We start from the raw sequence: 72,089 nt of genomic DNA on the forward strand, positions 1-72,089 counted from the left end.
ACAAAAATTTTCAAAATTTCTACTGGTCCCCACGGATTAAAGTAGACGCAAAGCGTCTACTTGTTATATAGTCGCAGACTATATTATGCACGCGAGGTCGGGCCCGAAAAATCGTGTTTTTTTGGAAATAAAAATTCATATCTTTGGCTGTATGGCTAGCGAAACGATGAAATTTGGCATAGGGTCTCTCAATACATTGGGAATGATGGATCCGTAAACAATTTTTTTTTCCGGTACCACCAAACGGAGCGGTACTGTCTCAAAGTCAAAAATTCGTTAAAAAACGGGTCAAATTCCTTTCAGACGCGAGAACTCAAATAAAAAGCTTTTAAACGACTTTAAATTTTTAGGACATAAGGATCGGTGGGGGCTTAAGAGCTGTATACTTTTTGGGCCAGATCGGTATACAGGGCGAGTTATTATAAGCGAATAAAAGTGACTAAAAAAAAAATTCAAACTTCTCCAGAGGCTAAAAAAAAATTTTTATAAAAAAAGTGTTTCGGCGAAAAGACTTCGTTTTATAAGAGATTTGACATACTTGGAGCTTTTTTTTGTAAAAAATTTATTTTACGAGTTCTGGCATTTTCAGTTTTTTAGGATTTTCCGCCAAACGATACTTATTTTGGGAAAATTTTTTTTTTCAAAAAATAACTTCATCCTTTACCTTTTATATGCCATATAACCGAAATTTTTGGGAACCATACAGGGTGAGCAATAATGAACTTTACCCATGAAGGTCCGACCCGAAAATCACATTTTATTTAATAACTTTTTAGTGGTTGCACCTGGACAATTTATATTCTCAGGCATTAAATACTTTAATAACCCCATTATTTGTGTAAAATTACAATCTTCCAACTTTAATAGGTTCTGAGCAATTCGAATTTTCGCGTTTAATTCATTTGCCGCGTCCCTGTACATGGTGAAAAGATCAGACATCGTCTAAAAGATCCGAAATTTTGTTTTACAACACATACTAAAATTTCAGGGTTCCAGCGATAGTACAAGTACCCGAAAAATGCGATTTTATGAAAAAAGTCCATTTTTTTGCGTTTTTGCAGGTAATTGGAGGTGTCAACCTAAACTCTGATGAAATGGCTAGTGGAAACAATACTTTGACGCATTGTGGTTACAAATTTTTTGCTCGTAACAGGTGGCCGGGACTTGGTTGGGTTTTTTGTAAAATTATGAATGAAAATGAACCGGAAACGATCAGGGAAAGGAAGCACCGAATCAGAAAATGAATGGGCTTTCCGAATCTGTGCATATCAATTGGGGAAATTGTGTATTGCGGCCAGGAAAATTCGGCAAACATTTTGACGTCTTCGAAAAATGCCGTTTTTTTGAAAAGTCAGTGGTTTTATACCGGGGTGAGACGAAATGAAATTTGCCCGATTATTTTATTAAAATTATTCGAATATATACACGGGTCAGTCGTAATGATCTATTTAATTGAAAATAAAAATTTAGATATTAGGTGAGTTTTTACTATTTAGTTTATTATTAATAAATGTTAACAATTCTTAAACATTGCTTTTGGGATATAAATAAAATTTTTTTGAAATTATTGATTTTTAAGGTTAGTCGAGTATCATAACTTTTTTGGTATTGGTGCGATTTGGTTGAAATTTGGTACCTAGTACCTATTTCGGATAAGATTAATAAATTTTTACAGATATTTGACATGACTATGTTTTAAGGTCACGTGACTACCTTAACTTTCTTCCTATTTGTCCGATTTGATTGAAATTTGGTATTTGGGGATTATTTAGGATGCAATTATGAATTTTTCACAGATATTTGACATTTGACTTCCAGGTCACGTGACTATTGTAACTTTTTTGCTATTGGTCTGATTGGGTTCAAATTTGGTATTTGGGCTTTATTTAGGATGCAATTATTAATTTTTGACAGATATTTGACATTTGACTTCCGGGTCACGTGACTATTGTAACTTTTTTGCTATGAGTCCGATTGGGTTCAAATTTGGTATTTATGCTTTATTTAGGACACAATTAATAAATTTTAACAGATAATTGACAAATTATATTTTAAAGTCACGTGACTTTCATAATTCTTTTGCTATTGATCCGATTGGGTTGAAATTTAGTATTTGGGCTTTATTTAGGATGCCAGTAATACATTTTGACAGAAATTTGACATATTAAATTTTAAAGTCACGTGACTTCCATAACTTTTTTGCTATTGATCCGATTGGGTTCAAATTTGGAATTTGGGGTTTATTTAAGATGCAATTGTTGATTTTTTACAAAATTTTAAAATATTGAGTTCTAGGGTCACGTGACTATCAAAATTTCCTATTTGATTGAAATTGGCTATTAGATGATATGTATATATTTGTAGATAATATTTTGTATTACCCTATTCCTTTTATCTTATTTTGTTAAATTATTTCTTAAATTTGCCTTTAAAAAAAAAATTAAGAAATCATCGGTTCGAATACATAGGCTTTAAAGGGAACTTATGTTCTCTCGTAATATTGTGGCATTATTATAGATTTTGAAAAATTTTGTCATAAAGCTTTTTTATTACTTTTTGAGTGGTCTTTAGCCAGAAAAAAGAAATTTTGAATTTGGAGCATGTTTTGAAAAAATTTTCATTTTGGGCCCGATTTTGTTCGAAAATCGATAAATGCAAATAAATAGGTTTTCTGTTCATTTTAGAGTCAAATCGATAATAACCTTTTTGAAAGGTATCCTGAAGTAGTACAAGATAGAAAAATAAAAAGTTGAAATTTTTCCATAGGGCTCTTGATAATTCGATATTTATGATTAATAGTTTTTTACAATTTTCTCCGAATCTGTGATAGCTATAATCAATTAGTTTTAACATTCAAATACCTCGTAACATTCCCTAGAACTTTTGTTTAAGAGAAAAAGTTGTCAGAGTTATAGTTTATTTAGAAAAAAATAAAAACCATTTTTTCGCAATTTTTCATGGCTATACCCCTTTCGATTTTGGAGCAAAAAAAATTTTTTTTTTCTTGGGTTTTTTTTTCTGGAAATTGCCAACTTAGGACTTACATTATAATTTGTCGGTCATCATTTTAAGAAAAATAAATTATACCGTGTGAAAAAACCAGTTTCCTTTTGTTTTTCCCACATTTTTACTAATATCTCGACTTCTAAAGCTTCGATTCAATTCGTTGATGGTTTCTTTTATTTCTCATTCTCCTCCTGTCAATTCTTTTGATATTTTATTACTATTACTTTTCAAAATAAAAAGAAAAATTAAAACAAATCGACGTAAAATCCCGTTTGTTCTATTTCAATAAATAGACCCTTATGGGAACTTCTCTCTAATTTTGGTATTTATGGTTTATTTAGGATACAACTAATAAATTATGACAGATAACTGACATTTGAGTTTCAGCTAAGGTCACGTGACTACCGTAACTTTTTTGCTATTGGTCCGATTCTGTTGGAATTTGGTACTCAGCCTTAATTTAGAATACAATTAATATATTTTGACAGATATTTGAAATATAAGACAGTATATCGACACACAACGCGACTATATAACAAATTATGGTTCTTTGAAGCATGATACCCCAACCACTGGTCATCTCTTTCCTTGGCATATAAACGTTGGTACACCTGATAATTTTTGTTTTGTTTTAAGAAATCCTCTAAGGCCCATCACTGACAGGACTTAGAGGTTCCAAACTGGTCCCCACGGACCAAAAGTATAGGAGCGAAGCGACTATACTTGTTATATAGTCGCAGACTATATTATGCACGCCACGTCGGGCCCGAAAAATCGTGTTTTTTTGGAAATAAAAATTCATATCTTTGGCTGTATGGCTAGCGAAACGATGAAATTTGGCATAGAGTCTCTCAATACATTGAGAATGACGGATCCGTAAACGAATTTTTTTTCGGGTACCACCAAACGGAGCGGTACTGTCTCAAAGTCAAAAATTCGTAAAAAAACGGGTCAAATTCCTTTCAGACGCGAGAACTCAAATAAAAAGCTTTTAAACGACTTGAAATTTTTAGCACATAAGGATCGGTGGGGGCTTAAGAGCTGTATACTTTTTGGGCCAGATCGGTGTACAGGGTGAGTTGTTATAAGCGAACAAAAGTGACTAAAAAAAAAATTCAAACTTCTCCAGAGGCTAAAAAAAAATTTTTATAAAAAAAGTATTTCGGCGAAAAGACTTCATTTTATAAGAGATTTGACATACTTGGAGCTTTTTTTTGTAAAAAATTTATTTTACGAGTTCTGGCATTTTCAGTTTTTTGGGATATTCCGCCAAACGATACTTATTTTGGGAAAATTTTTTTTTTCAAAAAATAACTTCATCCTTTACCTTTCATATGCCATATAACCGAAATTTTCGTAAGCCATACAGGGCGAGCAATAATGAACTTTACCCATGAAGGTCCGACCCGAAAATCACATTTTATTTAATAACTTTTTCGTAGTGGCATCTGGACCATTTATATTCTCAGGCATTAAATACTTTAATAACCCCAGTATTTGTGTAAAATTACAATCTTCCAACTTTAATAGGTTCTGAGCAATTCGAATTTTCGCGTTTAATTCATTTGCCACGTCCCTGTACATGGTGAAAGGATGAAACAACATCTAACGGATCCGAAATTTTGTTTTACAATACATACTAAAATTTCAAGGTTCCAGCGATAGTACAAGTACCCGAAAAATGCGATTTTATGAAAAAAGTCCATTTTTTTGCGTTTTTGCAGGTAATTGGAGGTGTCAACCTAAACTCTGATGAAATGGCTAGTGGGAACAATACTTTGACGCATTGTGGTTACAAATTTTTTGCTCGTAACAGGTGGCCGGGACTTGGTTGGGTTTTTTGTAAAATTATGAATGAAAATGAACCGGAAACGATCAGGGAAAGGAAGCAACGAATCAGAAAATGAATGGGCTTTCCGGATCTGTGCATATCAATTGGGGAAATTGTGTATTGCGGCCAGGAAAATTCGGCAAACATTTTGACGTCTTCGAAAAATGCCGTTTTTTTGAAAAGTCAGTGGTTTTATACCGGGGTGAGACGAAATGAAATTTGCCCGATTATTTTATTAAAATTATTCGAATATATACACGGGTCAGTCGTAATGATCTATTTAATTTAAAATAAAAATTTAGATATTTGGTGAGTTTTTACTATTTAGTTTATTATTAATAAATGTTAATAATTCTTAAACATTGCTTTTGGGATATAAATAAAAATTTTTTGAAATTATTGATTTTTAAGGTTAGTCGAGTATCATAACTTTTTTGGTATTGGTGCGATTTGGTTGAAATTTGGTACCTAGTACCTATTTCGGATAAGATTAATAAATTTTAACAGATATTTGACATGACTATGTTTCAAGGTCACGTGACTACCTTAACTTTCTTCCTATTTGTCCGATTTGATTGAAATTTGGTATTTGGGCTTTATTTAGGATGCAATTATTAATTTTTCTTAGATATTTGACATTTGACTTCCAGGTCACGTGACTATTGTAACTTTTTTGCTATAGGTCTGATTGGGTTCAAATTTGGTATTTGGGCTTTATTTAGAATGCAATTATTAATTTTCGACTGATATTTGACATTTGACTTCCGGGTCACGTGACAATTGTAACTTTTTTGCTATGAGTCCCATTGGGTTCAAATTTGGTATTTATGCTTTATTTAGGACACAATTAATAAATTTTAACAGATAATTGACAAATTATATTTTAAAGTCACGTGACTCTCATAATTCTTTTACTATTAATCCGATTGGGTTGAAATTTAGTATTTGGGCTTTATTTAGGATGCAAGTAATAAATTTTGCCAGAAATTTGACATATTGAATTTTAAAGTCACGTGACTTCCATAACTTTTTTTCTATTAATCCGATTGGGTTCAAATTTGGAATTTGGAGTTTATTTAGAATGCAATTGTTGATTTTTTACAAAATTTTAAAATATTAAGTTCTAGGGTCACGTGACTATCAACATTTCCTATTCGATTGAAATTTGCTTTAGATGATATGTATAAATTTATAGATAATATTTTGTATTACCCTTATCCTTTTATCTTAATTAGTTAAATTATTTCTTAAATTTGCCTTTCCAAAAAAAATTAAAAAATCATCGGTTCGAATACAAAGGCTTTAAAGGGAACTTATCTTCTTTCATAATATTGTAACATTATTATAGATTTTGAAAAATTTTGTCATTAAGCTTTTTCATTAGTTTTTGAATGGTCTTTTGCCAGAAAAAAGAAATTTTGAATTTGGAGCATGTTTTGGAAAAAAATTCATTTTGGGCCGGATTTTGTTCGAAAATCGATAAATGCAAATAAATAAGTTTTCTGTTCATTTTAGAGTCAAATCGATAATAACCTTTTTGAAAGGTATCCTGAAGTAGTACAAGGTAGAAAAATAAAAAATTGAAATTTTTCCATAGGGCTCTTGATATTTCGATATTTATAATTAATAGTTTTTTACAATTTTCTCCGATTGTATAATAGCTAGAACCGATTCGTTTTGACAGGCGAATACCTCTTAATAGAGCGAAGAACTCTTATGTAGTACAAAAAGTTGTCAGAGTTATAGTTTATTAAAAAATAAATAAAAACCATTTTTCGAAATTTTTCATGGCTATACCCCTCTCGATTTTGGAGCAAAAAAAAAATTTTTTTCCTTGGGCTTTTATCTCTCAGGATTTTCAGTTTAAGGTTCATATTGAAATTTGGCTGTAACCAATTTTGGAAAAAAAATGCTACCGTGGGAAAAAACGAGTTTTCTTTTATTTTTTTCATACTTTTACTAATATATCGGATTCTAAAGCTTTGATTCAATTTGTCGATGGCATCTTTTATTCCTTATTCTGTTAAACCTGTTTTAATTTTATTATAACTGCTTTTCAAAAAAAAGTACGATAAAAAAATCGACGTAAAAACCCGTTTGTTCTATTCTAGTACATAAACCCTCATAAGAACTTCTCTCTGAATATTATGGCATTTCTATAAATTATTAACAATGATGTCATAAAGCTTTTTTATTGCTTTTTAAGTAGTACTTATTATTAATTAAAAAAAAATTAAAACCAATTTTTCGAAATTTTTCGCGGGTATACACCCCCTTCGATTTTGGATCAAAAAAAATTTGTTTCGTTGGTTTATTTGGTATTTCTGGTTTATTTAGGATACAACTAATAAATTGTTTTGAAAAAAGGTTTTTAGGCTTTATATTTACAAAACTTCTTTATTAGCAATAAATGTTTTTAGTCAAACACTTGTCTCAAAACTCAATGTTTTTTTCAATTAAATGTATAGTCATGATCCCTGACCATTAACGTTGTTTAGTAGCTCTTGCATAATTACTAACATTTTGTATTTTAACTTTTTTATAAGAAAAGCATTTTCTTCACTAACATTCCCTATGTCGATTAAATTATAAATAAAAAACAAATTAGACTTGATAAAGGAAATCTAAATTTTAAAAAATGCTTCTATAAAAATATTGCGTTTGACAAGTTTACGTTGATGGTCACCACGAATCTCAAACACCATTGAAAGCAAAAATTGTTAACATCAACTAATATTATAAAATTAATATTAAATATTACAATAATAATATTAAATATTATAACATTAATATTATATACAAAAACCCAGAAACCTATTCGTAAAATCCTACAATGAATATAACCCAAACCTAGCAAAAAAAAAGTTCGGCAGTTACGACTACGCTTAAATGTCGCCGTTGCGAATCGCTCCATTAAATCATCGCTACATAGAAGCACCTTAAAACTACAAGGACAAAGTTAACCGTGCTTTTGACAAATAAACGTATATGGAGTGGTATCCGGGGTAACCAGCGTAAATAAACATTCATTTTAGATTCCTTTGTGCATTATAAGCGTTATAAAATTTCTTTCGGGAAATTTTTAAGGTTTATTTTGTGCTTATTTTGAGGAATATTAATTATTTCGAAGTTATATTAATCGGTTTTAGTTATAAGTTTGTTCGTTTGTCATTTTTAGGTAAGTGATTTGGAGGCGTAAGCAGTTGAGTTTTATTGTGCTGGCGATTGCTTCCTTTAAAGTCCTCAAACAAGCAGTTTTTTGACAAATTTGGCTCATTGAATGTTTTAGATTTTATTTCGCCCAGTTAGTTTTATTCTACAAAATCAAAGGTAAGTTTTTATATTAATTTAAGTATATTATCTGTCATAAGTTATATTATCTGTCAATGTGGAAGATTTTGTTCAATTTTTCGGAACAGGATATGTTAATAATTTGATATTTGACACTATAAACGTCAACGTTCTAAAAGTAAACAAGACAATGTTCTTAACAAAAAGTCTTATTTTCATATTGTTATATTTTTATTTACTTAAAGGAGAGACAAAATAAAAATATTTTAGATCAATAGAAAAGTCGTTAGCCCATGATAATACCATAGTATATTTCTAATATTATTGTGTTCATAAGTAAATATAAGCATAACAAATTTGTATATGGTCGAATACAACGTAAATTATCGTTTTTTTCTTAAAAATTGGTTCATTCAAGGATTTTTTTCTTTTAATATAATCGATTTAAGGTAAGCTTGCTAAACAATAAAAAAAAATCTGAAAATCGTTGGGTAGGTGAATTGCTGAATGACCACACAGTAATTTTAATATCCATTTATATTATAAATATGGATAGGTAACAAAGACAATTTAAACATTCATTTTATATTCCGTTTTTGCATCATAAGAGTAGTTAAAGTTCCTTTGGAATTTCTTAATGTGTCCTGTGTGCTAATTTTGAGGAATATTAGAATATATATCAACAGTTTTTAGTTAGACGTTTATATTCTTTCATTTCTAGATTCTGAAGCACCCAACACTCATTAAACTGATTAGATCTAAAAGTGCTGTGCTCCATTGACAAACCAAGCAAGTAAGCAAGGTTTTTGGAAAAATTTTACTCATTGCATCCTATAGTATTGGTACATAGTTCCATTCTACAAAATCAAAGGTAAGTTTTATCTAACTTTATGCATTATCAAGATTGTGACATTTAACAGTCATTTTAAAAATCCATTCTCCTTATAAATATGTATTTACAAATTAAAAAAATGTATATATAAATAATTTCTTTTTAGTCAAGTGGTGTTTTTAAAAGTACTTTATAGAAACTTTCAAGGTTCTTCTAGAGCAAAAATTAAACCTAATAATTGTTTCTTATCTACTTGCAACTAAAATTATTTTAGAAGTAATGCATTTTGTACCACAAGTTTATTTCAAATATGCAAAGTATTTTTTATGACAATTATTATGCCAATTTATATCTACTATATGATCACTTAATGGGACTCAAGTTTTTAGTTTTTTATATCTAAATATATACATCCTTAAGTGCCTTTATTACTCTACTTACTTACTATGTGTCTACTAATATTATTAAATTAAATTTTTTATTGTTTGCTTTTTTGTAATGAATATATAGTACATATATAATAATAACTAAATAACTAATAAATATAATTATATATATATATTAGGTGGCACAGACAAAAAGGAACACCTAATAATTTTTTTTCTTTTCAATATAAATAAATGAAATTTGGTATAGCGATAGAATAGTTATAAGAGCATCTGTTGACATATTCTATTGTTTTTCATCACTTCCGGTTTAACAGGAAGTGACATGCATTGAAAGTTTTAATTTTTGATTAAGTAATCACGAAAAAATAATTTTTATGCATTTTATGACTTAAGTATTTTACACGCCTATTTAAAATGTCCAAACCATTAATTTTGGCATTTACTTTATTTTTTTAAATAGCATACAATTGAGAACAACCACTTTTGAAATGCGGTTTCTTTTTCCCAATAATTTGATATAATTATTTTTTAAATCGGTGGTTAAAACTATTTTTCCGTGATTGCTTAATTTAAACTTAACATTTTCAACGCGTTCACGGCACCCTATTTTAAACTTAAAAAAAAAAAGTTTTTTCCTATGAGTATCAAACAAAAAGTAGCAAAAACTAGTATCATTGTTTTCAGAATATTATTTTCTATCGAAATACTAAAATAATATACCAAGTGTGCCATTTAAAATAAGAAAGGTGTCACTCACACACACAAAAACTTATAACTGCTCTTAAATAATTCCATCGATATACCAAATTTCATTTGTTTATCTTAAAGAGTAAAACGGTTATTAAGTGTTTCCTTTTTCAGTTATAATTATATGTATATAAAAATACTGGCATATATATATATAGTTTTTATTATAAATGTACTATATATTCATTACAAAAAACCAAACAATAAAAAATTTAATTTAATAGGACCTTAAGATAGATACCTCAATTCACCTTAATATTATTCACATCCTTCGGAGCTCTAATAAACTATACTTGTAGGTAGGATGTTAGCTACATATAAAAAGTAGAGCAGTAATGAAATTGAGGCAGAAGATTTGACTTCTATATTGTGAATATTGGAAAAAGAGAGAATTTATGACAAAAAATGTTTACAATTGTTTTGTATTTAAAAATCATTTTTAATTAATTATTATTCATTATTAATTATAAAATCTATTCTATAAAAACTATTCTATAAAATCTATTCTTTATTTCATTCATCTAAATTTTTAATAGCTTTAATTGATTGTATTATAATATGATAATTGATTGCATTATAATATGATTTAATTTCGATTTAACATTAGTTAGAGGTTTATTTTTGTCATTTAAAACTGCATTCACAAATATAGTAAATTCCTATAAATTATATATAATAATTCTAAATAAGGCCTAAAATCTAAAATAAAAAAGTATTTAAATTCTTATACAACATATGCATATAACTATGTTTTAGATGAGTGACATAGATTGTTCTATAATATTTTCTTGCTGGACAACTTTTCAATAAATGTTCTATTAAAATTATTGGTTAAATTGTCAATTTCTAAAATGTATCCAGGATTGTCGTTAAAGTATGCTTAATAAAATTTTCAGATGCCAAATATGAGTAAAAAGTCCGCTAAGACGAAAAACATCCAGCAAAAAAAAAAATATTTAGCCAAAAAGTTGGAAAATACAGAAAGCGGTAACAAAGGGGAAAATTTACAAAATACTAGTAAACAAGTACATGTGCAACACAAGTTGCCCATAAACAAGATCTCAGAGGATAGTACAAGTAAGGTAAAATTCAATGAAGTTGTAATAGAGTCTAATAAGCGAAAGTCATTGACGGTTATTGACAACAATGAAGTATTGTCATCAAAAACTGTTAATCATAAAAAACAAAAAGTTATTGATTCTTTTCAAAAGTTATCCCATACAGGTGAAATTCAGAATAGTGAAAAAATGCAGGAAGACACTACAATCAATCATCCAACCAAGTTTGAACTAGCATTAAGAGAAGGCCCCACCATTGTTTGCAGTTGTTGTTTGAGATTATGGTTTCCCACTTCATGTACAAAAATAAATCTACAATTGCTAAAAAACAAATTTGGAAACCAATTCATTACACAAATTTGCAATGATGGGGTTTTCTTTTGCAAGTCTTGCTCATCAAATATTTATAAAGGACAATTGCCAAAGTTCTGGTCCGGCAATCATAATATTGTTCACCCTATACCAGTTGAGCTAAAAGATCTGACTATCCTTGAAGAAAGGATGGTGTCGGCCAGGTTACCTTTCATGCAAATCCGACAGGTAGGATATGCACGACAGTGTTACATAACTGGCCAAATAGTCAATGTCCCTATAAATATAGATACTTCGACCAAATATTGCCTAGAAATGTAGAGGAGACACAAACTATTCAGGTTAAGCTCAAGAGAAAAATGAACTATAAAAATGATTATCTCCTGGAAACCATACGGCCCGCAGTTGTTCTAAAAGCGGCAAAATTTTTGTGTCAACAACCTCTTTACATACAAGAAGGCATAAAGCAATCAGATGATTGGGAAAAAAATATTAATGACTATATACGATCTCAAGTAGAATCCTCTGCACAGATCTTAAATGAAGGCTCAAAAGTGTTGGAACTGGATTCTAAAACAGTGTGTAGTGAAAATTTTGAAGAATTGTTCGATAATGCGTTTTTCGAAACAATGGAAGTCGCCCCTAGAATCTAAGAATGACAATAAAAATATTCAAAAAGAATCTTCAATTGAAAAAAACAATATATACAATTTAGAGGAATTCTTAGATGAAGAAGAAGAGCCTTTAAATCCTGGGGGCCAAGAAACTTTGCTTGACAAATGTAACCTAGAAAATATCTGTTTTGCCCCAGGAGAAGGTAAAACACCAATACATTTGATGCTTGACCAGTTTAGCGATGAACTCTCATTTCCTACACTTTTCTGTGGACATGCTAAGCAATTTCTTACAAAATTCTCCTATTCTGACCAGACGAAAATACTACTCCAGCACAAAGACAGGCGATTTGCAAGGACAGACTATCTGTTGTATACATTTAAAAAACGTCAACTAATCCAATTATCCAGTGCAATTGCAACATGTCTCAGAAAAAAGAGGAATGAGGATGGAAAATATACAGCTGGACAAGTAAGACAAGCAAATTTTCTAGACCAGCTGATTCGAAGTGACATGGGATTCCATTTTCTTAGTAGAATTGTAGGTTCACCTGCTTATTGGAAGCACGAAAAGACAAAATTACTGTGTATGATTCGCCAATTTGGAATCCCCACACTGTTTTTTACCGTGTCAGCAGCCGAAACAGCATGGCCCGAATTAATCAAGGTATTAGCACAAGTTGTTGATCAAAAAGATGTTACTCTAGAGGAGGCCGCGAGTATGCCCTACTTAGAAAAAACTCGCTTAATTAGAACAGATCCGATAACTTGTGCCAGATACTTTGATTATCGGTTCAAACTGCTATTTAAATATATGAAGAGTCAAAATGGACCCTTTAAACAAAATCCCATAGAGCATCATTATTACCGCATAGAATTTCAACATCGTGGGTCTCCTCATGTTCACGGGTTATTGTGGTTATCAAATGCTCCAAAATTCCAAGAAACACCAGAAAGTTTCAAAGAGTGTGCCGAATTCGCGAACAGGTATATTACCTGTAATAGTGATTTAGAAAGTGTCCGTGATATAATTCAGTTTAATACGCATCATCATTCTAAATCGTGTCAAAAAGAAGTGCGGGGATACAAAGTTTGCAGGTATGGTATCCCATACCTTCCAATGGATAAATCGGTAATTCTAACGCCAATAAAAATTGACAAAACCAAGGAAGCGGATTTACGTAAGGCCATGTCTGAAAAGTTTTTAATGATAATGCGTAGGCTTAAGGATAAACCAGATTTATCATTTGAAAACTTTTTGGCTGACCTTGGTATGTCTAAGGATGAGTATCTTAATGTTATACAGCACAACATTTTTAAAACCACTTTATTTTTAGAAAGGCTGCCAAAAGATGGTTTTATTAACAACTTTAATGCTGAAATGTTCTCCATGATGAAGAGCAACATGGACATTCAATTAGTTTTTGAGCCATATGGTTGTTGCACCTACATAGTCAACTATATCAATAAGTCCCAAAGAGGTGTGTCTGATATTTTAATGAAGACTATGGAAGAAATTAAAAAAGGTAATTTAGATGTTAAGGGCAAACTTAAATCTCTTGCAGCAGCTTTCTTAAATGCGAGCGAAGTAAGTGCCCAGGAAGCCGCCTACAGCGTGTTACAACTACCGATGCATGACACCTGTACCTCCTATGTATACATCCATACAAATCCAATCAGGGAAAGGACAAAAATGTTGAAACCATTAGCACAACTTAAAGAAATGGACAATGACGATCCCAATATTTATTGTGATGGTCTTATAGAACACTATGAACAGCGGCCTGATGAGATGGAAAACATATGTTTGGCTGAGTTTGCGGCCTATTATGATTTCTTTAAGAAACAAGCAGAAACAAAGGCTAATGGTTTACCCTTAAAAGACGGAAGTGGCGTTTTAGTTAAAAGGGGTCATGCTAAAATTTTAGCCTACCGTAGTTATGGACTTCAGCAAGACCCTCTTAACTATTATAGGGAACAAATAATGCTATACATCCCATGGCGAAATGAAGTGGATGAAGTTGAAAATGAGAACATTGATCAACAGACCATATACAAAGATCGATACCAAGAGATTGTTGCAAATCGACAAAAGTTCAATGTCTTAGATGAACAGGTAATCGACGAAGCTCTGAAACTTGCCGAAGACCGATCAAATCAATTAGACGATGGTGGATTCGGTGGAGAAATAGATGATGAGTTTATGCCTTATGGACTAGACAACCCCATTTATGATCCATTCAATCACATCATCGATAAGAAAGACGACGAAGCGCCAGTAAAACATATCGCTTTCCCAACGCCTCATCAGATAAGCGATTCAGAGTATGAAGCCCTCATAAGCAAACTGAATCACAAGCAGTATCAGTTCCTTAATGTCGTGCAAGACAGTCTAATTGAAGGGGAAACTTTCTACTGCACACTTAGTGGTCCAGCAGGTACAGGCAAAAGTCACCTGATTACGGCAATAACCCAGTCGTTATTGCGCCATTTCAACTCAATACCGGGAAATAATCCTGAAAGTTTAAAAGTGTTACTTTGTGCGCCTACAGGTAAAGCGGCATTTAATATCGGGGGTATAACCTTACATGCGGCATTATCGTTACCCGTTAGTCAGTATGGTGAAGAACTAATTCCGTTACACCATGACACCGTTAATACTATATATTGTAATTTGTATGACTTAAAATTAATTATCATAGATGAATATTCCATGGTTGGCGCCAGATTGTTTGACCATATTAACAGTAGATTGCAGCAAATCTTTAAATCTGACGCCATCTTTGGAAATATTTCAATAATTTTATGCGGCGATAATCGCCAATTACCCCCAGTAAGGGATATGTATATTTTTTGCCCAGTAAAAACAAATCCGTATAAAGAATTATGCGGAACGTATCTGTGGGATCATTTTAAATATTTTGAACTTTCAGAAATAATGAGACAGAGTGAAGATAAGTCTTTTGCAGTTGCCCTCAATAATATGGCGTTTGGTAAAATGACCGACGAAGATGTGCAATTGATCAAGTCCAGGGAAGTCGACAGTATTGACCAAATTCCTGAAGACACTATGCATTTATTTTGCACCAATGCAGAAGTAGATGCATTCAATGAAATGAAACTGTCTACATTTAAAACCGAGCGAGCCGTAAGTCAAGCCAGAGACGTTATCAAAGGGAGTTGCTCAGAACGACTAAAAAATTTATTTCTGGAACACGCAAAAAGCTTAAAAAAGGGGGAGAGTTTTGGCCTAATGTTAAATTTAATATTGCAGGTAGATGCCAAATATATGATTTCAATGAATGTGGACACCAGTGATGGAATAGTGAATGGTGCAACAGGCATCCTACGTCAAATAGACTATGACCGAAGTAAAATTCCATTCAGAGTGTGGATGGAGTTCTTCGATTCCAAGTCAGGCCAGGAATGCCGCAAGAGAAACGAATCCCTTAGGAAGTCTATGGGTGTGTTATACACTTGGACGCCCATAGAAAGAGCTGCCAGAGCTGTTAAAATTCAAAAAGGCAGCAATGTTCACGTTGAGCGTCTTCAGTTTCCTCTTGTAATCAGTGAAGGAATTACAATCCACAAGAGTCAAGGTGCCACCTACAAACAGGTGGCTGTTCACATTGGAAATCGCATGACGAGAATCAGTACCTATGTTGCTTGTAGTCGGGCCACAAAGCTAAGTGGCCTCTACATCATTGGTAAGTTTAAGGCCCCTAAACCGGCAACCGAAAAGGATGCTGCTTATAAAGAACTGGTAAATATGCAAGAAAACAAACTTATAACATCCAGGTATGACACTCAGTATCTTAATGATTCTAATGTCAAATACATTATTGCTTATCAAAATGTGCAAAGTCTACCAAAAAATTTTAATTTTATAAAAAATAATCCCATTTTTAAAGACGCACATTTCCTAATTTTTGTTGAAACCTGGTTATTTAAAAAGAAACAAAATTTAAAAATAAATGATTTTGAAGTGTTTGCCAACCTGAATAACGATCAAACTGTAAGTAAACCCTTTGGCATAATTTGTTTCAAGAAAAAAAAATGTATCAGCAAAAATAAAGTCAGTGAAAAAATACACCAAAGGTTTCTGTGGTATAGTGTTTCAAGCAATCACATTTTACTTGAATGAAATTTATGTCATAGCAGTTTATATTCCCCCAAAATTGAGCATTGCACATGCTAAATTTTGTTTGGAAGAGATTATTGATCAACAAAGTGATATCCTAATCATCGGTGATTTTAATCAAGATATTATCAATCAAAATGAAAATGGTTTGAAAAATTGTTTAATATCTAAAGGTTTAAGTTGCAAATTGAGTGTTGGCGAATCAACTACAAAATCAAAAACTCAAATTGATTGGCTTTTTAGTAATTTTAATAATTTGAGTTACAATATTTACAATACTGTGTATAGTCACCATAAATCACTAGTGGTTAGTATTTATGATAAAGGTTTTATTCCCAAGCAGGTAAAAAACGTTGATAAAAATAAACAATCTACAAAAGGCTCTACTGAACTAAAATTTAATACCAAGCAAATGCAAATTTTACCAACACAAAATTCATTGGGTATCTCTACTTACCAAAGTGTAGAAGATAATAATGACAATATGGTAGTAGATATTAGTTCAGATGACGAAAACAACCCCAACTTATTTACTAAACCGCCTGCTTTATTAAATACCGATATGGTATCATGTTATGCAAATAGCATCGTACAGTCATTTTTATGTTTACCTGAATTTCGCTTTTCCATTTCAAAGCGAAATACAGCGCTAAACAGTATTCTAAATGATATTATGCTGACCAAAATTAATTCCACATTTAAAGTTCGACAATTGGTGTCTGGTCGAAATGGTGAAAATTTTGCTGTAAATCAACAAATGGACGCTCAATCATTTTGTCAATCTTTAATCAGAAGATTAGATGCAGATGATTTTAGCATTTTCATAAAAGCTAATGGTCATGAACTTTTAAATTGTCAAAACTGTAATATTAATATGAATGAAAATGAACAAATAATATACACTCATTTTCTTTATTTTCCTGAAAACTGTGGCAATTTAATTGATTTTAATTCAATGTTAATGCTAAAAGACTCTGATAGATTATGCCCATACTGTAACAATAATCTAAAAACACGCTCAGTGGTTATATGCCATAAATATTTGGTAGTATGTCTTCAGAGAATTGGCCCTCAAGGGAATAAGATAAATACCAAATTTTACAATTTTGCCTCTGAAAGTGTTATTTTGGATGAGCAAATATTCCGAGTAAAAAGTGTTGTTAAGCATCATGGAAACACCATTGGATCTGGTCATTATACATCTATAGTTAATTATAACGATCAATGGTGGAAATGTGATGATAATCGCATAACTGGAATGTCTGGGTTTGATAACACTTTAGAAGATGTATACTTATTGCTCTTAGAAAAATGCTAAATTTTCTTAAAATACTAGGACAAACCTATTTAACATAAACAAAATTACAAATGAGCAAAGTAGTATTCAAATAGTATGAGCAGTGAGTTTTGCATTGCAAGCAAATAAAACATCAGTTTACTCACACTTCTAGCTCAACATGCATCCAGGGGTTATCCGGCCCGACTGTAACCAAAACTCTTGACGCACTTCGATTCAGATACTAGGTTATGATCTCCCGCCCGCCAAAAGATTTCACTACGTGATATCTTTATATATTAGAGTCATCTTATGCGATAAGTGATTAAACCTAGCTTAATGGCCAATTTGTTATAATGCATGTAATTACTTATTGCAATGGGTGACGGATTTTTCATTCGGCGAGGCAACTTTTGCTATTAATAAGTCTTGAGGTATCAAAAGTCGGAGTATAAAGATTAGTGAGTGGTAAATAGTAGATAATTGTAGAAGTGCCTTGTGCTATTGGCATGGCTTACTATTAATCATTCGCTTTCTCAATGAAAATCCCTTTTCTAGTTTTATATATATTTTTAAATATATATTTAAATATAAAAGTCTCTCTGGGAGAGTAAACTATACAATTTCATATTTATCTGTAAAACATATAATTTTGCTATGTGGCTACTAAGCACAATTAATTCTTTAATTTATATTTCATGGTTTATTTTCAATGTGATATGGAAATGTATGGTTTATCTGTAAAAATAGCAAATCAACAGACCATGTCTGTTTTGTTTAAATATGCTATATTAATTTAAAACAGCATAACCTCGTAAAATCAGTTTTCGTTATAAATGTTCATGATATAAATATGAGATATTATTATGTTAATTTATTAAGAATTTTTTAGAGAAAGTTGATGTAATTAATTCGCGATTTACAAAAAACTGATTTTCGCTCTGACAAGTGCCTCTCAAGTCCTGGATGATTCTTAAACAAATAAAATTCTTTTTTCAGCAACATTATCTTCTGATTGTGACAAATGTTTTGTCATAGTAATTTAATATTTTTTTATCATATATTCTTTATTATATTGTATTTAGGAAATTAAGATTGAAGACGATATTACTACTTTGATACAACTCTGGTACCGCTCTTTCCAAAAATAGACTGCCAACCTGTGGAGAATATAGGTAAACGTTGCTTTTATATAATTTTTTAAAATTAATTGTCTAATTATTACAGAAAAAAGAACCTACGAGAGCAATATATGCCCTATACCCGCCTCCTCGACACCCTACCCTTATCCGACGACTACACATACTATATTAGCAGAGGCCGCCGCAGAAGAATTTACCAATACTAGTGTTTCTGAAGAGAGAAATAAAATGGAGTAAAAAATTTCATAATTCTAGATAATTTTATAATTACGTTTTCTCATTGTTGTCGTAATAATTATTTTCCCTTTCGCTGTCAACTTATGAAGCCTGAGGTTTGACTAAAAATTAAATAATAGATTACAAATAACCAATTTCGAATACAGTAGATTTTAATTCTTAATGCTTTTTGTTTGTGATTCCAATATCAATATTTTTATATTTTGTTAAGATATAATTATATATAATATATACGTGTTATTACTATAGAGTTTTATTCCATTTCAGAAACACCAATGAACATCACATATACAAATATATAAATGATCTTCCATGGAAGCTCTAGATTTATGATGTTTAAATATCACAAACATTTTATTTTTATTTTTTGTTCACTCAGATATATTACAGAACAACTAACGGAAAAACTTCTTTGAGACTCTCTTTTAAAAAATAAAAACTATTCAATCATTTATCAACACATCTCTTACCAGTAGTAAGTATGAGTTAAAATTATCTATAGAAACGCTCCACTTGCTTACTACAAAAAAATAAAGTTTAATGGATTTTTTATTTATTTACTTATGAGAAATTGGAAGCTACTGTGAACATTTGTGTATTGTCAACTTAGAACATTGAAACGTTTTCATTGTTCTAAGATTTTCATTGCGTATTTTTATAGCGTTTAGTTTAATTCAATGAGCAATATACAAGTATAACACAGATATAGCGCAGTCTATAGCCTGCCTTTAGGATATTATTAAAGTTAAAAAACCCTTTCACACTTTTCTCAAAAGACTTTCACTTTTAGAATAATACAGGCAATCCAGTATAAATAATAAACTATTTATTTGTTTTTTTTTATTAAAAAATAATAAAACGCAACAACTTATCAAGTCCAGTGCAACGATATATTAGAATGGTCACCCGTCAAAACACCATCATTCCACCTGCCAAACAATGTAAATAGAAGGTGGATGACATTGTTTGGCAGGTAGAATGCTGGTGTTTTGACGGATGACCATTCTAATGTATCGTTGAACTGGACTTTACTATCTACATAACTATAACTTACATACTATCAATAACTTATTAAATAACTTAACTATAACTTAACATAAATAACATAAAAAATTACATAAACATTAATAAATAACATAAAAAATTAAATGAATCTAAAATTAAAACCTACTCTACCCTCCCCCTTCCCCTGCCACGACCTCGGCCCCTCCTCGAGCCCCCTCGCCACTGGTACCCGCTTGTAGTGGCCCCCGTGTGCTTCAGCACGGCGGAGGCCACCGAGGCCATGGCGTCGGTTACTACCGACAGTAATACTTCTAAAAAAAAATAATATATAACAAACCTTAATCTATATAAATTTGAAAAGAAAATTAATATAAAAAAGTTATATATTACTCTGTTTATGAAGAACCGATTGCTCGTGCTGTCGTTCCAGCCTTTTCTTCCTCCAGTTCCTTCCCCTTTGCCTCCACCTATTGTAATTTTCCTCTGTAACAAAATAAAAGATCTGAAATCTTTCGTTTTCTGTGACAAATGAAAAGAAAATTGTCAGTATTCCAGAGAATTTTATACTTACGATTATTGGGTTGGGTTGGGTTGCGTTGGTTCGGGTTGGGTTGGGTGGGTTGGTTCGGGTTGGGTTGGGTGGGTTGGTTCGGGTTGGGTTGGGTGGGTTGGTTCGGGTTGGGTTGGGTTGGGCTGGCTTTTCTCCCCTGAGGTTCTGACTAGATATTCAATAAAATATAACAATTCACTTATTTAAAATATAATCTAAATTAATTCTTACCGGTGTAAACTCCATTAGCGCCTCCAAACTTTGGGCAATTTCGTCTACGTTCATGACGAACTCACAAAAAAAACCCAAATAATGGTTGTTAGGGACGCTGTTTGTATCGTTCACCTGAAGTTACCGTTCGTATTGTATTGTTTCTAAGAGAGCATTAAATGAAATAACCTCGATTCCATACTACAGGGGCGATTAAAACTTTGTTTTGGTTAAAATATAAGAATCGAGTTCAATTAATTTATTTGTGCAGCTTTTTTCCTTATATTGATTTATTTCATTTACAGATATTTGAAATATAAGACACACAACGCGACTATATAACAAATTATGGTTCTTTGAAGCATGATACCCCAACAACTGGTCCTTTCTTTCCTTGGCAGGTAAACGTTAGCCTCCCCCACTCACCTAAGTACACCTGATAATTTTTGATTTTTTTTTTTTAAATTCCCTTATGGCTTTTCACAGACAAAACCTAAAGGTTCCAAACTGGTCCCCACGGACCAAAAGTATAGGAGCGAAGCGACTATACTTGTTATATAGTCGCAGACTATATTATGCACGCGAGGTCGGGCCCGAAAAATCGTGTTTTTTTGGAAATAAAAATTCATATCTTTGGCTGTATGGTTAGCGAAACGATGAAATTTTGCATAGGGTCTCTCAATACACTGGGAATGATGGATCCGTAAACGAATTTTTTTTCGGGTACCACCAAACGGAGCGGTACTGTCTCAAAGTCAAAAATTCGTAAAAAAACGGGTCAAATTCCTTTCAGACGCGAGAACTCAAATAAAAAGCTTTTAAACGACTTGAAATTTTTAGGACATAAGGGTCGGTGGAGGCTTAAGAGCTGTATACTTTTTGGGCCAGATCGGTATACAGGGCGAGTTATTATAAGCGAATAAAAGTGACTAAAAAAAATTTTCAAACTTCTCTAGAAGCTAAAAAAAAATTTTTATAAAAAAAGTGTTTCGGCGAAAATACTTCATTTTATAAGAGATTTGACATACTTGGAGCTTTTTTTTGTAAAAAATTTATTTTACGAGTTCTGGCATTTTCAGTTTTTTGAGATTTCCCGCCAAACAATACTTATTCTGCGAAAAATTTTTTTTTCAAAAAATAACTTCATCTTTTACCTTTCATATGCCATATAACCGAAATTTTTGGGAACCATACAGGGCGAGCAATAATGAACTTTACCCATGAAGGTCCGACTCAAAAATCACATTTTATTTAATAACTTTTTCGTAGTGGCACCTGGACCATTTATATTCTCAGGCCTTAAATACTTTAATAACCCCATTATTTGTGTAAAATTACAATCTTCCAACTTTAATAGGTTCTGAGCAATTCGAATTTTCGCGTTTAATTCATTTGCCGCGTCCCTGTATATGGTGAAAAGATCAAACAACATCTAAAGGATCTGAAATTTTGTTTTACAACACATACTAAAATTTCAAGGTTCCAGCGATAGTACAAGTACCCGAAAAATGCGATTTTATGAAAAAAGTCAATTTTTTTGCGTTTTTGCAGGTAATTGGAGGTGTCAACCTAAACTCTGATGAAATGGCTAGTGGGAACAATACTTTGACGCTTTGTGGTTAAAAATTTTTTGCTCGTGACAGGTGGCCGGGACTTGGTTGGGTTTTTTGTAAAATTATGAATGAAAATGAACCGGAAACGATCAGGGAAAGGAAGCACCGAATCAGAAAATGAATGGGCTTTCCGAATCTGTGCATATCAATTGGGGAAATTGTGTATTGCGGCCAGGAAAATTCGGCAAACATTTTGACGTCTTCGAAAAATGCCGTTTTTTTGAAAAGTCAGTGGTTTTATACCGGGGTGAGACCAAATGAAATTTGCCCGATTATTTTATTAAAATTATTCGAATATATACACGGGTCAGTCGTAATGATCTATTTAATTTAAAATAAGAATTTAGATATTTGTTGAGTTTTTACTATTTAATTTATTATTAATAAATGTTAACAATTCTTAAACATTGCTTTTGGGATATAAATAAAAATTTTTTGAAATTATTGATTTTTAAGGTTAGTCGAGTATCATAACTTTTTTGGTATTGGTGCGATTTGGTTGAAATTTGGTACCTAGTACCTATTTCGGATAAGATTAAGAAATTTTAACAGATATTTGACATGACTATGTTTTAAGGTCACGTGACTACCTTAACTTTCTTCCTATTTGTCCGATTTGATTGAAATTTGGTATTTGGGGTTTATTTAGGATGCAATTATGAATTTTTCACAGATATTTGACATTTGACTTCCAGGTCACGTGACTATTGTAACTTTTTTGCTATTGGTCTGATTGGGTTCAAATTTGGTATTTGGGCTTTATTTAGAATGCAATTATTAATTTTTGACAGATATTTGACATTTGACTTCCGGATCACGTGACTATTGTAACTTTTTTGCTATGAGTCCGATTGGGTTCAAATTTGGTATTTATGCTTTATTTAGGATACAATTAATAAATTTTAACAGATAATTGACAAATTATATTTTAAAGTCACGTGACTTTGATAATTCTTTTGCTATTGATCCGATTGGGTTGAAATTTGGTATTTAGAGTTTTATTAGGATGCCATTATTGAATTTTTACAAATTTTTAAAATATTGCGTTTTTAAGTCACGTGACTATCAAAATTTCTTTCGTATTCGTCCGATTTGATTGAAATTTCCTATTAGATTATATGTATATATTTATAGATAATATTTTGTAGTACCCTATTGCTTTTAACTTAATTGTTTCTTAGATTTGCCTTTGAAAAACAAATTAAAAAATCATCGGTTGGATATGCTTTAAAGGGAACTTATCTTCTTTCATAATATTGTAGCATTATTATAGATTTTGAAAATTTTTGTCATTAAGCTTTTTCATTCCTTTTTGAATGGTCTTTAGCTAGAAAAAAGAAATTTGGAATTTGGAGCATGTTTTGAAAAAATTTTAATTTTGGGCCCGGTTTTGTTCGAAAATCGATAAATGCAAATAAATAGGTTTTCTGTTCATTTTAGAGTCAAATCGATAATAACCTTTTTGAAAGGTATCCTGAAGTAGTACCTGATAGAAAAATAAAAAAATGAAATTTTTTCATAGGGCTCTTGATAATTCGATATTTATGAATTATAGTTTTTTACAATTTTCTCCGAATCTGTGATAGCTATAATCAATTAGTTTTAACATTCGAATACCTCGTAATATTCCCTAGAACTTTTGTTTAAGGCAAAAAGTTGTTAGAGTTATAGTTTAGTTAGAAAAAAATAAAAACAATTTTTTCACAATTTTTCATGGCTATACCCCTTTCGATTTTGGAGCAAAAAAAATTTTTTTTTCTTGGGTTTTTTTTACTGGAAATTGCCAACTTAGGGCTTGCATTATAATTTGTCAATTATCATTTTAAGAAAAAAAATGGCACCGTGGAAAAAAAAACGAGTTTTCTTTTATTTTTTTTCACATTTTTACTAATATCTCGACTTCTATAGCTTCGATTCGATTCGTTGATGGTTTCTTTTATTTCTTATTCTCCTCCTGTCAATTCTTTTGATATTTTATTACTATTATATTTCAAAACAAAAAGGAAAATTAAAACAAATCGACGTAAAATCCCTGTTTGTTCTATTTCAATAAATAGACCCTTATGGGAACTTCTCTCTGAATTTGGTATTTATGATTTCTTTAGGATACAAGGAATAAATTATGACAGATAACTGACATTTGAGTCAGCCTAGGTCACATGACTACCGTAACTTTTTAGCTATTGGTCCGATTCTGTTCGAATTTGGTATTCAGGCTTTATTTAGAATACAATTAATATACTTCGACAGATATTTGAAATATAAGATAGTATACTAACACAACGCGACTATATAACAAATTATGGTTCTTTGAAGCATGATACCCCAACCACTGGTCATCTCTTTCCTTGGCATATAAACGTCGGTACACCAGATAATTTTTGTTTTTTCTTAAGAATTACTTTATAGCTATTCACAGACAAGACCTAAAGGTTCCAAACTGGTCCCCACGGACCAAAAGTATAGGAGCGAAGCGACTATACTTTTGGTATATAGGAGCGTCTGCGACTATATTATGCACGCGAGCCCGGGCCCGAAAAATCGTGTTTTTTTGGAAATAAAAATTCATATCTTTGGCTGTATGGTTAGCGAAACAATGAAATTTGGCATAGGGTCTCTCAATATATTGAGAATGATGGATCCGTAAACGATTTTTTTTTCCGGTACCACCAAACGGAGCGGTACTGTCTCAAAGTCAAAAATTCGTAAAAAAACGGGTCAAATTCCTTTCAGACGCGAGAACTCAAATAAAAAGCCTTTAAAAAACTTTAAATTTTTAGGACATAAGGGTCGGCGGGGGCTTAAGAACTGTATACTTTTTGGGCCAGATCGGTATACAGGGTGAGTTGTTATAAGCGAACAAAAGTGACTAAAAAAAAAATTCAAACTTCTCCAGAGGCTAAAAAAAAATTTTTATAAAAAAAGTGTTTCGGCGAAAAGACTTCATTTTATAAGAGATTTAACATACTTGGAGCTTTTTTTTGTAAAAAATTTATTTTACGAGTTCTGGCATTTTCAGTTTTTTGGAATTTTCTGCCAAACGATACTTATTTTGGGAAAATTTTTTTTTTCAAAAAATAACTTTATCCTTTGCCTTTCATATGCCATATAACCGAAATTTTCGTAAGCCATACAGGGCGAGCAATAATGAACTTTACCCATGAAGGTCCGACCTAAAAATCACATTTTATTTAATAACTTTTTAGTGGTGGCACCTGGACCATTTATATTCTCAGGGATTAAATACTTTAATAACCCCAGTATTTGTGTAAAATTACAATCTTCCAACTTTAATAGGTTCTGAGCAATTCGAATTTTCGCGTTTAATTCATTTGTCACGTCCCTGTACATGGTGAAAAGATCAGACATCATCTAAAAGATCCGAAATTTTGTTTTACAACACATACTAAAATTTCAGGGTTCCAGCGATAGTACAAGTACCCGAAAAATGCGATTTTATGAAAAAAGTCCATTTTTTTGCGTTTTTGCAGGTAATTGGAGGTGTCAACCTAAACTCTGATGAAATGGCTGGTGGGAACAATACTTTGACGCATGGTGGGTACAAATTTTTTGCTCGTGACAGGTGGCCGGGACTTGGTTGGGTTTTTTGTAAAATTATGAATGAAAATGAACCGGAAACGATCAGGGAAAGGAAGCACCGAATCAGAAAATGAATGGGCTTTCCGAATCTGTGCATATCAATTGGGAAAATTGTGTATTGCGGCCAGGAAAATTCGGCAAACATTTTGACGTCTTCGAAAAATGCCGTTTTTTTGAAATGTCAGTGGTTTTATACCGGGGTGAGACGAAATGAAATTTGCCCGATTATTTTATTAAAATTATTCGAATATATACACGGGTCAGTCGTAATTATCTATTTAATTTAAAATAATAATTTAGATATTTGGTGAGTTTTTACTATTTAGTTTATTATTAATATATGTTAACAATTCTTAAACATTGCTTTTGGGTTATAAATAAAAATTTTTTGAAATTATTGATTTTTAAGGTTAGTCGAGTATCATAACTTTTTTGGTATTGGTGCGATTTGGTTGAAATTTGGTACCTAGTACCTATTTCGGATAAGATTAAGAAATTTTAACAGATATTTGACATGACTATGTTTTAGGGTCACGTGACTACCTTAACTTTCTTCCTATTTGTCCGATTTGATTGAAATTTGGTATTTGGGGTTTATTTAGGATGCAATTATTAATTTTTCACAGATATTTGACATTTGATTTTCAGGTCACGTGACTATTGGTACTTTTTTGCTATGAGTCCGATTGGGTGCAAATTTGGTATTTGGGCTTTATTTAGGATGCAATTATTAATTTTTCACAGATATTTGACTTTCAGGTCACGTGACTATTGTAACTTTTTTGCTATGAGTCCGATTGGGTTCAAATTTGATATTTATGCTTTATTTAGGACACAATTAATAAATTTTAACAGATAATTGACAAATTATATTTTAAAGTCACGTGACTTTCATAATTCTTTTGCTATTGATCCGATTGGGTTGAAATTTAGTATTTGGGCTTTATTTAGGATGCAAGTAATAAATTTTGCCAGAAATTTGACATATTGAATTTTAAAGTCACGTGACTTCCATAACTTTTTTGCTATTGATCCGATTGGGTTTAAATTTGGAATTTGGGGTTTATTTAGGATGCAATTATTGATTTCTTACAAAATTTTAAAATATTAAGTTCTAGGGTCACGTGACTATGAAAATTTCCTATTTGATTGAAATTTGCTATTAGATGATATGTATATATTTGTAGATATTATTTTGTATTACCCTATTCCTTTTATCTTAATTAGTTAAATTATTTCTTAAATTTGCCTTTAAAAAAAAAATTAAAAAATCATCGGTTCGAATACATAGGCTTTAAAGGGAACTTATCTTCTTTCGTAATATTGTAGCATTATTATAGATTTTGAAAAATTTTGTCATAAAGCTTTTTCATTACTTTTTGAATGGTCTTTAGCCAGAAAAAAAGAAATTTTGAATTTGGAGCATGTTTTGAAAAATTTTCATTTTTGGCCGGATTTTGTTTGAAAATCGATAAATGCAAATAAATAGGTTTTCTGTTCATTTTAGAGTCAAATCGATAATAACCTTTTTGAAAGGTATCCTGAAGTAATACAAGATAGAAAAATAAAAAGTTGAAATTTTTCCATAGGGCTCTTGATAATTCGATATTTATGATTAATAGTTTTTTACAATTTTCTCCGAATCTGTGATAGCTATAATCAATTAGTTTTAACATTCGAATACCTCGTAACATTCCCTAGAACTTTTGTTTAAGACAAAAAGTTGTCAGAGTTATAGTTTATTTAGAAAAAAATAAAAACCGTTTTTTTCGAAATTTTTCATGGCTATACCCCTTTCGATTTTGGAGCAAAAAAAAAATTTTTTTTTTCTTGGGTTTTTTTTTACTGGAAATTGCCAACTTAGGTCTTACATTATAATTTGTCGGTTATCATTTTAAGAAAAAAAATGCTACCGTGGGAAAAAACGAGTTTTCTTTTATTTTCTTTCACATTTTTACTAATATCTCGACTTCTGTAGCTTCGATTCAATTCGTTGATGGTTTCTTTTATTTCTTATTCTCCTCCTGTCAATTCTTTTGATATTTTATTACTATTACTTTTCAAAATAAAAAGAAAAATTAAAACAAATCGACGTAAAATCCCGTTTGTTCTATTTCAATAAATAGACCCTTATGGGAACTTCTCTCTAATTTTGGTATTTATGGTTTATTTAGGATACAACTAATAAATTATGACAGATAACTGACATTTGAGTTTCAGCCCAAGTCACGTGACTACCGTAACTTTTTTGCTATTGGTCCGATTCTGTTGGAATTTGGTACTCAGGCTTAATTTAGAATACAATTAATATATTTTGACAGATATTTGAAATATAAGACAGTATATCGACACACAACGCGACTATATAACAAATTATGGTTCTTTGAAGCATGATACCCCAACCACTGGTCATCTCTTTCCTTGGCATATAAACGTTGGTACACCTGATAATTTTTGTTTTGTTTTAAGAAATCCTCTAAGGCCCATCACTGACAGGACTTAGAGGTTCCAAACTGGTCCCCACGGACCAAAAGTATAGGAGCGAAGCGACTATACTTGTTATATAGTCGCAGACTATATTATGCACGCCACGTCGGGCCCGAAAAATCGTGTTTTTTTCGAAATAAAAATTCATATCTTTGGCTGTATGGCTAGCGAAACGATGAAATTTTGCATAGGGTCTCTCAATACATTGGGAATGATGGATCCGTAAACAATTTTTTTTTCCGGTACCACCAAACGGAGCGGTACTTTCTCAAAGTCAAAAATTCGTAAAAAAATGGATCAAATTCCTTTCAGACGCGAGAACTCAAATAAAAAGCCTTTAAAAGACTTGAAATTTTTAGGACATAAGGGTCGGTGGGGGCTTAAGAACTGTATACTTTTTGGGCCAGATCGGTATACAGGGTGAGTTGTTATAAGCGAACAAAAGTGACTAAAAAAAAAATTCAAACTTCTCCAGAGGCTAAAAAAAAATTTTTATAAAAAAAGTGTTTCGGCGAAAAGACTTCGTTTTATAAGAGATTTAACATACTTGGAGCTTTTTTTTGTAAAAAATTTATTTTACGAGTTCTGGCATTTTCAGTTTTTTGGAACATGGAAGACTTATAGGTGATATTAGTGACATTTTCCCAAGCATTTCCATAGAGAGAGGTATTGTAGAGCTGAACGGGCTACTCATTGAGCATTTCATGATTTCCAATATCTCGAGGCATGAAAAATATCGGCTTTTATAAAATATTCTTATATAAAAGCTCTCTGCAGCTAGTTTGAAAAGAAACTTTTTTCTTTCGAACTAGGCTAGTTTAAGTGTAGACTATAACTAATATACTATAATATCCTCGTCTGATAATTATAATATCCTCAACCGAGTAACTTTCTCAAAAGAAAAAAACGATTAGGACCCTTAAGGGCGCGCACAGTTAAATTAAGAACTTTTCTTATTTACTTTACAATCTGCATCACCCACGACTGGCCATTAAAATTCCGGGGGCTCGGGCAAATTAAGTTCCAAAGAAATACTTTAATTTAATCCTCAAATTGGAACGGTCCTGAACAGAAATGCGTCGCGTCGCTCGTTGCGAGCGTTTTCGTTATTCCGTGGCAGCAGCGGGACAAAAGGCGGAAAATAAACTAATTTATGTAAGTAGGGTTCCCCTAATGAAACTGGCTCCGCCTACTGTTTCGTAACTGCTCGTAAGCAAAGGTTGCCAAGTTGTTTGAACAGGCCCGAAATTAGGAAGAATTTGTATTTTTACTTTCTTTTAGTCACATTCATATTAAAGGCGATGCTAAACCAAGGGTTATGAAAAGACAAAACGAAATCGAAGTTTGACAGAATAGAACACTACCTTTAACTACTTTTAGAGATACAGATAACAACTTTTAAAAATGCGATCTTTTTGATGTATACTAATTTTGATAAGATTTACTTAGTTTTGAAGATCTCTGATAGGATAGAACGTATACCATGTATGTAGTACCATGCCGCAGAATTATTGTTTTGTCAGTTATTAAAGTAAAAATTATTTGCGTGTCACCTCCTTGATCTACTAGAAGAAAAAGTAGTAAAATATCTATGAGACCAGGCCATTAGCCTTAGAAAAGCTAAATTGTAAATATTGGCTAGATATTTAAACAATGCTGAATACTCCTTGATCTGCAGTTTCTTCCTTGTTTCAACATCAACGGCATTCCAGGTTGTCCGCAATACCTAGGATATGAATACACTGTCTTAAGTGCCAATGTTCTTAAAAGATGGATTTCACGTCTCTTTATCTGACAATTACTCTGTCTTAAGAGACCCTTGCTAGATGCTATCATTCACATACGACTCTCCTGCACGAACTTAATAAATATACCTGGACTGCCAATTCAATGAAAAGTAAATGACCACTACTAGGGAACCGCCATTTTGCGTGATTCTGTCCTTTCGATGTTGGTCACTCTGACAAATTTTAGTTGTGCCAATTGTAGGGAAACAAAACAATTAAAGTTTTTGAGAGGTTATGTTTACGAAAACAGAAAATAGAAAGTTACATTAGATCTATGATTTTTCTTGTACTTCTTTAAGAATTTCAATCAAATTTATGAAAGAAAGTAATCCCCACCTAAAATGAGACAAAGTTTCAATCAACTTGGAATAGATGCATGCACTTTAAAAGATTTGTTTTATTGCTCTGATAATCTTGAATATTAATATTTCTAATTATATATGGTGCATGCCTGTTTATTAAATACACTATCTTTTTATTGAAAATTTCAATTTTCTTATCTATATCAGGTGTGTAATAAATTTGATCCCTATTTAATTGACTTGCATCCAAATGTAACTGATTTAAATCTATCTTTTTGTAATTTCTATATTGAATTCGTTTAATGCCATTATTATTCATAGGAAAATCTAATACTGAAAATACCATATTATGGCCCAATTTTTTTATTATGGAGGTTTGATTAGTTACTATTAGATCAATAAGACTTGAAGTGTTTGTGGTGAAATTATGTCGTGTAGACTCAGTAATGACTTGCTTTAAATTAAAAATATCAGGTAACTGTTAGAGTTTGATTTTTCCTGTATTTTGCCTTAAAAAATCAATATTGAAATCTCCCACACCTATTACTTGGTCATAGCAAGGAATAGTTAAACCAAATAATTGGTCCATCCAAACAATAAAATGATTAATATTAGAGGATGGTGGACGGAGAATTAGTTATTAAGGTGAGAATGGAATAAGAAAAGAAGGCAAGTAGCAATGGTTGGAAAGAATGAATGTAAGCAACTGAATTAGACTTTGAAGAATTTGAAGAATTAAAGAAAAGGCATTGCTATATTGACCGAATTTGATGAAAATGTATATGTATAAATGAATTTTCATATTTATATATGCGTCATATTTCCTATAAAATAGCACTTCCTCACCAAAGTAGTGCATACTGTCTTTTCTTCTTAAAGCGGTTGTACTTAAGCTATATATGCTTAAATGAACCAATAATGATAACGTGGGAGTCAAACCATAAGGCATCTACCCTAAAAATATCATATTACCTTGGCAATGACCCCCTAGCTCCTCATTCTAGTAATCCCATAAAATTGAATGCTACTTCCTCGTGTCTATTAGTGGTCCATTGTGCCTCTTTACACCTATGTTAAGTGGCTGTCAACAATTTCGTACATCATACATCGCTTAAGCACAATAGGAATTGTACCCAAGTATTTTCGGCTTTTTATCGCGCTCCACAAAAGAACATGAATATCCGAATATCTGATATCTTTTTCCCGGTATGGTTGTATTGTAAAACGCGGCGGGATTTTTGCTCTTTCGCTTTAGAATGTCAAATAGCTAATGCTTTAGGTGGAGTTTAAAAGAATATTATAGAAAAAAATATTATAAGGACTATAAAATAACATAAATCAAAAAGTACAAAGAAAATATTAATTTCGTTAAGGTATTTACAAGAGTCATAATACACTACTCAAAACAATTATCGTATATTTTGGAACACAACACTTCCGACATCCTGGTCAAGAAACAACACTAGCACAGATTGATTTCTGTACATGGAAACTTTGAGAAATTGCATGACAATAGCAAGAAACTTACAAACTCTGATAAGTGGTCATCAGATAAGGATAGTGATCGGACAGTTATAACCAGACTCAGAAATAAAGTGGTAATAACTAGAATATTATATCAAGTCAAGGCTTATTCTCTCGATAAACTGATTGAAGACTATATAAAAGACGTTAGTTAGCTGCTTTTGGTGAAGAGGATGTTGTGGCTTAAAATGTAATAAGCTTTGGTGTATTGACCTCTATATATCTGTTAACCAGTATAATTATATTATTCTCGGATTAATTGTATGATAATATCGCATGATAGTTCGACTAGCGCGTAAAGTTGTTTCTGCAAGATACAGCGGTGAAATGGATTGGCTATATTGTCAGATAGAATACAGATAAGATGCAATAAAAGAACTATTAGAAATAGATTACATTAGTATTCAGAAAGAAGAAAAATCATAGGTCTATTGAGCTTCGTCCATTTTTCTGCTAATTACTTTTCATACCTGTATTCATTGATACTATTGCATTTTAAATTTACAACTGAATCTGTAAAAAACTAAAGTTTTTAATTGAAGGTACCACCGAACTTCTTGAAGCAACTGTTTGAAGCCTTTACCGAGTGGCATCATATCTTCGAAGAGTGTAAAAAAAATGTATATTTTCTGTGAAGGTGCACTGTAAGACATAAAAAATTTTTTATTCAATCCTATTTAATTAAAATGAAAAAGTTTTAATGAAATAATAAACTCCTCATAAGGTTTAACTTTTTATTGGTAAATGTTTATTTAAATAGTTTTTCTTCGTTCTACCATGCAACTTTGCATATTGCGTCTTTTTGTCAATAAATATTTTGAATAGTAAACAAAATATTGGCATATAACCTTTAATAAAAATTGGTAATTTTTCAATATTAAAATAATAAGCCTTATTTCTTTACATGCATAAAAATAAGAAAATAAACTAATCCCAAAAATTTAACTACGTATAGCTTGCTTACAGCTTTCAAAAAGCAATCTATATATTAATCAATACTATTTTTAGTAACAATATTTTTCAATCCTTATGATGAAATTTAAGTTATAATAAAACATACAATTAGTAAACCATACTCCTGTAGAACTTCGCAGCTTTATTGTAGTTTATTATAGAGACTTAATACTAACCTCATAAACATTAACAATAATTTTGTTAACCTCATTTTTAAATCTGACTGCTCTACTGTTTTGTATATTTTTCTAATAGTTAAGAAGTCTGAAATAGTTGTGCAGTAAATAGGTCTATTTTTAAATACTCACGCACACTTTTAATGCCAAAAATCGGGATATGAGATTTCACCATTAATACAAAAACAAGATATAGAAAGGACTTTTATTGACCTTTGTTTTAATATAGATCCACCTAAACTCATCTCAGAGCCAAGTTATTCTGTTTGTTTGAAATTTTTAAGTTTGGACAAAAGTGTTTTGATTGATTGGCAAATCCATGAGTCAAGATACGCTTACACTATAACTCGTAATTTCACAATGGTTCTGTGTATATATATGTATTTCCTTGTGAGATTTTGTTCCAGGTGTAGGTTCTGTTTGTAGTAATTTTCTGTTTTGATCATCGGGATCTTCGTATTCATCTGGGATAAAACAGGTGGCGCTTATATTTTATTGAATCCCAGTTGAAGCCGCGCTATTCTATCAAATAATATCGGCTTCTCTTTCACAAAATCGCCAAAGCAGTCACCTTTATTAAGTCTCTATTTTAGCCCTGTCTTTCTATACCTTCGACTCGTTCTCCTTCCTTTGTTTTTCTTGTACCCATTTTCCTTTCTATATTATCATCAAAGCCACAGATAACTACAAATTAATTTAAACTAAAATAATCAGCATAGTATCTAATTTTTTTTTTGTCAAAACAAAGCTTAACCTAAATGGCTATGAAGCCTTTTTTTTAAGTAATATTGTAAGCTAGTCTTAAAATTATGGTAAACATTTTTGTACCAGAAAATTTAATGAATAAATTAAAATTGGAATCGACAAAAGTCTTATTTTTTTCAATATAATATAATAATTCAACATACTTTTAATTTCGCCAAAATACCAAAAAAATTATTTTATAAAAAAATCACATAATCCCATTAAACTTAAATGTTTTGACTCAGAACTATTGTCCCGTACATAAAGGCCATCGTTAGAGAATATAGGATTACGCCTATTTTCGATATAAAGCCTTGAATATAGCCCATTATCCGTAAATCTCTGCGCTACAAAGGAGCATTTCTTGCGGTCAAAATATTTTTAAATCGATCCGAAGGGGCGCAATAAGCAAAAATAACCCTTATTGGGTGGTTCCTTAAAACCCACGCTGGTTTGGAGCTTTCGCGGTTCGTTGTGCTCGAATACTGGCTCTACTGCTCTCGGCACGGGTATGCCCTACAAATGTGAGGGCAGGAGCTTTTAAATTAACGAGAAATTGGGAAATGGAAGGAAATGAATCCGATATTTGGACTAAGAGGTGGTCATTATAAGAAAATTTTTTATGTCTGAAAAAGTATATAGGTTTGTTTATCATATCTACCAATCAAATTTTACAATCAGTTAAATCATCAATCAATCAATAGCCGTTTATTTAGCGTTTAAAATATTCACATAATAATGTAAGTTAATAAGTAAGTGTAAAATAAATGGCAGCACAAAATACAATAAATCCAAATTCGAGATTTTTTTTTAAAAATATGTTTGCAACAAAAATACTAAAAAATCTAACAAAAAATAAAGGAAATACAAAAAAAAAATAGACAAACACTAGAATATATCGCATAGGAATTTAAAATATGTATTCGGGGTTCTGACGGGGTTGTGATTTAATATCGGCTAAATCTAATGAAAGCGAAAGAGGGTATTTTTTTTGAGAAAATCTTAAGATTTTATTTCTGGATTGGGCATATTTTGACATTAGTTAAGTTTTCACAAATATGTGTGACGAAAAATATTTTTTTCTCAAGTGAAACTTTCTGTATGTTTTTGCATTTTCGGATTCTCCGGAAATATATACAGGGTGTCCCAGACAAAACAATCCACCCTGAAAATCTTTCAAAATAAATTGTTTAGGCAAAAAACGGCCGAATACGTCAAATTTAATATTGAGATGGTAAACGTTAAATAAACTTTTTAAAATGACAAGATTTAAAAAACAGGGTGTTTTCAAAGTGACCTTTGTCCATTTTTTCAATGAAATATTTGTCCTTTTTTCTTAAAAGCTTACGTTTCTAGAGGTGGAAAACGATACTGTATATATCCATCTCTTAAAAAAGTTATGAGGCGCTCTTACTTAAGTCATTCTGTTTAAAAAAATCTGCTAGAGTAGGTGATTCCTTGAAAAAAAATACATCCCTTCATAATGTTCCTTTAGTAAACTAAACTATTTGTTCTTTCAGGTCTAGCACAATTCAAAAACTCGTTTAGTTCCTCAGGTCCTGGGTCCTGTTTATCAGGTAAGTCTACTTCTTCTTACATACAAAAACTCTTATAAAGACAAAAACACGATTTTATTGTGGGTTACACTCTTTTAATAAGTCATCCTTCGAATTTAACGATATTCGCAAATATTTTCAAGAATAAATTTTCAACCAATTTATCAAATAACTCTCTTAAAGACCGACTTCAAAAAGTTCTCCGGAGTCGTTATATTCCTTTTTGTTCCCGACTACACGAAACTAAGCTATTATACGCTTTCGACCGATTAACTTGCGCTAACAGCCTGTTAAATCCTAATAATTACGTTTTTCTAAAGGCTCCTTCGTATTTCTTTATTTCGTTTACGATAAAAGAGTAAGGTAAGTAAGAAGATTTGTGTTTATAATTATATAGTCGCAGACTATATTATGCACGCCACGTCGGGCCCGAAAAATCGTGTTTTTTTGGAAATAAAAATTCATATCTTTGGCTGTATGGCTAGCGAAACGATGAAATTTGGCATAGGGTCTCTCAATACATTGGGAATGATGGATCCGTAAACGAATTTTTTTTCCGGTACCACCAAACGGAGCGGTACTGTCTCAAAGTCAAAAATTCGTAAAAAAACGGGTCAAATTCCTTTCAGACGCGAGAACTCAAATAAAAAGCCTTTAAAAAACTTTAAATTTTTAGGACATAAGGGTCGGTGGGGGCTTAAGAACTGTATACTTTTTGGGCCAGATCGGTATACAGGGTGAGTTGTTATAAGCGAACAAAAGTGACTAAAAAAAAAATTCAAACTTCTCCAGAGGCTAAAAAAAAATTTTTATAAAAAAAGTGTTTCGGCGAAAAGACTTCGTTTTATAAGAGATTTGAGATACTTGGAGCTTTTTTTTGTAAAAAATTTATTTTACGAGTTCTGGCATTTTCAGTTTTTTGGAATTTTCTGCCAAACGATACTTATTTTGGGAAAATTTTTTTTTTCAAAAAATAACTTCATCTTTTACCTTTCATATGCCATATAACCGAAATTTTTGGAAACCATACAGGGCGAGCAATAATGAACTTTACCCATGAAGGTCTGACTCAAAAATCACATTTTATTTAATAACTTTTTCGAAGTGGCACCTGGACCATTTATATTCTCAGGGATTAAATACTTTAATAACCCCATTATTTATGTAAAATTACAATCTTCCAACATTAATAGGTTCTGAGCAATTCGAATTTTCGCGTTTAATTCATTTGCCACGTCCCTGTACATGGTGAAAAGATCAAACAACATCTAGAGGATCCGAAATTTTGTTTTACAACACATACTAAAATTTCAGGGTTCCAGCGATAGTACAAGTACCCGAAAAATGCGATTTTATGAAAAAAGTCCATTTTTTTGCGTTTTTGCAGGTAATTGGAGGTGTCAACCTAAACTCTGATGAAATGGCTAGTGGGAACAATACTTTGACGCATTGTGGTTACAAATTTTTTGCTCGTAACAGGTGGCCGGGACTTGGTTGGGTTTTTTGTAAAATTATGAATGAAAATGAACCGGAAACGATCAGGGAAAGGAAGCACCGAATCAGAAAATGAATGGGCTTTCCGAATCTGTGCATATCAATTGGGGAAATTGTGTATTGCGGCCAGGAAAATTCGGCAAACATTTTGACGTCTTCGAAAAATGCCGTTTTTTTGAAAAGTCAGTGGTTTTATACCGGGGTGAGACGAAATGAAATTTGCCCTATTATTTTATTAAAATTATTCGAATATATACACGGGTCAGTCGTAATGATCTATTTAATTTAAAATAAGAATTTAGATATTTGGTGAGTTTTTACTATTTAGTTTATTATTAATAAATGTTAACAATTCTTAAACATTGCTTTTGGGTTATAAATAAAAATTTTTTGAAATTATTGATTTTTAAGGTTAGTCGAGTATCATAACTTTTTTGGTATTGGTGCGATTTGGTTGAAATTTGGTACCTAGTACCTATTTCGGATAAGATTAATAAATTTTTACAGATATTTGACATGACTATGTTTTAAGGTCACGTGACTACCTTAACTTTCTTCCTATTTGTCCGATTTGATTGAAATTTGGTATTTGGGGTTTATTTAGGATGCAATTATGAATTTTTCACAGATATTTGACATTTGACTTCCAGGTCACGTGACTATTGTAACTTTTTTGCTATTGGTCTGATTGGGTTCAAATTTGGTATTTGGGCTTTATTTAGGATGCAATTATTAATTTTTGACAGATATTTGACATTTGACTTCCGGGTCACGTGACTATTGTAACTTTTTTGCTATGAGTCCGATTGGGTTCAAATTTGGTATTTATGCTTTATTTAGGACACAATTAATAAATTTTAATAGATAATTGACAAATTATATTTTAAAGTCACGTGACTTTCATAATTCTTTTGCTATTGATCCGATTGGGTTGAAATTTAGTATTTGGGCTTTATTTAGGATGCAAGTAATAAATTATGACAGAAATTTGACATATTGAATTTTAAAGTCACGTGACTTCCATAACTTTTTTGCTATTAATCCGATTGGGTTCAAATTTGGAATTTGGGGTTTATTTAGGATGCAATTATTGATTTCTTACAAAATTTTAAAATATTAAGTTCTAGGGTCACGTGACTATCAAAATTTCCTATTTGATTGAAATTGGCTATTAGATGATATGTATATATTTGTAGATAATATTTTGTATTCCTTTTATCTTATTTTGTTAAATTATTTCTTAAATTTGACTTTAAAAAAAAAAAAATTAAGAAATCATCGGTTCGAATACATAGGCTTTAAAGGGAACTTATGTTCTCTCGTAATATTGTGGCATTATTATAGATTTTGAAAAATTTTGTCATAAAGCTTTTTTATTACTTTTTGAGTGGTCTTTAGCCAGAAAAAAGAAATTTTGAATTTGGAGCATGTTTTGAAAAAATTTTCATTTTGGGCCCGATTTTGTTCGAAAATCGATAAATGCAAATAAATAGGTTTTCTGTTCATTTTAGAGTCAAATCAATAATAACCTTTTTGAAAGGTATCCTGAAGTAGTACAAGATAGAAAAATAAAAAGTTGAAATTTTTCCATAGGGCTCTTGATAATTCGATATTTATGATTAATAGTTTTTTACAATTTTCTCCGAATCTGTGATAGCTATAATCAATTAGTTTTAACATTCAAATACCTCGTAATATTCCCTAGAACTTTTGTTTAAGAGAAAAAGTTGTCAGAGTTATAGTTTATTTAGAAAAAAATAAAAACCATTTTTTCGCAATTTTTCATGGCTATACCCCTTTCGATTTTGGAGCAAAAAAAATTTTTTTTTTCTTGGGTTTTTTTTACTGGAAATTGCCAACTTAGGACTTACATTATAATTTGTCGGTCATGATTTTAAGAAAAAAAAATTATACCGTGTGAAAAAACCAGTTTCCTTTTGTTTTTCCCACATTTTTACTAATATCTCGACTTCTATAGCTTCGATTCAATTCGTTGATGGTTTCTTTTATTTCTCATTCTCCTCCTGTCAATTCTTTTGATATTTTATTACTATTACTTTTCAAAATAAAAAGAAAAATTAAAACAAATCGACGTAAAATCCCGTTTGTTCTATTTCAATAAATAGACCCTTATGGGAACTTCTCTCTGAATTTGGTATTTATGGTTTATTTAGGATACAACTAATAAATTATGACAGATAACTGACATTTGAGTTTCAGCCCAGGTCACGTGACTACCGTAACTTTTTTGCTATTGGTCCGATTCTGTTCGAATTTGGTATTCAGGCTTTATTTAGAATACAATTAATATACTTCGACAGATATTTGAAATATAAGATAGTATACTAACACAACGCGACTATATAACAAATTATGGTTCTTTGAAGCATGATACCCCAACCACTGGTCATCTCTTTCCTTGGCATATAAACGTTGGTACAGCTGATAATTTTTGTTTTTTTTTAAGAATTCCTTTATAGCCCTTCACAGACAAGACCTAAAGGTTCCAAACTGGTCCCCACGGACCAAAAGTATAGGAGCGAAGCGACTATACTTGTTATATAGTCGCAGACTATATTATGCACGCCACCTCGGGTCCGAAAAATCGTGTTTTTTTGGAAATAAAAATTCATATCTTTGGCTGTATGGCTAGCGAAACGATGAAATTTGGCATAAGGTCTCTCAATACATTGGGAATGATGGATCCGTAAACGAATTTTTTTTCCGGTACCACCAAACGGAGCGGTACTGTCTCAAAGTCAAAAATTCGTAAAAAAACGGGTCAAATTCCTTTCAGACGCGAGAACTCAAATAAAAAGCTTTTAAACGACTTTAAATTTTTAGGACATAAGGATCGGTGGGGGCTTAAGAGCTGTATACTTTTTGGGCCAGATCGGTATACAGGGCGAGTTATTATAAGCGAATAAAAGTGACTAAAAAAAAAATTCAAACTTCTCCAGAGGCTAAAAAAAAATTTTTATAAAAAAAGTGTTTCGGCGAAAAGACTTCGTTTTATAAGAGATTTGACATACTTGGAGCTTTTTTTTGTAAAAAATTTATTTTACGAGTTCTGGCATTTTCAGTTTTTTAGGATTTTCCGCCAAACGATACTTATTTTGGGAAAATTTTTTTTTTCAAAAAATAACTTCATCCTTTACCTTTTATATGCCATATAACCGAAATTTTTGGGAACCATACAGGGTGAGCAATAATGAACTTTACCCATGAAGGTCCGACCCGAAAATCACATTTTATTTAATAACTTTTTAGTGGTTGCACCTGGACAATTTATATTCTTTAATAACCCCATTATTTGTGTAAAATTACAATCTTCCAACTTTAATAGGTTCTGAGCAATTCGAATTTTCGCGTTTAATTCATTTGCCGCGTCCCTGTACATGGTGAAAAGATCAGACATCGTCTAAAAGATCCGAAATTTTGTTTTACAACACATACTAAAATTTCAGGGTTCCAGCGATAGTACAAGTACCCGAAAAATGCGATTTTATGAAAAAAGTCCATTTTTTTGCGTTTTTGCAGGTAATTGGAGGTGTCAACCTAAACTCTGATGAAATGGCTAGTGGGAACAATACTTTGACGCATGGTGGATACAAATTTTTTGCTCGTGACAGGTGGCCGGGACTTGGTCGGGTTTTTTGTAAAATTATGAATGAAAATGAACCGGAAACGATCAGGGAAAGGAAGCACCGAATCAGAAAATGAATGGGCTTTCCGAATCTGTGCATATCAATTGGGGAAATTGTGTATTGCGGCCAGGAAAATTCGGCAAACATTTTGACGTCTTCGAAAAATGCCGTTTTTTTGAAAAGTCAGTGGTTTTATACCGGGGTGAGACGAAATGAAATTTGCCCGATTATTTTATTAAAATTATTCGAATATATACACGGGTCAGTCGTAATGATCTATTTAATTGAAAATAAAAATTTAGATATTAGGTGAGTTTTTACTATTTAGTTTATTATTAATAAATGTTAACAATTCTTAAACATTGCTTTTGGGATATAAATAAAATTTTTTTGAAATTATTGATTTTTAAGGTTAGTCGAGTATCATAACTTTTTTGGTATTGGTGCGATTTGGTTGAAATTTGGTACCTAGTACCTATTTCGGATAAGATTAATAAATTTTTACAGATATTTGACATGACTATGTTTTAAGGTCACGTGACTACCTTAACTTTCTTCCTATTTGTCCGATTTGATTGAAATTTGGTATTTGGGGATTATTTAGGATGCAATTATGAATTTTTCACAGATATTTGACATTTGACTTCCAGGTCACGTGACTATTGTAACTTTTTTGCTATTGGTCTGATTGGGTTCAAATTTGGTATTTGGGCTTTATTTAGGATGCAATTATTAATTTTTGACAGATATTTGACATTTGACTTCCGGGTCACGTGACTATTGTAACTTTTTTGCTATGAGTCCGATTGGGTTCAAATTTGGTATTTATGCTTTATTTAGGACACAATTAATAAATTTTAACAGATAATTGACAAATTATATTTTAAAGTCACGTGACTTTCATAATTCTTTTGCTATTGATCCGATTGGGTTGAAATTTAGTATTTGGGCTTTATTTAGGATGCCAGTAATACATTTTGACAGAAATTTGACATATTAAATTTTAAAGTCACGTGACTTCCATAACTTTTTTGCTATTGATCCGATTGGGTTCAAATTTGGAATTTGGGGTTTATTTAAGATGCAATTGTTGATTTTTTACAAAATTTTAAAATATTGAGTTCTAGGGTCACGTGACTATCAAAATTTCCTATTTGATTGAAATTGGCTATTAGATGATATGTATATATTTGTAGATAATATTTTGTATTACCCTATTCCTTTTATCTTATTTTGTTAAATTATTTCTTAAATTTGCCTTTAAAAAAAAAATTAAGAAATCATCGGTCTTCAAGAGATTTGACATACTTGGAGCTTTTTTTTGTAAAAAATTTATTTTACGAGTTCTGGCATTTTCAGTTTTTTGGGATTTCCCGCCAAACGATACCTATTTTGGGAAAATTTTTTTTTTCAAAAAATAACTTCATCCTTTACCATTTATATGCCATATAACCGAAATTTTTGGGAACCATACAGGGCGAGCAATAATGAACTTTACCCATGAAGGTCCGACCCAAAAATCACATTTTATTTAATAACTTTTTAGTGGTTGCACCTGGACAATTTATATTCTCAGGCATTAAATACTTTAATAACCCCATTATTTGTGTAAAATTACAATTTTCCAACTTTAATAGGTTCTGAGCAATTCGAATTTTCGCGTTTAATTCATTTGCCGCGTCCCTGTACATGGTGAAAAGATCAAACAACATCTAAAGGATCCGAAATTTTGTTTTACAACACATACTAAAATTTCAGGGTTCCAGCGATAGTACAAGTACCCGAAAAATGCGATTTTATGAAAAAAGTCCATTTTTTTTGCGTTTTTGCAGGTAATTGGAGGTGTCAACCTAAACTCTGATGAAATGGCTAGTGGGAACAATACTTTGACGCATGGTGGATACAAATTTTTTGCTCGTGACAGGTGGCCGGGACTTGGTCGGGTTTTTTGTAAAATTATGAATGAAAATGAACCGGAAACGATCAGGGAAAGGAAGCACCGAATCAGAAAATGAATGGGCTTTCCGAATCTGTGCATATCAATTGGGGAAATTGTGTATTGCGGCCAGGAAAATTCGGCAAACATTTTGACGTCTTCGAAAAATGCCGTTTTTTTGAAAAGTCAGTGGTTTCATACCGGGGTGAGACGAAATGAAATTTGCCCGATTATTTTATTAAAATTATTCGAATATATACACGGGTCAGTCGTAATGATCTATTTAATTGAAAATAAAAATTTAGATATTAGGTGAGTTTTTACTATTTAGTTTATTATTAATAAATGTTAACAATTCTTAAACATTGCTTTTGGGATATAAATAAAATTTTTTTGAAATTATTGATTTTTAAGGTTAGTCGAGTATCATAACTTTTTTGGTATTGGTGCGATTTGGTTGAAATTTGGTACCTAGTACCTATTTCGGATAAGATTAATAAATTTTTACAGATATTTGACATGACTATGTTTTAAGGTCACGTGACTACCTTAACTTTCTTCCTATTTGTCCGATTTGATTGAAATTTGGTATTTGGGGTTTATTTAGGATGCAATTATTAATTTTTGACAGATATTTGACATTTGACTTCCGGGTCACGTGACTATTGTAACTTTTTTGCTATGAGTCCGATTGGGTTCAAATTTGGTATTTATGCTTTATTTAGGACACAATCCATAAATTTTGACAGATAATTGACATATTATATTTTAAAGTCACGTGACTTTCATAATTCTTTTGCTATTGATCCGATTGGGTTGAAATATAGTATTTGGGCTTTATTTAGGATGCAAGTAATAAATTATGACAGAAATTTGACATATTGAATTTTAAAGTCACGTGACTTCCATAACTTTTTTGCTATTAATCCGATTGGGTTCAAATTTGGAATTTGGGGTTTATTTAGGATGCAATTATTGATTTCTTACAAAATTTTAAAATATTAAGTTCTAGGGTCACGTGACTGTCAAAATTTCCTATTTGATTAAAATTTGCTATTAGATGATATGTATATATTTGTAGATAATATTTTGTATTACCCTATTCCTTTTATCTTAAGTAGTTAAATTATTTCTTAAATTTGCCATTCAAAAAAAAATTAAAAAATCATCTGTTCGAATAAATAGGCTTTAAAGGGAACTTATCTTCTTTCATAATATTGTAGCATTATTATAGATTTTGAAAAATTTTGTCATTAAGCTTTTTCATTACTTTTTGAATGGTCTTTAGCCAGAAAAAAGAAATTTTGAATTTGGAGCATGTTTTGAAAAAATTTTCATTTTGGGCCGGATTTTGTTCGAAAATCGAAAAATGCAAAGAAATAGGTTTTCTGTTCATTTTAGAGTCAAATCGGTAATAACCTTTTTGAAAGGTATCCTGAAGTAGTACAAGATAGAAAAATAAAAAGTTGAAATTTTTCCATAGGGCTCTTGATAATTCGATATTTATGATTAATAGTTTTTTACAATTTTCTCCGAATCTGTGATAGCTATAATCAATTAGTTTTAACATTCAAATACCTCGTAACATTCCCTAGAACTTTTATTTAAGAGAAAAAGTTGTCAGAGTTATAGTTTATTTAGAAAAAAATAAAAACCATTTTTTCGCAATTTTTCATGGCTATACCCCTTTCGATTTTGGAGCAAAAAAATTTTTTTTCGTCTTGGGTTTTTTTTACTGGAAATTGCCAACTTAGGGCTTACATTATAATTTGTCGGTTATCATTTTAAGAAAAAAAAATTATACCGTGTGAAAAAACCAGTTTCCTTTTGTTTTTCCCACATTTTTACTTATAACTCGACTTCTATAGCTTCGATTCAATTCGTTGATGGTTTCTTTTATTTCATATTCTCCTTCTGTCAATTCTTTTGATTTTTTATTACTATTAAATTTTAAAATAAAAAGAAAAATTAAAACAAATCGACGTAAAATCCCGTTTGTTCTATTTCAATAAATAGATCCTTATGGGAACTTTTTTCTGAATTTGGTATTTATGGTTTATTTAGGATACAACTAATAAATTATGACAGATAACTGACATTTGAGTGTCAGCCTAGGTCACGTGACTACCGTAACTTTTTTGCTATTGGTCCGATTCTGTTCGAATTTGGTATTCAGGCTTTATTTAGAATACAATTAATATACTTTCACAGATATTTGAAATATAAGACAGTATATTGACACACAACGCGACTATATAACAAATTATGGTTCTTTGAAGCATGATACCCCAACAACTGGTCTTCTCTTTCCTTGGCAGGTAAACGTTAGCCTCCCCGACTCACCTAAGTACACCTGATAATTTTTGTTTTTTTTTTTTAATTACCTTATGCCTTTTCACAGACAAGACCTAAAGGTTCCAAACTGGTCCCCACGGACCAAAAGTATAGGAGCGAAGCGACTATACTTGTTATATAGGAGCGTCTGCGACTATATTATGCACGCCACCTCGGGTCCGAAAAATCGTGTTTTTTTGGAAATAAAAATTCATATCTTTGGCTGTATGGTTAGCGAAACGATGAAATTTGGCATAGGGTCTCTCAATACATTGAGAATGATGGATCCGTAAACGATTTTTTTTTCCGGTACCACCAAACGGAGCGGTACTGTCTCAAAGTCAAAAATTCGTAAAAAAATGGGTCAAATTCCTTTCAGACGCGAGAACTCAAATAAAAAGCCTTTAAAAGACTTGAAATTTTTAGGACATAAGGGTCGGTGGGGGCTTAAGAGCTGTATACTTTTTGGGCCAGATCCGTATACAGGGTGAGCTACTATAAGCGAACAAAAGTGACTAAAAAAAAAATTCAAACTTCTCCAGAGGCTAAAAAAAAATTTTTATAAAAAAAGTGATTCGGCGAAAAGACTTCGTTTTATAAGAGATTTAACATACTTGGAGCTTTTTTTTGTAAAAAATTTATTTTACGAGTTCTGGCATTTTCAGTTTTTTGGAATTTTCCGCCAAACGATACTTATTTTGGGAAATTTTTTTTTTTCAAAAAATAACTTCATCTTTTACCTTTCATATGCCATATAACCGAAATTTTTGGGAACCATACAGGGCGAGCAATAATGAACTTTACCCATGAAGGTCCGACCCGAAAATCACATTTTATTTAATAACTTTTTAGTGGTGGCACCTGGACCATTTATATTCTCAGGGATTAAATACTTTAATAACCCCATTATTTGTGTAAAATTACAATCTTCCAACATTAATAGGTTCTGAGCAATTCGAATTTTCGCGTTTAATTCATTTGCCACGTCCCTGTACATGGTGAAAAGATCAAACAACATCTAAAGGATCCGAAATTTTGTTTTACAACACATACTAAAATTTCAGTGTTCCAGCAATAGTACAAGTACCCGAAAAATGCGATTTTATGAAAAAAGTCCATTTTTTTGCGTTTTTGCAGGTAATTGGAGGTGTCAACCTAAACTCTGATGAAATGGCTGGTGGGAACAATACTTTGACGCATGGTGGATACAAATTTTTTGCTCGTGACAGGTGGCCGGGACTTGGTTGGGTTTTTTGTAAAATTATGAATGAAAATGAACCGGAAACGATCAGGGAAAGGAAGCACCGAATCAGAAAATGAATGGGCTTTCCGAATCTGTGCATATCAATAGGGGAAATTGTGTATTGCGGCCAGGAAAATTCGGCAAACATTTTGACGTCTTCGAAAAATGCCGTTTTTTTGAAATGTCAGTGGTTTTATACCGGGGTGAGACGAAATGAAATTTGCCCTATTATTTTACTAAAATTATTCGAATATATACACGGGTCAGTCGTAATGATCTATTTAATTTAAAATAAGAATTTAGATATTTGGTGAGTTTTTACTATTTAGTTTATTATTAATATATGTTAACAATTCTTAAACATTGCTTTTGGGTTATAAATAAAAATTTTTTGAAATTATTGATTTTTAGGGTTAGTCGAGTATCATAACTTTTTTGGTATTGGTGCGATTTGGTTGAAATTTGGTACCTAGTACCTATTTCGGATAAGATTAATAAATTTTTACAGATATTTGACATGACTATGTTTTAAGGTCACGTGACTACCTTAACTTTCTTCCTATTTGTCCGATTTGATTGAAATTTGGTATTTGGGGTTTATTTAGGATGCAATTATGAATTTTTCACAAATATTTGACATTTGACTTCCAGGTCACGTGACTATTGTAACTTTTTTGCTATTGGTCTGATTGGGTTCAAATTTGGTATTTGGGCTTTATTTAGGATGCAATTATTAATTTTTGACAGATATTTGACATTTGACTTCCGGGTCACGTGACTATTGTAACTTTTTTGCTATGAGTCCGATTGGGTTCAAATTTGGCATTTATGCTTTATTTAGGACACAATTAATAAATTTTAACAGATAATTGACAAATTATATTTTAAAGTCACGTGACTTTCATAACTCTTTTGCTATTGATCCGATTGGGTTGAAATTTAGTATTTGGGCTTTATTTAAGATGCCAGTAATACATTTTGACAGAAATTTGACATATTGAATTTTAAAGTCACGTGACTTTCATAACTTTTTTGCTATTGATCCGATTGGGTTCAAATTTGGAATTTGGGGTTTATTTAGGATGCAATTGTTGATTTCTTACATAATTTTAAAATATTAAGTTCTAGAGTCACGTGACTATCAACATTTCCTATTCGATTGAAATTTGCTATTAGATGATATGTATATATTTGTAGATAATATTTTGTATTACCCTATTCCTTTTAACTTAATTAGTTAAATTATTTCTTAAATTTGCCTTTAAAAAAAAAATTTAAAAAATCATCGGTTCGAATACATAGGCTTTAAAGGGAACTTATCTTCTTTCGTAATATTGTAGCATTATTATAGATTTTGAAAAATTTTGTCATAAGGCTTTTTCATTACTTTTTGAATGGTCTTTAGCCAGAAAAAAGAAATTTTGAATTTGGAGCATGTTTTGAAAAATTTTCATTTTGACCCCGGATTTTGTTCGAAAATCGAAAAATGCAAAGAAATAGGTTTTCTGTTTATTTTAGAGTCAAATTGGTAATAATCTTTTTTTAAAGATACTCTGAAGTAGTACAGGATAGAAAAAATAAAAAAAATTAAATTTTTCCATAGGGCTCTTGATATTTCGATATTTATGATTAATAGTTTTTTACAATTTTCTCCGATTCTGTGATAGCTAGAATCAATTCGTTTTAAACGCACGGATACCTCGTAATATTCCCGAAAACTTTTGTTTAAGACAAAAAGTTGTCAGAGTTATATTTTATTTAGAAAAAAATAAAAAACCATTTTTTTTTATTTTTTCGTGGGGTATACCCCTTTCGATTTTCGACCAAAAAAAAAAATGTTTTTTTCTAGGGTTTTTTTTTGTGAAAATTACAAGTTTAGGGCTAAAACTAAAATTTGTCATAAATTATTTTAAGAAGAAAAATTATACCGTGGGAAAAAACCAGTTTTCCTTTTGTTTTTCCCACATTTTTACTTATATCTCGGCTTCTATAGCTTCGATTCAATTCGTTGATGGTTTCTTTTATTTCTTATTCTCCTCCTGTCAATTCTTTTGATATTTTATTACTATTACATTTCAAAATAAAAAGAAAATTGAAACAAATCGACGTAAAATCCCTGTTTGTTCTATTTAAATAAATAGACCCTTATGGGAACTTCTCTCTGAATTTGGTATTTATGGTTTATTTAGGATACAACTAATAAATTATGACATTTAAGTTTCAGCCTAGGTTACGTGACTACCGTAACTTTTTTGCTATTAGTCCGATTCTGTTCGAATTTGGTATTCAGGCTTTATTTAGAATACAATTAATATACTTTCACAGATATTTGAATATAAAGGACAGTATACTGACACACAACGCGACTATATAACAAATTATGGTTCTTTGAAGCATGATACCCCAACCACTGGTCATCTCTTTCCTTGGCATATAAACGTAGGTACACTTGATAATTTGCGATTTTTTTTTAAGAAATCCTTTAAGGCCTATCACTGACAAGTCCTAAAGGTTCCAAACTGGTCCCCACGGACCAAAAGTATAGGAGCGAAGCGACTATACTTGTTATATAGTCGCAGACTATATTATGCACGCCACGTCGGGCCCGAAAAATCGTGTTTTTTTGGAAATAAAAATTCATATCTTTGGCTGTATGGCTAGCGAAACGATGAAATTTGGCATAGGGTCTCTCAACACATTGGGAATAATGGATCCGTAAACAATTTTTTTTTCCGGTACCACCAAAGGGAGCGGTACTGTCTCAAAGTCAAAAATTCGTAAAAAAACGGGTCAAATTCCTTTCAGACGCGAGAACTCAAATAAAAAGCTTTTTAAACGACTTTAAATTTTTAGGACATAAGGATCGGTGGGGGCTTAAGAGCTGTATACTTTTTGGGCCAGATCGGTATACAGGGCGAGTTATTATACGCGAATAAAAGTGACTAAAAAAAAATTTCAAACTTCTCTAGAAAGCTAAAAAAAATTTTTTATAAAAAAAAGTGTTTCGGCGAAAATACTTCATTTTATAAGAGATTTGACATACTTGGAGCTTTTTTTTGTAAAAAATTTATTTTACGAGTTCTGGCATTTTCAGTTTTTTTGAGATCTTCCGCCAAACAATACTTATTTTGCGAAAAATCTTTTTTTCAAAAAATAACTTCATCTTTACCTTTCATATGCCATATAACCGAAATTTTTGGGAACCATACAGGGCGAGCAATAATGAACTTTACCCATGAAGGTCCGACTCAAAAATCACATTTTATTTAATAACTTTTTCGTAGTGGCACCTGGACCATTTATATTCTCAGGCCTTAAATACTTTAATAACCCCATTATTTGTGTAAAATTACAATCTTTCAACTTTAATAGGTTTTGAGCAATTCGAATTTTCGCGTTTAATTCATTTGCCACGTCCCTGTACATGGTGAAAAGATCAAACAACATCTAAAAGGATCCGAAATTTTTGTTTTACAACACATACTAAAATTTGGGAAAAATTTTTTTTTTCAAAAAATAACTTCATCCTTTACCTTTCATATGCCATATAACCGAAATTTTTGGGAACCATACAGGGCGAGCAATAATGAACTTTACCCATGAAGGTCCGACCTGAAAATCACATTTTATTTAATAACTTTTTAGTGGTGGCACCTGGACCATTTATATTCTCAGGCATTAAATACTTTAATAACCTCATTATTTATGTAAAATTACAATCTTCCAACTTTAATAGGTTCTGAGCAATTCGAATTTTCGCGTTTAATTCATTTGCCACGTCCCTGTACATGGTGAAAGGATCAAAACAACATCTAAAGGATCCGAAATTTTGTTTTACAATACATACTAAAATTTCAGGGTTCCAGCGATAGTACAGGTACCCGAAAAAATGCGATTTTATGAAAAAAGTCCATTTATTTGCGTTTTTGCAGGTAATTGGAGGTGTTAAACTCTGATGAAATGGCTAGTGGGAACAATACTTTGACGCATGGTGGATACAAATTTTTTGCTCGTGACAGGTTGGCCGGGACTTGGTTGGGTTTTTTGTAAAATTATGAATGAAAATGAACCGGAAAGGATCAGGGAAAGGAAGCACCGAATCAGAAAATGAATGGGCTTTCCGAATCAGTGCATATCAATTGGGGAAATTGTGTATTGCGGCCAGGAAAATTCGGCAAACATTTTGACGTCTTCGAAAAAATGCCGTTTTTTTGAAAAGTCAGTGGTTTTATTACCGGGGGTGAGACGAAATGAAATTTTGCCCGATTATTTTACTAAAATTATTCGAATATATACACGGGTCAGTCGTAATGATCTATTTAATTTAAAATAAAAATTTAGATATTTGGTGAGTTTTTACTATTTAGTTTGTTATTAATAGATGTTAACAATTCTTAGACATTGCTTTTGGGATATAAATAAACTTTTTTTGAAATTATTGATTTTTAAGGTTAGTCGAGTATCATAACTTTTTTGGTATTGGTGCGATTTGGTTGAAATTTGGTACCTAGTACCTATTTCGGATATGATTAATAAATTTTTACAGATATTTGACATGACTATGTTTTAGGGTCACGTGACTACCTTAACTTTCTTCCTATTTGTCCGATTTGCTTGAAATTAGGTATTTGGGGTTTATTTAGGATGCAATTATTAATTTTTGACAGATATTTGACATTTGACTTCCAGGTCACGTGACCTATTGGTACTTTTTTGCTATTGGTCTGATTGGGTTCAAATTTGGTATTTGGGCTTTAATTTAGGATGCAATTATTAATGTTTGACAGATATTGACATTTGACTTCCGGGTCACGTGACTATTGTAACTTTTTTGCTATGAGTCCGATTGGGTTCAAATTTGGTATTTATGCTTTATTTAGGATACAATTAATAAATTTTAACAGATAATTGACATATTGAATGTTAAAGTCACGTGACTTCCATAACTTATTTGCTATTGTTCCGATTGGGTTGAAATTTAGTATTTAGGCTTTATATAGGATGCAAGTAATAAATTTTGACAAAAATTTGACATGTTGAATTTTTTAAGTCACGTGACTTCCATAACTTTTTTGCTATTGATCCGATTGGGTTCAAATTTGGAATTTGGGGTTTATTTAGGATGCAATTAATGATTTCTTACAAAATTTTAAAATATTAAGTTCTAGGGTCACGTGACTATCAAAATTTTCCTATTTGATTAAAATCTGCTATTAGATGATATGTATATATTTGTAGATAATATTTTGTATTACCCTATTCGTTTTATCTTAACTAGTTAAATTATTTCTTAAATTTGCCTTTCAAAAAAAAAAAAAAAATCATCGGTTCGAATACATAGGCTTAAAGGGAACTTATCTTCTTTCATAATATTGTAGCATTATTATAGATTTTGAAAATTTTTGTCATTAAGCTTTTTTTATTACTTTTTGAATGGTCTTTAGCCAGAAAAAAGAATTTTGAATTTGGAGCATGTTTTGAAAAAATTTTCATTTTGGGCCGGATTTTGTTTGAAAATCGATAAATGCAAATAAATAGGTTTTCTGTTCATTTTAGAGTCAAATCGATAATAACCTTTTTGAAAGGTATCCTAAAGTAGTACAAGATAGAAAAAATAAAAAAATGAAATCTTTCCATAGGGCTCTTGATAATTCGATATTTATGAATTATAGTTTTTTACAATTTTCTCCGAATCTGTGATAGCTATAATCAATTAGTTTTAACATTCGAATACCTCGTAATATTCCCTAGAACTTTTGTTTAAGACAAAAAGTTGTTAGAGTTATAGTTTAGTTAGAAAAAAATAAAAACCATTTAATCACAATTTTTCATGGCTATACCCCTTTCGATTTTGAAGCAAAAAAAAATTTTTTTTTCTTGGGTTTTTTTAATGGAAATTGCCAACTTAGGGCTTGCATTATAATTTGTCAATTATCATTTTAAGAAAAAAAATGGTACCGTGGAAAAAAAACGAGTTTTCTTTTATTTTTTTTCACAGTTTTACTAATATCTCGACTTCTATAGCTTCGATTCAATTCGTTGATGGTTTTTATTATTCCTTATTCTCCTCCTGTTATTTCTTTTTATATTTTATTACAATTGCCTTTCGAAATAAAACTGAAAAATTAAAAAAATCGACGTAATATCCCGGTTGTCTTATCCCTATACATAGGCTCTTATGGAATCTAATTTTTCCCTTTATATTATGGCACTCGTATAAATCGTGGAAGATTTTGTCATAAAGCTTTTTTATTAGTTTTTGAATGGTCTTTAACCAGAAAAAAGAAATTTTGAATTCGGAGCATATTTTGGAAAAATGGTCATTTTGACCCCGGATTTTGTTCGAAAATCGAAAAATGCAAAGAAATAGGTTTTCCGTTCATTTTAGAGTCAAATTGGTAATAATCTTTTTTAAAGATACTCTGAAGTAGTACAGGTTAGAAAAATAAAAAATTGAAATTTTTCCATAGGGCTCTTGATAATTCGATATTTATGTTTAATAGTTTTTTCCAATTTTCTCCGATTGTATAATAGCTAGAACCGATTCGTTTTAACAGGCGAATACCCCTTAATATAGCGAAGAACTCTTATTTAATACAAAAAGTTGTCAGATTTATAGTTTATTTATAAAAAAATAAAAACCATTTTTTCGCAATTTTTCATGGCTATACCCCTTTCGATTTTCGACCAAAAAAAAAATTTTTTTTTCTTGGGTTTTTTTAGTGAAAATTACCAGTTTAGGGCTAAAACTAAAATTTGTCATAAATTATTTTAAGAAAAAAAAATGATACCGTGGGAAAAAACCAGTTTTCTTTTGTTTTTCCCTCATTTTTACTAATATCTCGGCTTCTATAGCTTCGATTCGATTCGTTGATGGTTTCTTTTATTTCTTATTCTCCTCCTGTCAATTCTTTTGATATTTTATTACTATTATATTTCAAAACAAAAAGGAAAATTAAAACAAATCGACGTAAAATCCCTGTTTGTTCTATTTCAATAAATAGACCCTTATGGGAACTTCTCTCTGAATTTGGTATTTATGGTTTCTTTAGGATACAAGGAATAAATTATGACAGATAACTGACATTTGAGTCAGCCTAGGTCACATGACTACCGTAACTTTTTTGCTATTGGTCCGATTCTGTTCGAATTTGGTATTCAGGCTTTATTTAGAATACAATTAATATACTTCGACAGATATTTGAAATATAAGATAGTATACTAACACAACGCGACTATATAACAAATTATGGTTCTTTGAAGCATAATACCCCAACCACTGGTCATCTCTTTCCTTGGCATATAAACGTTGGTACAGCTGATAATTTTTGTTTTTTTTTTAAGAATTCCTTTATAGCCCTTCACAGACAAGACCTAAAGGTTCCAAACTGGTCCCCACGGACCAAAAGTATAGGAGCGAAGCGACTATACTTGTTTATATAGACTAAACTTGGGACCAGTTTGGAACCTCTAAGTCCTGTCAGTGATGGGCCTTATAGGATTTCTTACAACAAAACAAAAATTATCAGGTGTACCAACGTTTATATGCCAAGGAAAGAGATGACCAGTGGTTGGGGTATCATGCTTCAAAGAACCATAATTTGTTATATAGTCGCGTTGTGTGTCGATATACTGTCTTATATTTCAAATATCTGTCAAAATATATTAATTGTATTCTAAATTAAGCCTGAGTACCAAATTCCAACAGAATCGGACCAATAGCAAAAAAGTTACGGTAGTCACGTGACCTGGGCTGAAACTCAAATGTCAGTTATCTGTCATAATTTATTAGTTGTATCCTAAATAAACCATAAATACCAAAATTAGAGAGAAGTTCCCATAAGGGTCTATTTATTGAAATAGAACAAACAGGGATTTTACGTCGATTTGTTTCAATTTTTCTTTTTATTTTGAAAAGTAATAGTAATAAAATATGAAAAGAATTGACAGAAGGAGAATAAGAAATAAAAGAAACCATCAACGAATTGAATCGAAGCTATAGAAGTCGAGATATTAGTAAAAATGTAAAAAAAAATAAAAGAAAACTAGTTTTTTCCCACGGTAGCATTTTTTTTCTTAAAATGATAACCGACAAATTATAATGTAAGCCCTAAGTTGGCAATTTCCAGTAAAAAAAACCCAAGAAAAAAAAAATTTTTTTTTGCTCCAAAATCGAAAGGGGTATAGCCATGAAAAATTGCGAAAAAATGGTTTTTATTTTTTTCTAAATAAACTATAACTCTGACAACTTTTTCTCTTAAACAAAAGTTCTAGGGAATGTTACAAGGTATTTGAATGTTAAAACTAATTGATTATAGCTATCACAGATTCGGAGAAAATTGTAAAAAACTATTAATCATAAATATCGAATTATCAAGAGCCCTATGGAAAAATTTCAACTTTTTATTTTTCTATCTTGTACTACTTCAGGATACCTTTCAAAAAGGTTATTATCGATTTGACTCTAAAATGATCAGAAAACCTATTTATTTGCATTTATCGATTTTCAAACAAAATCCGGCCCAAAATGAAAATTTTTCAAAACATGCTCCAAATTCAAAATTTCTTTTTTCTGGCTAAAGACCATTCAAAAAGTAATGAAAAAGCTTTATGACAAAATTTTTCAAAATCTATAATAATGCTACAATATTACGAAAGAAGATAAGTTCCCTTTAAAGCCTATGTATTCGAACCGATGATTTTTTAATTTTTTTTTTAAAGGCAAATTTAAGAAATAATTTAACTAATTAAGATAAAAGGAATAGGGTAATACAAAATATTATCTACAAATATATACATATCATCTAATAGCAAATTTCAATCAAATAGGAAATTTTGATAGTCACGTGACCCTAGAACTTAATATTTTAAAATTTTGTAAGAAATCAATTATTGATAATTCTTTTGCTATTGATCCGATTGGGTTGAAATTTAGTATTTGGGCTTTATTTAGGATGCCAGTAATACATTTTGACAGAAATTTGACATATTGAATTTTAAAGTCACGTGACTTCCATAACTTTTTTGCTATTAATCCGATTGGGTTCAAATTTGGAATTTGGGGTTTATTTAAGATGCAATTGTTGATTTTTTACAAAATTTTAAAATATTGAGTTCTAGGGTCACGTGACTATCAAAATTTCCTATTTGATTGAAATTGGCTATTAGATGATATGTATATATTTGTAGATAATATTTTGTATTACCCTATTCCTTTTATCTTATTTTGTTAAATTTGCCTTTAAAAAAAAAATTAAGAAATCATCGGTTCGAATACATAGGATTTAAAGGGAACTTATGTTCTCTCGTAATATTGTGGCATTATTATAGATTTTGAAAAATTTTGTCATAAAGCTTTTTTATTACTTTTTGAGTGGTCTTTAGCCAGAAAAAAGAAATTTTGAATTTGGAGCATGTTTTGAAAAATTTTCATTTTGGGCCGGATTTTGTTTGAAAATCGATAAATGCAAATAAATAGGTTTTCTGTTCATTTTAGAGTCAAATCGATAATAACCTTTTTGAAAGGTATCCTGAAGTAATACAAGATAGAAAAATAAAAAGTTGAAATTTTTCCATAGGGCTCTTGATAATTCGATATTTATGATTAATAGTTTTTTACAATTTTCTCCGAATCTGTGATAGCTATAATCAATTAGTTTTAACATTCGAATACCTCGTAACATTCCCTAGAACTTTTGTTTAAGACAAAAAGTTGTCAGAGTTATAGTTTATTTAGAAAAAAATAAAAACCATTTTTTCACAATTTTTCATGGCTATACCCCTTTCGATTTTGGAGCAAAAAAAAAAATTTTTTTTCGTGGGTTTTTTTTTACTGGAAATTGCCAACTTAGGGCTTACATTATAATTTGTCGGTTATCATTTTAAGAAAAAAAATGCTACCGTGGGAAAAAACGAGTTTTCTTTTATTTTCTTTCACATTTTTACTAATATCTCGACTTCTGTAGCTTCGATTCAATTCGTTGATGGTTTCTTTTATTTCTTATTCTCCTCCTGTCAATTCTTTTGATATTTTATTACTATTACTTTTCAAAATAAAAAGAAAAATTAAAACAAATCGACGTAAAATCCTGTTTGTTCTATTTCAATAAATAGACCCTTATGGAAACTTCTCTCTAATTTTGGTATTTATGGTTTATTTAGGATACAACTAATAAATTATGACAGATAACTGACATTTGAGTTTCAGCCCAGGTCACGTGACTACTGTAACTTTTTTGCTATTGGTCCGATTCTGTTGGAATTTGGTACTCAGGCTTAATTTAGAATACAATTAATATATTTTGACAGATATTTGAAATATAAGACAGTATATCGACACACAACGCGACTATATAACAAATTATGGTTCTTTGAAGCATGATACCCCAACCACTGGTCATCTCTTTCCTTGGCATATAAACGTTGGTACACCTGATAATTTTTGTTTTGTTTTAAGAAATCCTCTAAGGCCCATCACTGACAGGACTTAGAGGTTCCAAACTGGTCCCCACGGACCAAAAGTATAGGAGCGAAGCGACTATACTTGTTATATAGTCGCAGACTATATTATGCACGCGAGGTCGGGCCCGAAAAATCGTGTTTTTTTGGAAATAAAAATTCATATCTTTGGCTGTATGGTTAGCGAAACGATGAAATTTGGCATAGGGCCTCTCAATACATTAAGAATGATGGATCCGTAAACGATTTTTTTTTCGGGTACCACCAAACGGAGCGGTACTGTCTCAAAGTCAAAAATTCGTAAAAAAACGGGTCAAATTCCTTTCAGACGCGAGAACTCAAATAAAAAGCCTTTAAAAAACTTTAAATTTTTAGGACATAAGGGTCGGTGGGGGCTTAAGAACTGTATACTTTTTGGGCCAGATCGGTATACAGGGTGAGTTGTTATAAGCGAACAAAAGTGACTAAAAAAAAAATTCAAACTTCTCCAGAGGCTAAAAAAAAATTTTTATAAAAAAATTGTTTCGGCGAAAAGACTTTATTTTATAAGAGATTTGACATACTTGGAGCTTTTTTTTGTAAAAAATTTATTTTACGAGTTCTGGCATTTTCAGTTTTTTGGGATTTTCCGCCAAACGATACTTATTTTGGGAAAATTTTTTTTTTCAAAAAATAACTTCATCCTTTACCTTTCATATGCCATATAACCGAAATTTTTGGGAACCATACAGGGCGAGCAATAATGAACTTTACCCATGAAGGTCCGACCCGAAAATCACATTTTATTTAATAACTTTTTAGTGGTTGCACCTGGACAATTTATATTCTCAGGCATTAAATACTTTAATAACCCCATTATTTGTGTAAAATTACAATCTTCCAACTTTAATAGGTTCTGAGCAATTCGAATTTTCGCGTTTAATTCATTTGCCGCGTCCCTGTACATGGTGAAAAGATGAAACAACATCTAAAGGATCCGAAATTTTGTTTTACAATACATACTAAAATTTCAGGGTTCCAGCGATAGTACAAGTACCCGAAAAATGCGATTTTATGAAAAAAGTCCATTTTTTTGCGTTTTTGCAGGTAATTGGAGGTGTCAACCTAAACTCTGATGAAATGGCTAGTGGGAACAATACTTTGACGCATGGTGGATACAAATTTTTTGCTCGTGACAGGTGGCCGGGACTTGGTTGGGTTTTTTGTAAAATTATGAATGAAAATGAACCGGAAACGATCAGGGAAAGGAAGCACCGAATCAGAAAATGAATGGGCTTTCCGAATCTGTGCATATCAATTGGGGAAATTGTGTATTGCGGCCAGGAAAATTCGGCAAACATTTTGACGTCTTCGAAAAATGCCGTTTTTTTGAAATGTCAGTGTCTTTATACCGGGGTGAGACGAAATGAAATTTGCCCGATTATTTTATTAAAATTATTCGAATATATACACGGGTCAGTCGTAATGATCTATTTAATTTAAAATAAAAATTTAGATATTAGGTGAGTTTTTACTATTTAGTTTATTATTAATATATGTTAATAATTCTTAAACATTGCTTTTGGGATATAAATAAAAATTTTTTGAAATTATTGATTTTTAAGGTTAGTCGAGTATCATAACTTTTTTGGTATTGGTGCGATTTGGTTGAAATTTGGTACTTAGTACCTATTTCGGATAAGATTAAGAAATTTTAACAGATATTTGACATGACTATGTTTTAAGGTCACGTGACTACCTTAACTTTCTTCCTATTTGTCCGATTTGATTGAAATTTGGTATTTGGGGTTTATTTAGGATGCAATTATTAATTTTTGACAGATATTTGACATTTGACTTCCGGGTCACGTGACTATTGTAACTTTTTTGCTATGAGTCCGATTGGGTTCAAATTTGGTATTTATGCTTTATTTAGGACACAATTAATAAATTTTGACAGATAATTGACAAATTATATTTTAAAGTCACGTGACTTTCATAATTCTTTTGCTATTGATCCGATTGGGTTGAAATTTAGTATTAAGGCTTTATTTAGGATGCAAGTAATAAATTTTGCCAGAAATTTGACATATTGAATTTTAAAGTCACGTGACTTCCATAACTTTTTTGCTATTGATCCGATTGGGTTCAAATTTGGAATTTGGGGTTTATTTAGGATGCAATTGTTGATTTTTTACAAAATTTTAAAATATTAAGTTTTAGGGTCACGTGACTATCAAAATTTCCTATTTGATTGAAATTGGCTATTAGATGATATGTATATATTTGTAGATAATATTTTGTATTACCCTATTCCTTTTATCTTATTTTGTTAAATTATTTCTTAAATTTGCCTTTAAAAAAAAAATTAAGAAATCATCGGTTCGAATACATAGGCTTTAAAGGGAACTTATGTTCTCTCGTAATATTGTGGCATTATTATAGATTTTGAAAAATTTTGTCATAAAGCTTTTTCATTACTTTTTGAATGGTCTTTAGCCAGAAAAAAGAAATTTTGAATTTGGAGCATGTTTTGAAAAATTTTCATTTTGGGCCGGATTTTGTTTGAAAATCGATAAATGCAAATAAATAGGTTTTCTGTTCATTTTAGAGTCAAATCGATAATAACCTTTTTGAAAGATATCCTGAAGTAGTACAAGATAGAAAAATAAAAAGTTGAAATTTTTCCATAGGGCTCTTGATAATTCGATATTTATGATTATTAGTTTTTTACAATTTTCTCCGATTCTGTGATAGCTATAATCAATTCGTTTTAACAGTCAAATTTCTCGTAATATTCCCGAGAACTTTTATTTAAGAGAAAAAGTTGTCAGAGTTATAGTTTATTTAGAAAAAAATAAAAACCATTTTTTCGCAATTTTTCATGGCTATACCCCTGTCGATTTTGGAGCAAAAAAAAAAATTTTTTTTCTTGGGTTTTTTTTACTGGAAATTGCCAACTTAGGGCTTACATTATAAGTTGTCAGTTATCATTTAAAAAAAAAAAATTCTACCATGGGAAAAAACGAGTTTTCTTTTATTTTTTTTTACATTTTTCTAATATCTCGACTTCTATAGCTTCGATTCAATTCGTTGATGGTTTCTTTTATTTTTTATTCTCCTCCTGTTAATTTATTTTATATTTTATTACAATTGCCGTTCGGAATAAAACTGGAAAATTTTAAAAATCGACGTAAATACATAGACTCTTATGGGACCTAATAATTCTCTTTATATTGTGGCACTCGTATAAATCATGGAAAATTTTGGCATAAAGCTTTTTTACTAGTTTTTGAATGGTCTTTAACTAGAAAAAAAAATTTTGAATTCAGAGCATATTTTGAAAAAATTGTCATTTTGACCCCGGATTTTGTTCGAAAATCGAAAAATGCAAAGAAATAGGTTTTCCGTTCATTTTAGAGTCAAATTGGTAATAATCTTTTTTAAAGATACTCTGAAGTAGTACAGGATAGAAAAATAAAAAATTGAAATTTTTCCATAGGGCTCTTGATAATTCGATATTTATGTTTAATAGTTTTTTCCAATTTTCTCCGATTGTATAATAGCTAGAACCGATTCGTTTTAACGCACGGATACCTCGTAATATTCCCGAAAACTTTTGTTTAAGACAAAAAGTTGTCAGAGTTATATTTAATTTATAAAAAAATAAAAACCATTTTTTTGAAATTTTTCGTGGGTATACCCTTTCGATTTTCGACCAAAAAAAATAAATTCTTTTCTTGGGTTTTTTTAGTGAAAATTGCCAGTTTAGGGCTAAAACTAAAATTTGTCAATAATTATTTTAAGAAAAAAAATGATACCGTGGGAAAAAACCAATTTTCTTTTGTTTTTCCCACATTTTTACTAATATCTCGGCTTCTATAGCTTCGATTCAATTCGTTGATGGTTTCTTTTATTTCTTATTCTCCTCCTGTCAATTCTTTTGATATTTTATGACTATTACTGTTGAAAATAAAAAGAAAAATTAAAACAAATCGACGTAAAATCCCGTTTGTTCTATTTCAATAAATAAACCCTTATGGGAACTTCTCTCTAATTTTGGTATTTATGGTTTATTTAGGATACAACTAATAAATTATGACAGATAACTGACATTTAAGTTTCAGCCTAGGTCACGTGACTACCGTAACTTTTTTGCTATTGGTCCGATTCTGTTCGAATTTGGTATTCAGGCTTAATTTAGAATACAATTAATATACTTTCACATATTTGAAATATAAGACAGTATATTGACACACAACGCGACTATATAACAAATTATGGTTCTTTGAAGCATGATACCCCATCCACTGGTCATCTCTTTCCTTGGCATATATACGTTGGTACACCTCATAATTTTTGTTTTTTTTTAAGAATTCCTTTATAGCCATTCACAGACAAAACCTAAAGGTTCCAAACTGGTCCCCACGGACCAAAAGTATAGGAGCGAAGCGACTATAGTCGCAGACTATATTATGCACGCCACGTCGGGCCCGAAAAATCGTGTTTTTTTGGAAATAAAAATTCATATCTTTGGCTGTATGGCTAGCGAAACAATGAAATTTGGCATAGGGTCTCTCAATACATTGGGAATGATGGATCCGTAAACGAATTTTTTTTCCGGTACCACCAAACGGAGCGGTACTGTCTCAAAGTCAAAAATTCGTAAAAAAACGGGTCAAATTCCTTTCAGACGCGAGAACTCAAATAAAAAGCCTTTAAAAAACTTTAAATTTTTAGGACATAAGGGTCGGTGGGGGCTTAAGAACTGTATACTTTTTGGGCCAGATCGGTATACAGGGTGAGTTGTTATAAGCGAACAAAAGTGACTAAAAAAAAAATTCAAACTTCTCCAGAGGCTAAAAAAAAATTTTTATAAAAAAAGTGTTTTGGCGAAAAGACTTCGTTTTATAAGAGATTTGACATACTTGGAGCTTTTTTTTGTAAAAAATTTATTTTACGAGTTTTGGAATTTTCAGTTTTTTGGAATTTTCTGCCAAACGATACTTATTTTGGGAAAAATTTTTTTTTCAAAAAATAACTTCATCTTTTACCTTTCATATGCCATATAACCGAAATTTTTGGAAACCATACAGGGCGAGCAATAATGAACTTTACCCATGAAGGTCCGACTCAAAAATCACATTTTATTTAATAACTTTTTCGTAGTGGCACCTGGACCATTTATATTCTCAGGGATTAAATACTTTAATAACCCCATTATTTATGTAAAATTACAATCTTCCAACATTAACAGGTTCTGAGCAATTCGAATTTTCGCGTTTAATTCATTTGCCACGTCCCTGTACATGGTGAAAAGATCAAACAACATCTAGAGGATCCGAAATTTTGTTTTACAACACATACTAAAATTTCAGGGTTCCAGCGATAGTACAAGTACCCGAAAAATGCGATTTTATGAAAAAAGTCCATTTTTTTGCGTTTTTGCAGGTAATTGGAGGTGTCAACCTAAACTCTGATGAAATGGCTAGTGGGAACAATACTTTGACGCATGGTGGATACAAATTTTTTGCTCGTGACAGGTGGCCGGGACTTGGTTGGGTTTTTTGTAAAATTATGAATGAAAATGAACCGGAAACGATCAGGGAAAGGAAGCACCGAATCAGAAAATGAATGGGCTTTCCGAATCTGTGCATATCAATTGGGGAAATTGTGTATTGCGGCCAGGAAAATTCGGCAAACATTTTGACGTCTTCAAAAAATGCCGTTTTTTTGAAAAGTCAGTGGTTTTATACCGGGGTGAGACGAAATGAAATTTGCCCGATTATTTTATTAAAATTATTCGAATATATACACGGGTCAGTCGTAATGATCTATTTAATTTAAAATAAAAATTTAGATATTAGGTGAGTTTTTACTATTTAGTTTATTATTAATATATGTTAATAATTCTTAAACATTGCTTTTGGGATATAAATAAAAATTTTTTGAAATTATTGATTTTTAAGGTTAGTCGAGTATCATAACTTTTTTGGTATTGGTGCGATTTGGTTGAAATTTGGTACCTAGTACCTATTTCGGATAAGATTAATAAATTTTTACAGATATTTGACATGACTATGTTTTAAGGTCACGTGACTACCTTAACTTTCTTCCTATTTGTCCGATTTGATTGAAATTTGGTATTTGGGGTTTATTTAGGATGCAATTATGAATTTTTCACAGATATTTGACATTTGACTTCCAGGTCACGTGACTATTGTAACTTTTTTGCTATTGGTCTGATTGGGTTCAAATTTGGTATTTGGGCTTTATTTAGGATGCAATTATTAATTTTTGACAGATATTTGACATTTGACTTCCGGGTCACGTGACTATTGTAACTTTTTTGCTATGAGTCCGATTGGGTTCAAATTTGGTATTTATGCTTTATTTAGGACACAATTAATAAATTTTAACAGATAATTGACAAATTATATTTTAAAGTCACGTGACTTTCATAATTCTTTTGCTATTGATCCGATTGGGTTGAAATTTGGAATTTGGGCTTTATTTAAGATGCAAGTAATAAATTATGACAGAAATTTGACATATTGAATTTTAAAGTCACGTGACTTCCATAACTTTTTTGCTATTGATCCGATTGGGTTCAAATTTGGAATTTGGGGTTTATTTAGGATGCAATTGTTGATTTTTTACAAAATTTTAAAATATTGAGTTCTAGGGTCACGTGACTATCAAAATTTCCTATTTGATTGAAATCTGCTATTAGATGATATGTATATATTTATAGATAATATTTTGTATTACCCTATTCCTTTTATCTTAATTAGTTAAATTATTTCTTAAATTTGCCTTTAAAAAAAAAATTAAAAAAATCATCGGTTCGAATACATAGGCTTTAAAGGGAACTTATCTTCTTTCGTAATATTGTAGCATTATTATAGATTTTGAAAAATTTTGTCATAAAGCTTTTTCATTACTTTTTGAATGGTCTTTAGCCAAAAAAAAGAAATTTTGAATTTGGAGCATGTTTTGAAAAAAAGTTCATTTTGGGCCGGATTTTGTTCGAAAATCGATAAATGCAAATAAATAAGTTTTCTGTTCATTTTAGAGTCAAATCGATAATAACCTTTTTGAAAGGTATCCTGAAGTAGTACAAGATAGAAAAATAAAAAGTTGAAATTTTTCCATAGGGCTCTTGATAATTCGATATTTATGATTAATAGTTTTTTACAATTTTCTCCGAATCTGTGATAGCTATAATTAATTAGTTTTAACATTCGAATACCCCGTAATATTTCCTAGAACTTTTGTTTAAGACAAAATGTTGTCAGAGTTATAGTTTAGTTAGAAAAAAATAAAAACCATTTTTTCACAATTTTTCATGGCTATACCCCTTTCGATTTTGGAGCAAAAAAAAAATTTTTTTTTCTTGGGTTTTTTTTACTGGAAATTGCCAACTTAGGGCTTATGCTATAATTTGTCAGTTATCATTTTAAGAAAAAAAATGCTACCGTGGGAAAAAACGAGGTTTCTTTTATTTTTTTTTCACATTTTTACTAATATCTCGACTTCTATAGCTTCGATTCAATTCGTTAATGGTTTCTATTATTCCTTATTCTCCTCCTGTTAATTTTTTTGATATTTTATTACTATTACTTTTCAAAATAAAAAGAAAAAATTAAAACAAATCGACGTAAAATCCCGTTTGTTCTATTTCAATAAATAGACCCTTATGGGAAACTTCTCTCTGAATTTGGTATTTATGGTTTATTTAGGATACAACTAATAAATTATGACAGATAACTGACATTTGAGTTTCAGCCTAGGTCGGGTGACCGTAAGTGCAAGTACCGCAACTTTTTTGCTATTGGTCCGATTCTGTTGGAATTTGGTATTTATTTAGAATACAATTAACATACTTTGACAGATATTTGAAATATAAGACAGTATATTGACACACAACGCGACTATATAACAAATTATGGTTCTTTGAAGCATGATACCCCAACAACTGGTCCTCTCTTTCCTTGGCAAATAAACGTTAGCCTCCCCGACTCACCTAAGTACACCTGATAATTTGCGATTTTTTTTAAGAAATCCTCTAAGGCCCATCACTGACAAGTCCTAAAGGTTCCAAACTGGTCCCCACGGACCAAAAGTATAGGAGCGAAGCGACTATACTTGTTTACTTTTAGAACGTTGACGTTTATAGTGTCAAATATCAAATTATTAACATATCCTGTTCCGAAAAATTGAACAAAATCTTCCACATTGACAGATAATATAACTTATGACAGATAATATACTTAAATTAATATAAAAACTTACCTTTGATTTTGTAGAATAAAACTAACTGGGCGAAACAAAATCTAAAACATTCAATGAGCCAAATCTGTCAAAACACTGCTTGTTTATGGACTTTAAAGAAAGCAATCGCCAGCACAATAAAACTTAACTGCTTACGCCTCCAAATCACTTACCTAAAAATGACAAACAAACAAACTTATAACTAAAACCGATTAATATAACTTCGAAATAATTAATATTTCTCAAAATAAGCACAAAATAAACCTTAAAAATTTTCCGAAAGAAATTTTATAACGCTTATAATGCACAAAGGAATCTAAAATGAATGTTTATTTACGCTGGTTACCCCGGATACCGCTCCATATACGTTTATTTGTCAAAAGCACGGTTAACTTTGTCCTTGTATTTTAAGGTGCTTCTATGTAGCGATGATTTAATGGAGCGATTCGCAACAGCGACATTTAAGCGTCGTCGTCACTGACGAACTTTTTTTTGCTAGGTTTGGGTTATTTTATTATGTTCATTTTAGGATTTTATGAATAGGTTTCTGGGTTTTTGTATATAATATTAATGTTATAATATTTAATGTTATTATTGTAATATTTCATATTAATATTATAATAATAGTTGATGTTAACCATTTTTGCCTTCAATGGTGTTTGAGATTCGTGGTGACCATCTAATTTCTTTTTTATTTATAATTTAATCGACATAGTGAAGAAAATGCTTTTCTTATAAAAATGTTAAAATACAAAATGTTAGTAATTATTCAAGAGCTACTAAACAACGTTAATGGTCAGGGATCATGACTATACATTTAGTTGAAAAAAACATAAGTGTTTGACTAAAAACATTTATTGCTAATAAATAAGTTTTGTAAATATAAAGTCTAAAAACTTATTTTCAAAACAATTTATTAGTTGTATCCTAAATAAACCATACATACCAAATAAACCAACAAAACTAATTTTTTTTTGATTCAAAATCGAAGGGATCTTATACCCGCGAAAAATTTTGAAAAAATGGTTTTAATTTTTTCTTAATTAATAATTATACAGTAATACTATTCATAAGAACCATTCAAAAAACAATAAAAAAGCTTTATGACATCATTGTTCATAATTTATAGAAATGCCATAATATTCAGAGAGGGTTTTTTATGTATTGGAATAGAACAATCGGGTTTTTACGTCAATGTTTTTATTTTACTTTTTTATTTTGAAAAGCAGTTATAATAAAATTAAAACAGGTTTAACAGAATAAGGAATAAAAGATGCCATCGGCAAATTGAATCAAAACTTTAGAAATCGAGATATTAGTAATGTGAAAAAAGAACACGCTTTTCCCACGGCACCATTTTTTTAAATTAAAATGACTATTGACTAATGACAAATTATAATGTAAGCCCTAAGTTGGTAATTTCCAGCAAAAAAACCCAAGAGAAAAATATTTTGATTTTGCTCCAAAATCGAAACGGGTATATCCACAAAAAATTTCGGAAAAACGCTTTTTATTTTTTTTTTAAATAAACCATAAGACTGACAACGTTTTATCTTTCACAAAAATTATGAGGAATATTACGAGGTACCCAAACGTTGAAACGAATCGATTCCAGCTATCATCAAATCGGAGAAAATGGAGAAAAACCATGAAACATAAATATCGAATATAATTTTTTTATCCTTCTCTATCATTTACTACTTTTAAGGACCTTCAAAAAAGGTTATTACCGATTTGACTCTAAAATAAACGGAAAATCTATTTCTTTGCATTTTTTGATTTTGAAGCAAAATCCGGGCTCAAAAAGAGCATTTTTTCAAAATATGCTCCAAATTAAGAATTTCTTTTTTTGTGGTTAAAAACCATTGAAAAACTAATAAAGAAGCTCTATGACAAAATTTTCCACGATTTATACAAGGGCCATAATATAAAGGGAAAAATTAGATCCCATAAGAGTCTATGTATAGGGACAATAAGACAACCGGGTTTTTACGTCGATTTTTAAAATTTTTCAGTTTTATTTCGAAAGCCAATTGTAATAAAATATAAAAAGATTTAACAGGAGGAGAATAAGGAATAATAGAAACCATCAACGAATTGAATCGAAGCTATAGAAGTCGAGATATTAGTAAAAATGTGAAAAAAAATAAAAGAAAACTCGTTTTTTTCCCACGGTAGCATTTTTTTCTTAAAATAATAAGCGACAAATTATAATGTAAGCCCTAAGTTGACAATTTCAAGTAAAAAAACCCAAGAAAAAAAAAATTTTTTTGCTCCAAAATCGAAAGGGGTATAGCCATGAAAAATTTCGAAAAAACGGTTTTTATTTTTTTCAAAATAAACTATAACTCTGACAACTTTTTGTCTTAAACAAAAGTTTTCGGGAATATTACGAGGTATCCGAATGTTAAAACGAATTGATTCTAGCTATCACAGAATCGGAGAAAATTGTAAAAAACTATTAATCATAAATATCGAAATATCAAGAGCCCTATGAAAAAATTTCAATATTTTATTTTTTTATCTTGTACTACTTCAGGATACCTTTCAAAAAGGTCATTATCGATTTGACTCTAAAATAAACAGAAAACCTATTTCTTTGCATTTTTCGATTTTGAACCAAAATCCGGGATCAAAATGAGCATTTTTTCAAAATATGCTCCGATTTCAAAAATTTTTTCTTCTAGTTAAAAATCATTCAAAAACTAATAAAAAAGCTTAATAACAAAATTTTCCACGATTTATACGAGTGCCATAATATAAAGGGAAATATTAGGTCCCACAAGAGTCTATGTATAGGGATAAGACAACCGGGTTATTACGTCGATTTTTTAAATTTTTTAGTTTTATTTCGAAAGGCAATTGTAATAAAATATGTAAAAAATTAACAGGATGAGAATAAGGAATAATAGAAACCATCAACGAATTGAATCGAAGCTATAGAAGTCAAGATATTAGTAAAAATGTAAAAAAAAATTAAAGAAATCTCGTTTTTGCCCACGGTACCATTTTTTTTCTTAAAATTAAAATCGACAAATCATAATGTAAGCCCTATGATGGCAATATCCAGTAAAAAAAACCCAAGAAAAAAAATTTTTTTTTTTGCTCCATGATCGAAAGAGGTATAGCCATGAAAAATTTCGAAAAAACGGTTTTTATTTTTTTCAAAATAAACTATAACTCTGACAACTTTTTGTCTTAAACAAAAGTTCTAGGGAATGTTACGAGGTATTCGAATGTTAAAACGAGTTGATTATAGCTATCACAGAATCGGAGAAAATTGTAAAAAACTATTAATCATAAATATCGAATTATCAAGAGCCCTATAGAAAAATTTCAATTTTTTATTTTTCTATCTTGTACTACTCCAGGATACCTTTTAAAAAGGTTATTATCGATTTGACTCTAAAATGAATAGAAAACCTATTTATTTGCATTTATCGGTTTTCGAACAAAATCCGGCCAAAAATGAAATATTTTTCAAAACATGCTCCAAATTCAAAATTTCTTTTTTCTGGCTAAAGACCATTCAAAAAGTAATGAAAAAGCTTTATGACAAAATTTTTCAAAATCTATAATAATGCCACAATATTACGAAAGAAGATAAGTTCCCTTTAAAGCCTATGTATTCGAACCGATGATTTTTAAAATTTTTTTTTAAAGGCAAATTTAAGAAATAATTTAACTAATTAAGATAAAAGGAATAGGGTAATACAAAATATTATCTATAAATATATACATATCATCTAATAGCAGATCTCAATCAAATAGGAAATTTTGATAGTCACGTGACCCTAGAACTCAATATGTCAAATTTCTGGCAAAATTTATTACTTGCATCCTAAATAAAGCCTAAATACTAAATTTCAACCCAATCGGATTAATAGCAAAAGAATTATGAAAGTCACGTGACTTTAAAATTCAATATGTCAAATTTCTGTCATAATTTATTACTTGCATCCTAAATAAAGCCCAAATACTAAATTTCAACCCAATCGGATCAATAGCAAAAGAATTATGAAAGTCACGTGACTTTAAAATATAATTTGTCAATTATCTGTCCAAATTTATGAATTGTGTCCTAAATAAAGCATAAATACCAAATTTGAACCCAATCAGACCAATAGCAAAAAAGTTACAATAGTCACGTGACCCGGAAGTCAAATGTCAAATATCTGTGAAAAATTAATAATTGCATCCTAAATAAAGCCCAAATACCAAATTTCAATCAAATCGGATAAATAGGAAGAAAGTTAAGGTAGTCACGTGACCTTAAAACATAGTCATGTCAAATATCTGTAAAAATTTATTAATCTTATCCGAAATAGGTACTAGGTACCAAATTTCAACCAAATCGCACCAATAGCAAAAAAGTTATGATACTCGACTAACCTTAAAAATCAATAATTTCAAAAAAATTTTATTTATAACCCAAAAGCAATGTTTAAGAATTGTTAACATTTATTAATAATAAACTGAATAGTAAAAACTCACCTAATATCTAAATTTTTATTTTAAATTAAATAGATCATTACGACTGACCCGTGTATATATTCGAATAATTTTAATAAAATAATCGGGCAAATTTCATTTCGTCTCACCCCGGTATAAAACCACTGACTTTTCAAAAAAACGGCATTTTTCATTTATTACTTGCATCCTAAATAAAGCCCAAATACTAAATTTCAACCCAATCGGATCAATAGCAAAAGAATTATGAAAGTCACGTGACTTTAAAATATAATTTGTCAATTATCTGTCCAAATTTATGAATTGTGTCCTAAATAAAGCATAAATACCAAATTTGAACCCAATCAGACCAATAGCAAAAAAGTTACAATAGTCACGTGACCCGGAAGTCAAATGTCAAATATCTGTGAAAAATTAATAATTGCATCCTAAATAAAGCCCAAATACCAAATTTCAATCAAATCGGATAAATAGGAAGAAAGTTAAGGTAGTCACGTGACCTTAAAACATAGTCATGTCAAATATCTGTAAAAATTTATTAATCTTATCCGAAATAGGTACTAGGTACCAAATTTCAACCAAATCGCACCAATAGCAAAAAAGTTATGATACTCGACTAACCTTAAAAATCAATAATTTCAAAAAAATTTTATTTATAACCCAAAAGCAATGTTTAAGAATTGTTAACATTTATTAATAATAAACTGAATAGTAAAAACTCACCTAATATCTAAATTTTTATTTTAAATTAAATAGATCATTACGACTGACCCGTGTATATATTCGAATAATTTTAATAAAATAATCGGGCAAATTTCATTTCGTCTCACCCCGGTATAAAACCACTGACTTTTCAAAAAAACGGCATTTTTCGAAGACGTTAAAATGTTTGCCGAATTTTCCTGGCCGCAATACACAATTTCCCCAATTGATATGCACAGATTCGGAAAGCCCATTTATTTTCTGATTAGGTGCTTCCTTTCCCTGATCGTTTCCGGTTCATTTTCATTCATAATTTTACAAAAAACCCAACCAAGTCCCGGCCACCTGTTACGAGCAAAAAATTTGTAACCACAATGCGTCAAAGTATTGTTCCCACTAGCCATTTCATCAGAGTTTAGGTTGACACCTCCAATTACCTGCAAAAACGCAAAAAAATGGACTTTTTTCATAAAATCGCATTTTTCGGGTACTTGTACTATCGCTGGAACCCTGAAATTTTAGTATGTGTTGTAAAACAAAATTTCGAATCCTTTAGATGTTGTTTCATCTTTTCACCATGTACAGGGACGCGGCAAATGAATTAAACGCGAAAATTCGAATTGCTCAGAACCTATTAAAGTTGGAAGATTGTAATTTTACACAAATAATGGGGTTATTAAAGTATTTAATGCCTGAGAATATAAATTGTCCAGGTGCAACCACTAAAAAGTTATTAAATAAAATGTGATTTTCGGGTCGGACCTTCATGGGTAAAGTTCATTATTGCTCGCCTTGTATGGTTCCCAAAAATTTCGGTTATATGGCATATGAAAGGTAAAGGATGAAGTTATTTTTTGAAAAAAAAAATTTTCCCAAAATAAGTATCGTTTGGCGGAAAATCCCAAAAAACTGAAAATGCCAGAACTCGTAAAATAAATTTTTTACGAAAAAAAGCTCCAAGTATGTCAAATCTCTTATAAAATAAAGTCTTTTCGCCGAAACAATTTTTTTATAAAAATTTTTTTTTAGCCTCTGGAGAAGTTTGAATTTTTTTTTTAGTCACTTTTGTTCGCTTGTAACAACTCACCCTGTATACCGATCGGGCCCAAAAAGTATACAGACATGAATTACTATAAAGTCTTTTATGCCTAAAAGTTTCAATTTTTTTGGCAGCGTTAAAATTGAGATCTCGTGCAAAAATGAATTTTTAGCCGTTTTTTTACGAATTTTTGACTTTGAGACAGTACCGCTCCGTTTGATGGTACCCGAAAAAAAATTCGTTTACGGATCCATTATTCCCAATGTGTTGAGAGACCCTATGCCAAATTTCATCGTTTCGCTAGCCATACAGCCAAAGATATGAATTTTTATTTCCAAAAAAACACGATTTTTCGGGCCCGACGTGGCGTGCATAATATAGTCTGCGACTATATAACAAGCTATATAGTCGCAGTGCTATGCTGTCGCTATGCTGCTATTACTATTATTATAAATATTATTTTCCTTATTTATGCCCTCAACCTTAAAACCCCCCGTATAATTCTATTTCCATACTATTATTATCCTCATAAATGTTCCATAATATCAATACCCTCTGTATATTTCTTAATATTTATATTCATTTTATTTATCCTAGTAATTTATCAAGAAACCGCGTAAAATTGTCCCCATAATACTAATAATATTCATTAATAAAATAACTCATGACGTCACGAGACGAACACGACGCGTTTATAATTGTTGCCAGACATCCTCCATCCTTCTCTCAAACCGCTTTTCCTACTCTAACTCGTAGCGCAAACGGGCCGAATTTGCCGCCACAATACCCCGAAAACCCCGCGCTTACGTCATCTGGCCATGTGCGACTCGATAGTGACGTCGTCCGTATGCTTTTACATTGGGGCAATTGGGTGCTGGACCGCCAACTATTTTGTACCATGCGTTGGCTCCCGTGGTGTCGACGGTATGATTGGTTGATTGGAACGGCTTATTTTTGGGGGTTTTTCTTAAATAACAGCGCATTGCGGGAAAACGGTAACATTTGAAGAAAAACGGTTTTTAGTGGATTATAGCCAGATAGTGTCCGGTGATTTCAGAAAAAAAATGGTTTTCGTAGGTGTCATAGGTATGCCGGTATAAAGCGTCAAAGTTAAAAAAAGGTGTAGAGC

At 30.9% G+C, this 72,089-nt stretch overlaps 2 protein-coding genes and 2 long non-coding RNA genes across 5 annotated transcripts; 3 read left to right on the forward strand and 1 right to left on the reverse strand.

The window, feature by feature from the left end:
- Window positions 1-7,841: 7,841 nt before the first annotated feature.
- Window positions 7,842-12,097, forward strand: LOC126749627 (uncharacterized). Its single transcript, XR_007665216.1, has 3 exons — window positions 7,842-8,167; window positions 8,850-8,999; window positions 10,993-12,097. It is a non-coding gene; the product is annotated as an uncharacterized LOC126749627 (long non-coding RNA).
- Window positions 12,098-12,114: 17 nt separating this feature from the next.
- Window positions 12,115-19,039, forward strand: LOC126749625 (uncharacterized). Its single transcript, XM_050459328.1, has 3 exons — window positions 12,115-15,787; window positions 18,583-18,672; window positions 18,725-19,039. The coding sequence occupies exons 1-2, from the start codon at window positions 12,304-12,306 to the stop codon at window positions 18,588-18,590; spliced, it is 3,492 nt and encodes a 1,163-aa protein (XP_050315285.1). The 5' UTR covers window positions 12,115-12,303; the 3' UTR covers window positions 18,591-18,672; window positions 18,725-19,039.
- Window positions 19,040-19,701: 662 nt separating this feature from the next.
- LOC126749626 (sporozoite surface protein 2-like) lies at window positions 19,702-21,009 on the reverse strand. Its single transcript, XM_050459329.1, has 4 exons — window positions 20,663-21,009; window positions 20,453-20,600; window positions 20,272-20,364; window positions 19,702-20,192 (listed from the first exon to the last, which is right to left on the reverse strand). Exons 1-4 carry the CDS (start codon window positions 20,714-20,716, stop codon window positions 20,044-20,046), a joined length of 444 nt encoding a protein of 147 aa, XP_050315286.1. The 5' UTR covers window positions 20,717-21,009; the 3' UTR covers window positions 19,702-20,043.
- A 938-nt stretch (window positions 21,010-21,947) lies between these two features.
- Window positions 21,948-40,828, forward strand: LOC126749628 (uncharacterized). Of its 2 annotated transcripts, none has more exons than XR_007665218.1 (3): window positions 21,948-21,998; window positions 25,552-25,745; window positions 40,419-40,828. It is a non-coding gene; the product is annotated as an uncharacterized LOC126749628 (long non-coding RNA). The 2 variants fall into 2 exon arrangements; XR_007665217.1 differs by lacking the exon at window positions 40,419-40,828 and adding an exon at window positions 36,864-37,252 and having other exon boundaries at window positions 25,552-25,837.
- Window positions 40,829-72,089: the final 31,261 nt, after the last annotated feature.

Source organism: Anthonomus grandis, unplaced genomic scaffold, assembly GCF_022605725.1.
Source record: "Anthonomus grandis grandis unplaced genomic scaffold, icAntGran1.3 ctg00000392.1, whole genome shotgun sequence".
Taxonomy (NCBI): Eukaryota; Metazoa; Arthropoda; class Insecta; order Coleoptera; family Curculionidae; genus Anthonomus; species Anthonomus grandis.

What these genes read in the sequence shown, in the direction of transcription:
- LOC126749625 (XM_050459328.1), top strand. Translation starts at nt 12,304, where the DNA reads ATGCTTGACCAGTTTAGCGATGAACTCTCATTTCCTACACTTTTCTGT.
- LOC126749626 (XM_050459329.1), bottom strand. Translation starts at nt 20,716, where the DNA reads ATGAACGTAGACGAAATTGCCCAAAGTTTGGAGGCGCTAATGGAGTTT. An exon ending in CGCTAATGGAGTTTACACCG is followed by an intron (nt 20,601 to 20,662) that starts GTAAGAATTAAT and finishes TTGAATATCTAG; the next exon opens with TCAGAACCTCAGGGGAGAAA. An exon ending in CCCAACCCAACCCAATAATC is followed by an intron (nt 20,365 to 20,452) that starts GTAAGTATAAAA and finishes ATTTTGTTACAG; the next exon opens with AGGAAAATTACAATAGGTGG.